Below are 60,948 nucleotides of genomic sequence, written 5' to 3' on the forward strand. Positions count from 1 at the left end.
ATGGTGTTCCAATGCGATCTGGTGCACCAGCCCTCTGGGCCGTGACCCTATCCTGTGCTGCAAGAGCTTGGGTTTTGGGGTTGCCTGTATCAAGTGTGAGCCAGGCTTCCAGCTTCAATCATAATTTCTGTGAAGCCTTAGATTATATCAGCTATCACATTCTTAATTCATCTTGAGCTTGCACGTCCACTAAGATCTTCAGATCTTCTTCAGATTGTGGAAAGGATGGCACAATCTATCACTGGGCTATACCTCAAACCTGTCTAGCTTTGTAGGATCTGCTTGGCAATTTACAATCCTCTTCTACCTTCTTTGAGAAGGCCCACACCCTCTCACTAGGCAGCAGAGCAAAATTAGAATGGACATGTCTCCCTACAAGATTTGATAAATAATGCTGAGGAAAATCCCTTCTACATACCTTCCACAGAGGAATCCTTTAAGCTGCTGTCTCTAGGGACTTCAGCAATGACTGTGAAAAGCGATCACAGAACTTGAATTCATAATCCACTTTTACTGTAAATGCCAAGATAGACAAGTGAGTATTAGAGATGTGGAAGAGACTTCAGGAAGTAGCTGTAATCTAGTGATTCTCAAACTGGGGTCAATGAACTTTTTTGTAACGTATTTTCGGTGTATCCATATATATTGGATACATTGATATATTACTTGCTGTTCAGTGGTCTCTAACTCTTTATGCCCTCATTTGGGGTTTTCTTGGCAAAGATAAGGAATAATTTGCCATTTTCTTATCCAGCTCATTTTGCAGATGAGAAGACTGAGGCAAACAGTGTTACGTGACTGTCCCAGAGTCACACTGTGTCTGAGGCCTCATTTAAACTCTGGGAGATGAGTCCTCCCGATTTCAGGCCACACACTATGGACTTTGGTACCACCTAGTGTCCCTTTATTGATATATTCTTTGGCACATTTTATTTTTAAAACACATATTTTGATAATTATTTCAATGTGATCAAATTTCCTTTGTAATCCTGCGTCTTTTATTTCATTTCAAAACATTATTTTAAAAGTGGTCCCTAGGGTTCACTATACCCCTTTGGAGAACCATGAATGTCCAAAGGGACACACACATGTACACACAAAATATTTAGAACTCTTATTATAATCCAACACCATAATTTTATGGGTGAAGGAACTAGCCAAGAAAAGTGAAATGACTTTTGTAACATCATTGCCCCTGTTAGTAGTGGATCCAGGGAAATAATACAGATCTTTTGACAGCTACTCTGGTGTTCTTTTTGACATGTAGGAATGACCCCTAAGAAAATAAAAATCTATTTCTTCGGTTGTAACACCACCTTAACACTCAATAGTCTCCCTGAACAGGGGAATTTATCAGATTGGCAGAGAAGAGAACAAAATCCCGAGGGCATGCAACACACCCCGGACAGAATTGTTGTAATGAACTCCTCGGGGTGGTTTTGAAAGTCTCCTAAAATCTGGTTCCACTCTATCTTACTCTCTTTGACACAGTCTGTATTCTATATAAACTTGTCTCCTCAGTTTTCTCAAGACAGAACATTTCATGCCTTTGCCCAGTCTTCTGCCATCCTTGAGATGTTCTCCCTCCTCACCTGTGCCTCATAATACCCCTAACTTCCTTCAAGACTCAGCTAAACTTTCACCTATTACTTGAGGCCACTTCTGATTTTCCCACATGCTAGTACCTTCCCCACTGCAGCAAATTACTTTGTATGGACTTTTTACATCTGTTGTAGGCACTTAACTGTATTCACGTTGTAGCTTCTTTCCCCCAGTAGAAGTAAGCACCTTGGACTGTTTTGGTCTTGCCTTGGTATCACCAGCACCTAGTACAATGTCTGGTGAAGTACATGGAGGGCTTTGCTTGGAATCAGGAAAACCTGAGTTTGAATCCTATCTCAGAAATTAATTAGCTATGAGATCCTGGGAAAGTCACAACCTCTCTTAGGTTCAGTTTCTTCCATCTGTATAAAATGAGTATAATGATAATGCCTACTTACAGAGTTGTGATGAGGATCAAATGAGATAGTCTATGTGCAAATTGCTTTGTAAGATTTAAGGTGTAAATAAATGGTGGCTATTACTACCACACCCTCACCCTTATTCACTACCACTAGTCCTCTTTCTCTTTTTCCTTCTTCTCCTCCTCCTCCATGCAGCAGATGAATGTATTCAGAGGAGGGCAATGAGAATGATAAAAGCCTCTGTGAATGCTATGTGAAGATTGGTGAAAGGAACTAGGAACATTTACAACGAAGCAGACTAAGACAGGGGCTCCCTGATTCCATATAGTTGAAGGACTATCATACAGAAAACAGTTTTGTTTTTGTATCCAACTCTTTGTAACCACATTTGGGGTTTTCTTGACAGAGGTACTGGAATGGTTGGCCATTTCCTTCTCCAACTCATTTTACAGGTGAGGAAACTGATGCATACAGGGTGAAGTGATTTGGCCAGGATAACATAACTAGTACATTTCTGAGGCCAGATTGGAATTCAGAAAGAACTTTCCTGACTCCAGGACCAACATTTTATCCACTGCACCCTCTAGCTGTTCCAGAAAAGGGATCAGACTTGACCTATAGAGGGCAGAACTAGAAGCAGAGGCAGATTTTGACAGTGTCAAAAAAAATATTAGTTTGAGCTATTCAGAAGGAAAATGAACTTTCACAGCAGGCGGTGGGTTCCTCCTCCTTGGTAATATTTCATCAAAGACTGAATGAGACTTTGTGGAGGATATTACAGAGGAGATTCTAAGGTAGCTATGTACAGTTTGGAAGGCTGATCTCTAAGATCTCTTCCAGCCAGGAGATTCTCTCTTTCAATTACGGAGTGAAAGTGTCCAAGAAAAGGTAGAAGCAGCCATACTTCTCAAAGGCGTGATGTGGATGGTTTACAAATGGTCAGGCTTGGAACTATACTAGATTTTCTCAAGATGGGAAACAGACTCAACATAAGGAAAAATTTGAGCTTAAAGAGGAGAAGAAATGTGGTACAATGGAAAGACTATAGAGTTAGGAGAACCATATTCAAAATCCTACCTATTATAACTGTTTCTTTGTGATGCTGGGCAAGGCACCTAATCTCTCTAGGTATCTTTTTCCTCATCTGTAATATAAGGGTACTGGAGTGGATGGCCTCTGAGGACCCCTCCAGATGAATATCTTTGATCCTAGAATCAAAAGAACTTTGCCTGGAGGTATCATCTTGGGCAAGTAACTCATCTGTTACTTGTCCAAGGCTACTTTCTCATACACTTACAGGAATTAGACGTATAAAGGTCATTTAATCCAATCCCCTCATGTAACAAAGGATAAAACTGAGAAAGGTACAGAGGTGGAATATCTTGTCTAAAGCAGTCATATTGTTCACACAATGGGAGACCCAAACCCAGGGCTCTTCCCATAAGCCCTACCTACTTTGGAAATAGAGGGGCAATTCTTGACTACTGTAGAGAGCTCGGGTCTTAGTTCACTCATCTTTAATATTAGAGCTGGGCCAGATAACTCCATGGCCCTTTCTAGCTCTCATGTGCCATTGGCATATTAATCCACGTCTCATTTTTTCTAAGATGCCTTTAAACAATGCCCTCCTCATTTTCAGGACCATTTCAGTCCTACTTTAAGTCTTAAGGACCTCTATCATAGGCCCACAGTGTCAAGGAAATCACCACTGACAAATTCAGCAACACTTCTATGGTGACATCCAGATGTTCAGTTTAGAGCTTTCTGGTTGTATCAGAGCCCCAGTTACCCTCAGTCAATTAATCAATAGACATTTTTAAAGTGTCTACTCTGTGTCAGGCACTGTGCTAAGTGGTAGAGATACAAAAACAGGCAAAAGACAGTCCCTGCCCTCAAGGAGTTTACAATCTAATGGGGGTGTGGACAACATGCAATAAAGCAAGTTACATAGAGGATGAATAGAAGATAATTAACAGAAGGAAGATAATAGAGTTAAGGGATGGGGCGTGTGAAGGAAGACTTCCTATAGAAGATGGGATTTCTTTTCTTTAGACACTTGAAAGCATTTACTTTTCCAAAGTATTAGTTTGACATTACCAAAGTTCTCTGTTAGCAATTCCTGCTTGAGTGACCTTCCTTACTATTTTTAAACCTATTTAGGTATCAGTTACTCCAAACAGAAAATTAGAATGAGTCCTTAGCCAGTAATCTGGGTGTTTGGAAGGTATAGAGGAGCATCAAGAAGGGGGAAAAATTGAGAGGGACTAGATGCTACAGGGTAGGAATATTAAAAAGTTCACATGATACACATACATATATGTGTATATATATATATATGTATATATACATATATACATATATATATATAGTTTACAAAGGTGACTTATTCATAACTACCTTGTGAAACATGTAAGGCAGAAATTATTCCTCCTGTTTCACAGATGATGAAACTAAGACTCAAAAAAGGTGTCAAAGCAGAAGAAGACTGAACTTGGAATCTAAAGAGATTCACTTAAATACCAGCTCTGCCAATTACTCTGTTTGATCCTAGGCAAGTCATGTTGCCCCTGGGTCCTCTTTAAGACATCTGTAAGACAGGGGGATTGGACTAGATGGTCCCTGAAGTCCCTTGCAACTCTGAGGTTCTGCAATTCTGGGATGCCATGAGTAAGTGAATAAGTAAGTGAATGAGCAACAACATATTATCTTTTATCGTGTTTCTTTTGTGTTTTTCTCCTACAACACCTTTTGTTAGTTCAGTGGATTTCAATGGTGCCTGAGAGCTCTTGTGGGCAAAAAGCTCTGTAGAAGGAAAGAAAATACTTTGAAAATAAGTAAACAAACAAAAGAAAACCTGTTATTATCAAAGCCTGTTTAGGTACAAAGCACCATAATAGCAGTTATCAAAAAAAGGAATATCATTCTACATTATAGATTCTCCTAGGGTTTTGGGGATTTTCACAGCTAAGTTTCATGTCTCTAAAATAAGTGGACAGAGATGAGACAACTGACACCCTGAGAGAAGGGCCTTGCCAAGGTGTTGGGAAAGAATCCATGATACAAGGTTGTGTGTTTCTCTCCTACCCCACAGTATGTGTTATATATAATCTTTTACCCCTGTTATGCCCCACTTACACCCTTCAAAAGCTTTTTGAAACTTTCAGTAGACTAACTGGAACTGGGTATGAATCTTGGTTTTTCAGACTTTAGGGCAAGTGCTTTGCCTTCATCTTTAAAAAAAAATGTTGACGTAGATGATCTCTTAGGTCCCAGTCTCTTTCATGTCTCAAATCCTTTGATTCTATGAAGTTGGAATATGATGTGGATTGGAACCACTTTTCTCCCCAACGGCCCTTTGCCTCTGGTGATGCCCTTGTCATTGGCTTAATAGCAGCACAACAAATTCCCTTTGTAAAAGAGGAAAGTGTTGCAAAAAGGAACATGAACTCTGACTAGAATTTCCACATTCAGGTGTTTACGTGTTGCTTTGCCCCACACTCTACAACTCCCAGAGGACCCCTCAAAGATGAAGAGAATATCATCTGTACCCATTCAGATATACCTTCCCGTTTTGATGCCGCAGTACATGAATGAGATATGGTATAATGAGAAAGACTTACAGTCATTTGGGAAATTCAAGATCTCTTCCTTGCTGTTTGTATCTGAAAAGTTAACATGTTGGGAGAGAATGTTAGAGAGATGAGCTTCCAATTTCTCAAGCTCAAATTCAGAAACAAGGTATGAAGTCCTTCCAGGGCCAAATCATACAACTATAGAATGGTGAGACAGGAAAAACTTTGAGAGAAAGAAGATGAAGGATTCAGTTCTTAACTGAAACACCTTTGCATTAAGGCATTCAGAAAGGAATTCTATGAAAAGGGAAGGATGACTCCTGGCAGGTCTACATGGGGTGGTGGCAACACAGAAGCTCGAGGTGGGGGGGAAAGATCCCATTGCTCTAGTACTTGAGAGTTCATCAAACTCTTTCCAGAAAAAGGTCATGAGGTAAAGATAGTGTGAGAGTCAGTGTTCCCATGTTATTAAGGAGACTCATGGAGATAAGTCAGGGCCTGAAGTCAAGAAGACTTGAGTTCAAATTTGTCCTCAGAGGCTGATGAGCTGTGTGACCCTGGGCAAATCACTTAACTCTGGGAAGTGTGAAGTCTCTCCAGTATCTTTGTCAAGGAAAACACCATACAGGGTCATGAAGCGTTGGACATAACTACAACGATTAGACAACAACAAGAACCAAGAGGTGATTTGCTCATGGACACAGAACCACTAAGTAGAGCTGGGATGCAGAGACTGATCTTCTTGCTCCAGATTCAGTCCTTCTCCTGTTATACTAGTGCTGCCCAGTCTAAACTTTCTGGAAAAGTCATTTGAATGCAGCAAGCCAGCTGGACAATAAGAGATCACCCTTTGAGAAAAGAGGACAAAATGGTATTAATGAATCCACTTATTGAAAGAATCACTGAGATTGTAGGTTTCAAAAAAACCCCCAAATCCTTCGTTTTCCCACAGTCCCCAATGGGAGTAAAATAAATGAAACCAACATTCTTATTTCCTTTTCATCAGCTACAAATGGGTACTCACCTAGGGCCCGCAGGTGAAGGGCTATTTGCAAAACATGTCATGATAATAATGGCTTATATTTAAATGGTATTTTCTGCTTTCCCACAATGGCATATTTTATTATTCATTCTCAGAACCCCCATGGAGTTAGATAGGACAGTGAAAACTATCATCATATGGTAAATAAGTAAACTGAGGTTTGGAGAAATTGAGAGTCACTCAACAATTTTACAGAAGAGACAGAACTGGAACCCACATCTCAACTCTCATTCCAGTATTCTTTTGTACTTTAATCACTAGCTGCTCATACAAGCTGCTCATAATCACATACTTCTCATATATGACACCTTTGAACTTTATGTATTTTCACTGGCTGTTAAGCCTGCCTAAAACATTCTCCCTCCTTGTTTCTTCCTCCCCTATTCCCTTAAAGGTCAGCAAAAATCCCACCTTGTATGAGAAGCCTTTTCTCATTCCCTTTAATGCTAGTGCCCTCTGAGATTACCTCCAATTTATCCTGTTTATAACTTGTTTGTACATAGCTGTTTGCATGCTGTGTTCCCCAGTAGACTGAGAGCTCCTTGAAGGCAGGGGAATGTTTCTGCCTTTCTTTGCAGCTGCAGTGTTTACTTTGGTGCCTGACACATCCATCATAAGTTGTTAAATGCTATTTGAGCCTGGCTTAATAGCTCACAGCTGTATTCCTTGTTATTTGGGTAGGTGAGCTTGGTGGATTGCATGAGTGTAGGAGTTTTAAATTTCCATGACAGAAATGCTGATTAGGAATGTACACCAATACAGTTAGTCCCTAGAAGGGGCGAACAGACATGGGCTACCTAAGGAAGGTGAACTAGCTCAGGTTGGAAACAGAGCAAAGTAAAGGTTCCCAGGCAAGTCAGCTGAATGGTTGGACTATTAAGTGGCTGCTGCTAAGCCTGGGCAAGATTTGTAAAAAAAAAAAAAAAAATGAACGGAATACAATAGAAAAAATACAAGTAAGAACAAATAAATAAACAAAAACATAAAATTCATGATTGTTGACCTGATTAATGTGCTCAATACATACCCAAGTCATTCAGACTCTCTTCTGTTTTGGCTCAGCTCCTGACTTTTCCTCCTAGATCCCCATCTTTTCAACCTCACTTTCCCCACTTTTCCCCCTTTTCAGTTCCCTTTCGTGCATTGTCTTCCCAAATTAGATTGTATTCCCAAATCTTAGGATGGTGCATGGCATATGGTAAATGTTTCACAAAAGCTCTGTCTATCTATCTCAAAGGAAATGATCCCTCCCTCCTCATATTTCCCACCATACTTTGCCTAGATCTATTGCTTTTCCACTAGTCTCACCTTTTCTGCTATCACAGTTATTTGTGTTCTTGTCCCTATGAGTTTAAGATTCTTGGAGGTGAGGACAAAGGTCTTCCCAGGACTGAGCACAGGGCTTACAAACGAGCAGGCTATTCATCAATAGTTGTCATTGAATTGTACTGGACAAAGGACAACTAACAAAAAAAGAAGGAAACCCAAATTGATAATTTGTAGAGTTAAAAATCAATTTAAAAACTCTGCTAAGTTAGTGGTACTATATATAAAAAGACCTTATATATGTAGAACTTGTCACATTTTACAAAGCTAGAGTTCTAAGGAACCCCAGAATCCATCTAGTAAACTCAATCCTCACCCCATTCCCACATTACACAGGTGAGGAAATTGGAGCCCAGGAAAATTATTTCTCCAAGTCAATGTCAAAGGCAGGATTTGTGCTTCTGACTTTTGAGAGAATACTCTTTCCACGGTATTATGTTGCCGTCTTTCACAGCATTCCTCTCATTTAATCCTCACCACAAGTTTGATGGTAACCAAGAAAAGAATTATTGTCTCTGGGTTACAGAGAAGGAAACTGAGGCCCCAAAGCCTGTGCCTACACTGGCAGGCATCCTTCTAACATGAAAAATCTTGAATTCTGAGTAGGATGCATTTCTCTTATTTGAAGATCAGCCCAAACATGTTTGGGGAGGTTCATTAGAAGGATGTTGGTTGGCTACCAGAATACTTTTCCTTTCTTTTTCTTTTTTTCATAGTAAACTGTCACATGAAACCATCTGCTAACGTATGAAGGAGAGGAGAACCCATACCAATGAGTTCAGATACTCTAAGTGTTAATGGATGTAATCGTGAACTCTTAGAGGGAGGTCTGAGTATAATTTTTCTGTTGGTCTGAGGATGGGGAACTTCAGGAAAGTAGACAGGCCACAAATGCTCAAGTCATTTATGCCCATCATGGGCTTTCAATATATATGAAAATTCTTTCTTCATTGGAACTTAGAGGGAAGTATCACCTTTTTCTCACAAGTTCTCCCCTTCCCCCCATCCTCCCAGTAAAACTAAGGGCTCATTCAACAGGACATCTTTAAAGCCAGTTAGATATTTCTCAGTCCACATTGGATTTGAAAAAAGGATATTCACTTACCAGCAATTGGCAACATCAACGTTGGTTGGTTGATTGCTTGGTTGTTATCCTTTGTCTTCAAAGTGGACCAAAATAACATCACCATGATAAAGGGAAATTTCAGTGTGTCTGACTGTGAATGATCAGACCAATATGAGTTCGCACTGCTCTACCACAGGTTAGGCATAGATAGTGCATGTGAATATTTGGGGGGGATATTCCAAATTTGGGTATCCTGCGTTTACTTTGTGCTGTCTCAACTCTGTTTTGCTCAAAGAGCATAGCACCCTTTCTGATGTGGGCATGCCATACTGAACAGTCATGTGCCAGTGTCTCCCGTGTTGCAAAGTCAAACCCAAGGTTCTTGAGAGAGACCTTGAGAGTGTCCTTATATCGTTTCGTCTGGCCACTAGGTGATTGCCTGCCCCAATGCAAGTTCTGCATAAAATAGTCTTTTTGGCAGGCGTATATTTTGCATTTGAACAGTGCTGCCAGCACATCAGAGTTGCACTCTCTGAAGCATAGTTTGAATATCAGACAATTCAGCTCGAGCAAGGACTTCAGTGTCTGCTACCTTATCCTGCCAGGTGATCCTCAGAATCTTCCTAAGGCAGTTCAAATGGAAGCGATTGAGTTTCCTGGCATGGCACTGGTAGATCGTCCATGTTTCACAGGCATACAACAATGATGTCAGCACAACGGCTCTGCAGACCTTCAGTTTGGTAGTTAGTCTCATACCTCTCCTCTCCCAAACTTTTCTACAGAGCCTCCCAAACACTGAGCTAGCTCTGGCAATGTGTTCTTCCACCTCATTGTCAATGTGTACATCCCTGGAAAGTACACTAGCAAGGTAAGTGAACTTATCCACAGTTTTCAAAACTTCTCCATTTGTTGTAACTGATGGTGTGGTGATGGCTGATGGAGCACCTGTGTTTTCTTGGTGTTAATTATTTGGCCAAAATTAGCACACACAACAGAGAATTGATACATACTTCATTGCATCTCAGCTTCAGAGGCTGCATTGAGTGCAATGCAGAATCATCTGCAAACAGAAAATCATGCACCAACACTCCCTTCACTTTGGTCTTGGCTTGTAGCCTTTTCAAATTGAAGAACTTGACATCAGTATGGTAGTTGACCTTGATGCTATGTTTATCCTTATTGAAAACATTTGTGTATATGGAGTAAAACATCATGCTATAAAGCATGGGAGCAAGCACACAGCCCCAGTTCACTGCATTGGTTACTGGAAAGGCATGAGGGCATTGTCCACTGTCCAGAACCGGTGCAAACTTGCCAGCATGAAATTGATGTACAATATTGATGAATTTCTCTGGCCACCAAATTTTGACGTTATTTTCCTTAAGCCCTCACAACTAACAGTGCCAAAGGCCTTGCTCAGATCTACAACGTTGTACATCAACATACTCCTCAGGACAAATGCCTGCCTAGTTTTCTTCTAAAGAATGGAAATGGATCAGAGACCTCCTGAATGAAGCAAGACATGATGAAGAATATTTGCTTAACTCAATTCAATTGAATTCAGTTCAACAAATATTAATTATACAAAGTAAATGCAGCCAGGAGGTCTTTGTCAATGGAAGGCTGTGCAGGTGACTGTAGAGAACACATGATTGCATATCAGAAGCCTGTGCTTGAATTCTGGCTCCCTGCTCTTAAAGCACCCTGTGACACTGAGGAAAGCATTTCTCTACTTTGGGGGTTGGAGACGTCCTTTCTTAGGAGATAGATTGCAAAACTTGGATTTGGGCTCAGACTCCCAGGCTTAATTTTTTTTATTTTGCAGCATGGAGACAATGACATTTGTAGCTCAACCTGGCTGTTGGGATGAAATAACTTTGCAAATCTTAATTTGCTATTGAAATTTATGATTTTTCATAGAAAACTTCTTCATTTTTCAAATAATGGTTGGCTTGGATAAGCCCTAAGATTCATTCTACCACATTATGGTGTTAAATTGCTTTCAAGTGTAATATATCCTCTCACTCAAGGTCTCTTCTAGCTTGTAGTATTTTTCGTTTTTAAAATCAACCATTGCAGGAACCAGAAAATATTTCACTCTGATACAGTGTACCGAGAATACCTCAATAGCCATAAAATGTGGATAAATCTTCAGAGACAGAATTTTCATGTATTCAGCAGAGATTCAGATCCGATAGTGACATGGCCCCAGGTTCTTTTGAGGCTGAAAAGAAAAGAACTTCTTAAGACTTTGAGCACGTCATCACCAAGGACAAACTACTGTGACTTCAGCAGGTCAAAGCATAGGATTCCTAATGCCCTGAGAATGCTCTCCTCTTTTTGGGAGCTGAAGTAAGGGGAATCAAGGGAATCTGCAGACATAGGTGGCATGGGAAATATTCTATTAAAGACAAACCAGGACACCTACCGTTGTTAGACCTAATTAAAGCTCAGAGAATTGGCAATACCCGAACTGAAATATGTAATTGCTCAGTTATAGAAATTCAGCCAAGTCAAACTTAAATCGTAGAATGTTCAGAGTTATAAGAAACTTTAGAACTGTAATATGTGAAAGAGTCCTTCAGATCTCTTATTCAGCCTACCAGTTTTGGATAGTACAGAGGTAAGAGCCAGAAAGGTCAAACAGCTAGTAAGTGTAAGATCCCAGACCTGAGTCCGGGCCCACTGCTTCTCAGCTCATTGGGTTCTCTGAGATACTTCTTCTTGTAATTGTTCACTTGTGTCTGATTATGTTCTTGTGGACCACACAATTCATGGGATTTTCTTGGCAAAGATGCTGGAGTGGTTTGCCATTTCCAAACCCCAGTGGATTAAAGCAAATGGAGGTTAAGTGACTTGCCCAGGGTGGGACAACCATTAGGGTCTGAGGCCAATTTGCATTCAAGTCTTCTGATCCCTGGCTCAGCACTCTATCCACTGAGCTATCTGTTGTTCAATCATTTTTTTCAGTAGTGTCTAACTCTTTAAGACCCCATTTGGGCTTTTCTTGGCCATTTCCTTCTCCAGCTCATTTAACAGATGAGGAACTGAGGCAAACAGGGTTAAGAGACTTGCCTAGGGTCACAAAGCTAGTAAGTGTCTGAGGCCAGATTTAACTCAGGAATATGAGTCTTCCTTGACTCCAGGCACAGTGTTCTACCATTATACCACCTAGCTAACTCCTATACCTCTACCCATCTTGTTACAATTAAATTAATGAGACCATTCAGTCTTCCCTCTTATCTCCTCCATTTATAATAATATGTATAGGATTTTATATTATTATATATAATGACTCATTATAATAAATATATATCATTCAAAATAACAAGGTGTTCAGGTTTATAATGAATAAAATGATTCATTCCAAAGTCATCAGATATCTTTTAATTTGCAAATCTAAAAGCCTTTTCTCATTTCTTATCCTTCTTGATGTCTCTGCAACTTTTGACACTGTTAATCACTAATTTCTCTTTCCTCCCTTGATTTTCATGACACTGCTCTCTCCTCTTTCTCCTCCTAGCTATTCCATCTTGTCAGTCTCATTTGATGGATTTTCATCCAGGTCACCATCCTTAGGAATTCCCTCATGCTTTGTCTTGGGCTCTCTTCTCTAGTCTTCTCTTCTCCCTCTTGACACTCAATTGGCGATCTCATCAGCTCCCATGAGTTCAACTACAATCTCAATGTAGACAATTCTCAGATCTATATATTTAACCAAGTTTTTCTTTCAAGCTTCCATCTCTTGTGTAGCTACAACTAGGCATCTTAAACTCTAAAACAGATGCAATTCCATCAAAACTCTTGTTTCTCTATTTCCTGTTATGTGAAAAGGCACAATAATCCTTCCAGTCACTTAGTTTGAAACTTTGGTGCCATTCTTGACCCTTCATTTTCACTCACCTCACATAAACATTGTCAAATCTTGCCATTTTACCTTTACAACATCTCTTATGTAACTTGGCCACTGTACAGGCTCTCATTGCTTGGACTTTGACAATAGTCTTCCAACTGTTCTCTCTGCCTCTAGTCTCTCCCTGCCCTAATTCATTCTCCATTTAGTTGCCAAATTAAATTTTCTAGAACGTAGGAGAACTGGGCCTCCCTGTCACCTGAAGTATCAAATAAAAATCCTCTCTCTGTTCCTTAATGGTCTTCTCAGCTTAGCCTCTTCTTAACTTTTCAGTCTTTTTAAATGTTATTCCCCTTCAGAGTCTAAAATCCAGATACAGGCAGTTTCCTGCTCCTTAGAGAAGACAATCTGAACCCCATGCCTTTTTCACTGGCTGTCCTCCATGTGTCTAATGCTCTTATCTCTGCTTCTTAGATTCAAGACTCATTCCAAACTCCACATTCTTAGGCTTTTCATACTTCTGACCCCCATTTTCTCCTGCCTTCTCAGATAACCTTCCTTCTCCTCTGTATATATCTTTGTATATACCCAGATATCTGCATGTTGTCTTCCCTCATCCAAATGGGAGATACATGAGAGAAGAGATCACATTTTTGTTTTTATAGCTAGCTTGCACTTAGCACAGTGCCTAGCATATTCTTTACTGTTGTTGACTGAGTGGATTCTAAACAATTTATCATTTCCACACCCCCTTACGCCCTGCCAGCCTGCAGTTCTTTTCTTATTTCAGTGTTTAATGGATTCTGGCAGTCCAGGGTTTTCCACATGTCATATATCACCACTGAGTTCATTCGTATCTGTCTGATTAACCTGCGCTGGTCTTCTCCCCTGCTTTTACATATCATTCTGTTTTCCATGGCAGGCTGTGCTATTGACTTATGTCAGCCCAGGAGGATGTGAGGAACATGAAGATTTCTTTCCAGTACAACTATTTAAAAGGCCTTGAAGCTCATACCATTGACGCAAGCTATGAAAGTGCCACACCATCCTACCGTCACGAAGGCAAACGAATGTTGCTTCCTTCCTCCTCACTCTTACACATACCCGCTTACTTTCCTGTCAAAGTTATTTCTGAGGTATGTGATGAGGACAGGGAATAGGGAAGCAAAGAAAGACAAAAAAAAGGGGGTAGATCTGAGCAGATCCAGGTTTGAAAATCATAATGTACAGGTCCCTTAGTGAAGCTTTCAATTACTTAGATTGAGCAATTACGATAGTAAAATCACAATGCAATCATTTTAAAGGCTTCTCTTTGTAAAATCAGGCATAAATTAGCCCAGGCAACATGGAATAGTGGTAAGACTAGGACTCCAGACAGCTCAATTTGATTCCTAATTCAGATGCTTAATAACTGAGTGACCTTGGACTGGGCACTTCTACTATTAAAGCCTCAGTGTCCCCATCTGTAAAATGGGGATGATGATTTGTACTCTATTTACCTCACAGGGTCATTGGGAGTGCTACATAAATGTCATTACCTGGCTTTTTCGACCATTTTTTACAGAGGTAGGATGACGTAACCAAAAGAATGCTTACCTTGGAGTCCATATCTTGACTTTAATACTTTCAAACTCTATCTCCTTGAGCAAGTAACTTAGCTTCTCTGATCTTGTTTCATCGACTACAAGAAGGGAAACAGCCAACTTAGGCTACCCATCTCAGAGGTATGCTGGAAGAATGGTACTTTCCAAACTTTAAAAGTCTCAGAAACTGGAGTTATTTCTATCTACCTAAAGGGCTTATAATATGAATGTCTGAATTAATGTACTTATTTCCTTCCCAGATACACACACAAAGATGCAAAGTTAGAGAGACACACTGGATAGATTTAAGAGGATGAATTGTTTGGCTTCTGTTGGCTCAAGTTACCGCGGAATAAGATGCCTACAATTCTTTGGAGCCGCCCCCACCTTATTAAAGATGAGTTATAGCATAGCACAAGCTATGCTATACCACAAGCAACAAGAATTTAGCAAGTGTTGTATCCACCTCTCTATTGAGATGTCTCCATTCCCCATCAGTGGCACTCAACTACCCCCCACAACCCCATGCATCACACCTACACTCAATAGTAGCACATGGATAAAAATTGCTTGCCTGAATAGTCTTATTCCCGTCCAGTTGGATGGATGATAATGACTTTGAATAAAGGTAGGGCTAAGTGACATACATACCCCTTAGCCCCAGTATAAGCGATTGCCTTGTAGCCAACAGGCTCTGCTCATTTGTGAACCAGTTTATAAAATCCAAATCAAAACTAGAGTGAGGGGACAGAATAATCCAGACTGGAACACTCAGGGCTCTATATTAAGAAGCTCACCTGAAGAGGACATTGGCCAGCATTATCCCTGTTCAGATACTCTGGAGCTAATTAGAAAACCCATTGATTCCTTCTTCTCTACCTTCTTCCAAGGCTTTGAACCCTAGACAAAGGACTCAGATTAAGCAAGGTGATGAAAGCAGGATGAAAGCCACACAACATGACCACATTCTTGCTTCACCTGCATCTTCCAAAACTGGCTGCATCTGATATCAGTTGTTACTTAACAGAGATCACCTTCAGGTACCAGGCTCTGTTGACAGCAGCAAACGATTGGAGAGCAGGGTGACTCAATGTTCAGTCACCAATTACCTAACAACCCCCACCCCCCCCACAAAGATTCTTTAAACTCTGAAAGAAACTAGGACTTATCAAACCAGCCATTTAGTGGGAATTTCCTCCTTTCTAATGCAGGGTGTCTTCAAAAAGGTGGCTTCCCTAGCACACTCCTGTTTGCTCACAAAGGTATTAATTTAGAATTCTTTGTGTACTGCAATCAAGAAAAATGTGTTCCTGAATGATGTTAATAAGACAAATAAGCAAACGAAAAAAGTGGATTTAACTTAGTAAAATTCATTTTGTCTACAGAAAAAAATAAGTTATCATTTATATAGGGCTTAAAGGAACTCAAAGCGCACTGTACAGGTTATCTCATTTGATGTTCACAAGATCCCTGTGAGGTAGGTGCAACTCTTGCCCAATTTGACATACAAGGAAACTGAAGTTAAGTGATTTGCCAGTGTAACCCAGCAGGATTTGAACTCAGGTCTTCCTGATTCTAGGCTCAGCACCCTTACCTGCTGGGCCATCATGCCTTCTTTTCCAAAAGAGCAGCACTGGATTTTCACAATATCCTCAGATGTTATTTATCCTCTTTCCTCTCTTTTTCTTCCCCTTCTCCCTCCCTCTAACCTAGCCTTTTCACGTAACAAGCCTACATCCTATTCACAACCTTCTCTATTCCCCTAAGGGACAAGCAGGAACCAGAAAAACTCAACTAAGCTCCAAGTGTTAAAGTATTCACCCCCTTCCCACACATGCTTGCATATAAACAGGATCTTCCTGAATCAAAATCCACTTACCTTAGGGAATAAATTGTAGAGAGTTTTTAACTCCATGGAAAGAAAAGACTTTCTAATATTGAGGGCTGTCCAAAATGGAATGGGATTCCTCAGATCATCGTGGGGGATCTTCACTATAGTGGCGATCTTCAAAAGATTGAGATAAGCCTTCATTGGGGGTATTGGTGCGTTTGATTTTTTTTTTTCATCAGTGCCCAGTCACTTTATTGGGATGTAAATGGTGCCAGTTTTTTGATACAGATTATGGTCAGATAACCCAAATATGCATGCACTGAAAGACAGTAGGAGTCAAGGCTGCAGTTCCCAGGTGTGGGGTAAGCCAGGTGTGGCTTAGCTCTCATTCTCACTGTCTCCAAAGGTGTACTTCTCAAAAAGATATTCCTCTATGTCAGAAACCAAGGCTCCCATATTGTACAGGTTGGTTACGTGATCACTCAGGTGTCTGATGGACTTTACCTGTTGGTCCAGGTAGTGGGTTTTGATGAAACCATTTAAATGGGGGTCATTTCTGTTATTTGTCAGCTTGTGCAATTTCAGTAACGACTGAGTGACTTTTTTCCAGGGGCAGGACACACTCCACTGCATTCAGCCCACTCTCGCAGTCATCTCGGTGTTACTTCTTGATGTCTTGTAGGAAGATGCGGCCACCACGCTGGTTCCGAAGTTTCATCAGCTTCTCAGCATGCTCCCTCTCCTAGTGGGACTGGTGGAGAAAGTACTTGGCAAAGTTCTTCAACGCTGCATCATCTAGGTAAAAGCAGTAAGACATGGAGAGGTAAACATAGGAGGCGTTGAGGTACAGGTGGATCTGGCGCTTCAGAGTCCTCGTGGTAAGTCTGCTGCACCTGAGAGGGGGAGCATGTTGTCATGGCGGCGGCAGAGGCTGTGCAGGGGCTGGGGGTGAGACTCGGGCTGATGCTTGGGTGGCGGCGGAGGGAAGGGAGGACGCGGGCCTAGGGCCGCTGAGCAGGTGGCTGCAGCGGTAACAGGAGGATGGAAGAAGTGTTGCTTAGTAGAAATGAACGTGAACAAGGGCAGCTCTGGCCAGGAATTCCGGGCAGCGGATTCCGTACAAGCAGCGATGAAGCAGGAAACCTTAGCGACTCCGCCTTCCCTGCGTTTCTGCCCGATTGAGAGAATTCTTGAAGAGTCTTTTTGTTGATGAGTTATATGAATTATTTCGGAGGAACTTTGGGTGTTTCATCCAATATTGATTTTGAGGCTCACGAAAAATGAAAGATTGAAATCGTTTAGCTGGCCAACAGGAGCATGGATTTTGATTTGAATGATCTTTCAGCATCTGTTCAACGTCACAGGATAGTGGCAGCCACGTATTTTGGTGTAAGTCAGTTCTTGGTTTTAAAGCTTTAGAAAAGGCTAATATTATTTTAATGGTTAAATCCCTATTCTAGATAAAACTTACTACTTAGGAAATTAGATAAAAATTCAGTTCTTAAGCTATTAGCACAATAGCTAGCCCTGCAAAATGTCATTGTTGGAGTCAATACGAAAGCGTATCTTTCATGAATACCTGTATTTAGCAGCAAAGAGCCTCTCTGGAATCGGTTTCCTTTTGGAGCAAGAGGATGCGTTTGGAAAGAAGGTGCTGTTTTTTATAATGACGTTCTTGGAAGTGGAAATTTTACAAGGATGCTCTTGGAAGAATAGGGTTTGTGATTTTTTTAGGTTCCTTTTTTTTTTTTTGTTTGTTTGTTTGTTTTTTTTTTTTTTTTTGTAGGAATGCTAAGTCCACAACGAAGAGCAAATATTTTAATTGAACATTTAGGGTAGAGGAAGGGAGAAAAGAGAGAAAGGAAGCGATAAACTTTGAGGATCGTACAGTAAAAAAGTAGTTAACATCGAATATGTTTATAAAACAGAACCTCAGGAAGACTAACAAATAGGAGCTTCAGGAGACCTTTTCACTGAGTAATCTCTTCTCATTTCCCTTCTTTGTGTTCCAGGGAACACTGTCAAGGTGGACTGTCTGGAGGGGCCTGGACAGCCTGCTGGCAGCTTTGCTGCTCCCAGCATCAGGAGAAGGTGTTGGGATTATACTCAGGGAGTCATTTTTTCTTTTCTTTTTCATTCTTGCTCTGGTCCCTCTCCTTCACCAAGGAGTGTAAGTAGCCTATGGCAACCTGCTCTGTGTAAATGCCATCCAGGGTTTTCACTTTTTGGGCAGCTGTGGAAGATTTGGGCTTGTGATAGCAGTAGCCCAATGCACCACACGTTGGAGACAGGCTCCAGGTGATGGTGCTCTCATCTGCAGCCATTGTAATACTACACTTACCACAAGCTAAGCTTGTCATTGTCCAGTCACGGAGGCCCTGAACAGCTTTGAGCTACATGGTGAACTCCAGAGAAGTGTTGGTAGCACCCCAGAAAAACAGGCTACCAACTTCAGTGATTTCGAAGGGGCAGGGGTAGCCTCCTGGCCCAGGAAATTGAACAGCTTCACCAGAGGAGGGGTCATACTATCCTTCTACTCTGTGTGGCTCAGTCAGCCATCCCCTTCAAATGCCCAAGAGAAAACACATTTCTAAGAGAAAAGAACGAGAGTGTGATTGGTGCCACAGGCAACATTTCAGACAACGACACTGGCGACTGGCAAAATCTGTCCATCTTTTGTCTTCTCAGTGAAGATGAGAACTAGCAGGGGACCAGATTACACTCATATTCTATCCTCTGAGGCTGGGCAATGAATTTCCAGTCAGAATTATGTCCCAGCCGACCACATTCAGGGCACCCAAAGGAGTAGAGGTTTCGTTTACAATCCATTATCATTCTGAATCCAGCCCCACAAGTCATTTTGGTATTGGGCTGGCCATTGTAACCTATCTATGCAGGACTGGGGATGGCATTAATCTGGTTACCAAGGCCAAGTTGCCCCAACTTATTCTCTGCAAATGCAAACACACAGCCAATTTCTGTCAAAGATAGAGTGTGGTTCCTCCCACAAGCAGCAGACAAGATCACTTCCTTGCTGAGGACTTCCATGAGTTTCGGGGCTTCCACTCTCTTGGTATCACGCAGTTCCAGTTACCCCTTTTCATTGTGATCCCAGCTCCACACTTCCCTTCTGTGGTGAAGAGGAGACTTGGAGCAGCACAGGGGTCAGAGACCACCATCCCCACCTAGACCTCAGAAAGACAGGCGTCTCTGTGGTGTCCCAAAAGTTCTGCCCCAGATTGCTGTAAGCACCTTGCTATGTAGTCACTTCCTTCTGAAAACTAAGTCGCGATTGGTTGCTCCCAAAATCAAAAGATGCCCTCTGCCTTTAGAGCCTTCGGGATAATAGGAGAAGGAAAGAGCCTGGGTTACCTGGCCCCTGCCTTGCACTCACAATCTTCCCTTGGTGTGCTCCATCTCCAAGATGATCGAGAAGGAGTTTTACAAGGATGCTGGGAATTTTTGGAGGAGGAGGTTAAAGCAGGGGAAGACAATGGCATGGCCTTTGGCATCCCAGCAGAGGCCTCTTGGAGTTTAGGATTTGATGGCCTTTGAGAATCCTCCTCCCCTCTTGCTGAGGCCAAGAGAATAACACCCAGGCAGCGGGACTGACTCAGTTCCCAGAGGTCGCTGATTCCTGATTCCCCTGGCTTGAGAAGTGCTTGTACCACCTTCCTTCTGTCCAAGAACACCCCGCCATCCTAGTTGGGAGTAGTGGTGAGAGAAGCCCCAATCCCTCCGTGTATCTGAGGTGATCAGCAAAGGTGAGCCAGACAGCAAGGTGAGCCAACTTTAGTGGTCAGCAGAAGAACAAGTTACTAACCTACCGTGTTCTCCTGAAGCTGAGGCTTGGGACGGGGCTAGACACATAACCTTCAGTACCTACACACTTAGAGGAGGTTTGGTGTTTTCCCTTGGGACATTGGCATTGAAAGGCTTTGGTGTTAATGTTTTTTCCTCTATTTACCCTATTACCTAGCTCTTTCAATACTTAGATTATGTGTATATCTATCTATATATATGTGTATATATATATGCAGATATATATTCATATCCCTATCTATATCTAATTTGTATCTGTGTCTATATCTATCTCCATATCTATACTGTGTATGTGTGTATATATATGTATATATATGTATATATATATATATATACATATACATATATATATATATATATATATATATATATATATATATATATATATATCTGTATCTACATCTATAGCTATATCCCTGTCTGATCTGCTTATTTTTATTTCGATATCAATATTCAGTTTTTATCTGTAGGTATATTTGTTTATATCTATATTGATATCCATTCCTCTAATCTGTATTTACATATCTGTATCAGTGTATCTATATTCATATGCATATTTATATCCATATCTCTCTCATTTCTATATGTTCTTATTTCCAAATATATATCTCCAATCTGCATCTGTAGCTATACCTATCTTTATCTATATCTATATTCATGTCCATATCGATATCACATCTGTATACATGTTTGTACCTATATTTATATCTTTATCTGTCTATATGATATCTGCATGTGTATTGATATATTCATACATTCATATCCCCATCCATATAAAATCTGTGCCTGAAATCTTTATCTATATTAATGTCCATATCCATATCTAATCTGTACCTATATCTGTATCTATCTCTATCTACATATAAACATACACACATACACAAATATGCATGTCTCCTACATGTTTGTGTATATGCATATTTTCTGTGCATGGATTTAAATTCTCAACCCCAATTCAAAGACAAGACAAGAGATTCTGAAGTAATGACAAAAGTTTCCCTAGTTAATGTATTAGTCTTCAAATAGATATTTGGTCATAATGTCCCCTACCCTTCACTCTGCAGGCCCACCTAGCCTTTTCCAAACCAGAAGTCAAAAACATATGTTATATTCTGTTTCTTTTCTCTCATTCATATAAATATTCCGTTGCTAAACTCAGCTCACTCTGTCGGTGCAAGGGGACCTTCTGTCAGGAGAGATATTCAGCAATGATCCCTTCTCTTTCCTAAGAAAACTTCTAAAATGGTATAGGGGGAGATTGCTTTCATTACAAAATCTGAGTTCCCTTGTCAGTAAGAACCAAGAATGGATATTTATTAAAACATATAATTTTATCATCCTAACTTATATAAAGCAGTTTTTGTGCTCCTGTGTGTATCTTTACTTAAAGAGGTTCCCTCATTATGTACTTTTCTTTTCTTTTTCCCAAGTTAATTGATGAATATAACAGCGAAATAGCTCTCTCCACCCATTTCTGGCCAAAGGGAAAGAAAACAACAACCCTCATCACTGTGCTTTTTATTTTGCTTTGTAACAGAGATCTTTCCTTCTTATCTGTAAAAATTACTTTTCTATTAAATGAGGGCAACTAGGTGATAGCTGGTCTGGAGTCTAGAATATCTAAGTTCAAACCAGGCCTCTGGCACTTTACTGCTGTGTCCTGGGCAAGACACAGGAAAATGAAAATAATAATACCTATCTCCTACAGTTTTGAGCATCAAAGGAAATATTAGTTAAGTGATTAACATAGTGTCTAGCACATGTTGGTACTTAATCCGAAGTGTGGGGGAAAAAATTGGCGTTCTCATAAACACACTCGCAAACATTTACTAGAATTAGTTAGAGGTAAATAAATTCATTGCCAGGTACTGAACCAATGAATTTCATAGATGTGTATGTACTCATACATATATTTAAATACCGTGTTATTTCTATGATTTTAGTCAGAAAAATCTTGTATTTTAGTAAGGCATATGCATATGAACATATAAAAATGAAGATATGCTACTCATTATTTGACTGTTTATTATGGAAGTTCTCAAAGTTATGAGGCTGCCCTTTGCTTGTGTCTGGATTTGGTTCATGGTAGCTGTTTAGACAATGCCCAGTGAGAAAACTTCTACCATTCAGGGGATCAGTAATTATCTTGCAACACATGGTCGTACAATATTGCCCAGAGGACTGAAAGGTGATATTAACTGTCTAGTGCATTTTATTGGCAGAATATGAACTCAGATTTTCTTTCTCCAGAGACCAGTCTGTTATACTGCCTCCGCTGGATGTTACCGAGGGAATCCTAAATTGTAACATGAATATGTATTCACGAATTGACCACTTCTAAAATTAAATGTCACCATTCCTACTTAACATTAACATATTTCCAAGGCCCTCCCGTTTTGTCCTTGTCTGATGTGGTGACCCTGCACAAGTAATTTTTCCTTATATCATCTACAGTTGTGAGAAACAAACGAAGTAGTAGTAAATTGCTCTTGAAGTGCTTAGAGTTGTGCCTGGCACATAGTTAATGCTACAGAAATGTAAGTTATTATTATCGTCATCAGTGTTGTTATTATTTCTACATATAGGAAAAGAACCAAGCCCCACCATTAGACTGCTGCAAACTTCAGGGATTTTCCTGTGTGCCATTAGCGCTTTTACCACTTGGGGTCAGCAGTGTGTCTAATGCCAGACACCCTCTCAGACCTAGAGCCACATACCCTGAATCTAAACTACTTTGAGAGCCAAGTTCCTATCTGTAGGAGACCAAGGGCTAATCCTCAAATTACATCCCACTGAAGTTTGCTTGAAATATGTCCAATTTGTGTATTGTTTCTTTTGTCATTTCTTTGCAGTCCCCTCTGACTTATCAAAAGAGGCACCTATTAAGCATTTGCTGCTAATAAGTGGGGAAGAGTCCCTGAATGCCAATTCAACAGTTTTTCTATGTTAAGTAAACTAGTGAGTTTCACCTCTACCATGTGATGGCATCCATTGATAATGAAATGGCAACTCTTTGGAGCAATAAATTTATCTACTAAACAGTCACTCATCTCTGACTACCAACTCCTGAAACAGCCTTTTCACATGTAACACAGTCAGAAGTACCTTCTCCCTCACGCACACAAGAACTGATGAACTAAGCAGAGATTCTTCAATATTCTCCAGAAAAACCCTCACACTCTCCATCTCATTCCTGCAAGTATTCCAAGAATACAATTTTGTGATGCTTAATTTACAGGAATTACACAAGATCAAAAGCTAGTCACCTGAGCATTTAGAAAAACCTGCCATGTTTCTCCACCTCAGTTCTCTGCCAATGTGGTTTTACTTCAACGACATATGCTAACTGAGTCAAAGTTGCCTTGGAAAAGGCAGGTTGACCCCTGAACCTGACCATATTTTCTTTTAATGAACTTCTAAAAATATTGCGTTGACAGGCTCGTTTTCATGAACAGTGATTGTCAAAGGAGAAGCGGTGAATATCAGAGTTGAAAAGAAACCCAGTGAGCATTTAATTCAAACTACATACTTGATAAAGGGTGACAATCGCAACTTAACTGTCAGCCTCTGCTTCAAGACTTTCAATAAGACCTTGCGCTACTCTCAATGGCAGTCATCCCGCTTTTGGATAGCTCTAATTGCTTGAGCATTTTTCTTTAGAACAAACTGAAATATAGGCTTCATGTATACATTGCTTCCATGTCTGTCCTTGAGCGTCAAACAGAACAAATCAAATTTCTCTTCCATTAGTTGGGCCTTTCAAGTACTTAAAGAGAGTTATTCTGTTACTCCGTGGTCTTATCTTGCCAGGATAAACAACTCAACCAATTGTTCAACCAATCTCAAGGCAGCATGTGCCCCAAGCTATTTATTATAGAAACTGCATATGTCTGGATACCGTCCAGCTAATCCATGCCCTTCTGAAAATGTGGGGTTCAGGAATGAACACTAGACTCTATTTGGGCTTTCACCAGGGGACCATCACCTCCTTATTCCAGAAGCTTTACCATTCTTGACATTACAAGTTCACTAATACTCTCAGATCTTTCTTCAGGCAAACTGCTAATGACATACTACCTCAGCAGTTTATTTCACAAAACCAAGTGTAAGACTTACAATCTTGAAAGTAATCTTATTAAATTTAGCCAGTATTTGAGGCCAGTCACGATCTTTTCCATTCTTTTTTATCCTTTTGTAAAGACAATCGAGACAGTAGTTATTCTTCTCAAGGCCTTCCTATGCTAAACAGTCTTGCAAATATCATCAAGAGTGGTCCAAAAATCTCACCCAACAATTCTGTCACTTCCCAGGGAGGCAATTTTCTTAGGCTCCATGATCTGAATTTATCAAGGATATCTTTGATTTCCTTACTTAATTCACTAATGAAATAAAATTGTAGAAATTTATGAATATATATTAAATATTATCTAATTTGTACTAATTTGCTAATTAGCAATTTTCATTCTGTCCTTTCTTCTTCAAAGGTTTTACAAGCAGAGAAAAAAGCATAATAATTGGGCAGCTCTGTCTTTTTTTCTGCTTTCCTTTAATTTTATCCCATCTACCCTGGGTAATGGGCAGCAATACCTAGTTGCATCTTCATGGGAGACTTTCTCCTCTGAACCATAGCCTTGCCCTGACCATTTCTCTGCAACTGATGGGGGGTTCTCTTTACTTCAAGGCTGTCTTGGTCCACTCTCCACCCCTGCTTTGATACTGTCCACAAAGAAGTCTGCTATGTCCTCAATGGCCAATATGTGGTTCCAAGGTATTTTTTGTCTTTGTGGGGATCTAGCTCTTACCCTGGGTAAACTTGTAGACTCTGAAGTTGCATAAATCTCCACCTTCTTGTAATTGGATGGCTTTCTATGGGTCTGTTATCATGTGTGGTCCTGTCACACCAGGATTCCTTAACACAACTCCATCATGGGCTGAAGACCTCAACAATGATCTCTGTTGTTCCCCACAAGTTGCCCTTTAGGTGGGATCCCTACCCATATGTCCTCTTCCAATTCATGGTATGTGTCTGCAAGAGAATATGCCCTGGTTTTATAAGGCGCAGCGGTTTGGTTCTATCAGAGGTTTTCTCAGCTGAAGCCACAATTACACAGTATACTTTCTTTTAGTCTTCTTTTTTTTTTTGAAATGCCATTGACAGCTCTATATCTGTCACACAGCTGAAATCTCAGTTCCCCTAAATCGGCACATCTATCAACCTTTGGCAAAATCAGATCCTAATCCTTCCAGGTCACTAGGAAGAAAGACAAAAGTCAATCTTGCTCCAAGTAAATGATAGGTGGTTTGAGTCCTGATCTCTGGATCCCCGGCAGAGCAGTTCTGCAGAGATGCCTCTGTGTTTCATAACTTAAGAGTTATTTGTTTAGGATACTGACTCCATGGTGAGCCCCCAGGCAGGATAGTAACTGTGAATGTGCTATCTAAGGGCAGAAGTGAGCTTAAGTCAAGACTCTTTTCACCAGCCAGTGCCTGCACAGCCTCCCCTGGGGATGACGTAGGCCAGTTCACTCCAGACTCCATCTCCTGTCTTTACAGCACAGGGTGACCCATCTGAAAATCAAAGCACTGAGCACTCAGGAGTCACCAATGGCACCGCTGTCTCTTTGGTCTGTAAGGAGAAAACTGGTGACTAACTTCAAGGGAACTCAGAGGATACTGAAAGAGGGCAGGGTGGGGATAAAGGTGTAGAGAGAGAAGTTGCAGGGAGGAAGGGCAGAGGAAGGAGGAGCAAAGGGAAATGGAATCCTGTGTTTGGTAGTGCAGGACTGCAATGTTCAGGTTGTGGGACTTCCCTGAAGACATGAGTATTTCAAGGGAAAGTTATTAAAGTAAATCACATGGAAAGACAAATCATAACACTCCCCCCAATAAAACCAGGGCATATACTCTCATATATAGACACAGCATGAATGCGCATAGGAGGGATGTGTAAGGATCCCACCTAAAGGGCAAACTTGTAGGGAAAGCATGGTCTGCGTTCCATGTGGAGGGGCAGCTCACACTTGTGATGTTCCAGGATAGCTGATTTCTTGTCATTCGGCATGTTTTCTGCTTGGTATGGGAATACATTGGATACACTGTTGGATACATGGCTGCACAGGTTCTGCATTGGTCTTGTAATGGCTAATATGTTCTCACTTGGGTTTTGATCTGATGGCTATATACATATACATGTGTACATACGTACATATGTGTATGTGTATATACATATGGACATATACACACACACCACACATACACATACATACAGATATGTGTATGTACATATATACAATATCATACAATTTTCCCTCCAACTATCCTAATACTGAGAAAACTCTCAAGGGTTACAAATAACTTTCCATGTAGGAATATAAACACTTCAACTTTCATAAGTCCCTTATAATTTCTCTTTCCTCTCTACCTTTTCATTCTTTAGATTTTGGTACTTGAAAATCAAGTTTTCTATTCCGCCCTGGTCTTTTCATAAAGAAGGCTTGAAAGGCTTCTGTTCTACTGAATGTACATTTTCCCCCCAGGAATTACTTGGTTTGACGTCTAGAGTTCCTCTGACCTCTGGAATATACTATTCCAGTACTGTGGAAATAAAATCAGGACAAGACAAATCTGGCAGCTTGGACATTATAGCATGTCTGCTAGATCTTGTGTTATCCTGCTTGTATTTCCACAATACTCCAATTGTTTCTTTATGACTGCTTGCAACATTTTTTCCTTGACCTGGGAATGCTGGAAATTGACTACAATATTCCTAGAAGTTTTTCTTATGAAATCTCTTTAAGAAGGTGATGTGAAGATTTTTTTCAATGTCTGTTTTACCCTGCGATTCTAGAATATCAGGGCAGTCTCCCTTGATAATTTCTTGAAAGATGATGCCTAGTTTGTTCTTTTTTTTTCTGATCATGGCTTTTAGGTAGTCCAAAAAATTTTAAATTGTGTCTGTTGGAACTATTTTACAGGTTCTTTGTTATTCCAGTGAGATATTTAACATTGTTTTCTATTTTTTCATTCTTTTAGTTTTGTTTTATAGTTTCCTGATGTTTCATAAAGTCGTTAGCTTCGATCTGCTCCATTCTAATTTTTAAGCAATTATTTTCATCAGAGAGCTTTTGGACCTCCTTTTCCATTTTCTCAATTCTGATTTTTAAGGCAGTCCTGTCTTCATTTGCTTTTTGGATCTCTTTTGCCATTTGGGTATTTTAAGGTGTAATTTTCTTCATTATTTTTTGGTGGTGGGTATAGCAAGCTGTTGACCCATTTTATATGATTTTCTTCCATCATTCTCATTTCTCTTCCCAATTTTTCCTCTTCTTCTGTTACTTGATTTTCAAAATCCTGTTTCACGACTTCCAGGGCCTGTGACCAATTCATATTTTTCTTACAACCTTTGGATGTAGGAGTTTTGACTTTGTTGTCTTCTTCTTCTTGTATGTTTCGATCTTCCTTGTGACCAAAGTAAGATTCTATGCTTTTTGGTTTTATTACTACTTTACTAAATTAATAAGATTGACGTTATTGCTTGCTTTATGGGTATATTTCTTTTACATGCATATCCCCTTTATTATTACTACTGCTGCTACTACTACTACTACTACCACTACTACTACAACTACTATTACTATTACTACTACTGCTACTACATATAGCATATATGTAGAGAATTAATATTTGCACACACTTTATACATATAAAAACTTTTGATCCTTTGAAAATCTATGGAAGGTGGGAGGCATTGTTATGGTTTTTCAGATGAGGAAACTGAGACTATGGAAATTTAAGTGACTCGATCATGGTCACATCACTAATCATTTCCAGGAGCAGAATTTGTACTCAGTTCATACTGACTCCCAATCTAGTACCTTATCCATGGCATCACCACATAGCACCTTTTATAAGTTTACTTTCCTTAGAGATTTACTCCTTTCACAACTCTTCCCTCCATGTTCTCTATTTCCTTTATGGTTGATTCACTTTGCTTTTTAACCACGTAAAAACTAGACAGTCATATCCAATTATTTCTGTGAGTTCTCTAAGCAGCATATAGGCAGACGCATCCAATTGTAACATTCCTTCTATCTTTATCGGTGTGTTTCACTTTCATTTTCTTATTTTATATATCTTCTGCATTTCTTTGAAATTTCTTCCTCCTTTTGAGATGGTTTTCGGGATTCTTCTCCATCTGGAATTCTGATTAGATGGAGTCTACCGCTTGTTCCATCAGCTCAAGTTCATATTCAATTGTTCCTAAACTTTTCCTAAATTTTTCCTCCCGATATTTAGTCTCTGAAATTCTTCACGCATCCCAAATCTTCTCTGTCTTCTTTTCATTCAATTTATCTGATTCATTTTCTATTCCCTTCTATCCTATTCCCTTGGAAGCTGGGTTCCTGGGGGTGTTACGGTCACCATATTACAGACTATAGGGTGGAAAAGTTGTTTGACATCACCACTTGCTGTACATAGAGTAACTCTTTGAGTCATGCCCTCTAAAGAATGCTGCTGATCCTGAATCAAGAACTGTCAAGGTGATGCTTATTCAATTAACAGACCTCTCTTGTGATTTGGGATATTTTCTTCTCTCAGAAGGATGTCATTGTATTTTCTTGCCATGTTCTGATTGTAGTAAAGGGTCGCATAATTCCCTAGCATTTTCATTAGTAGCAATTATTGTAGGTGATGAAATGCGTACCTAGCGAAACATTTAATAAAGTTTAACTAATACTCTTTTTATTTACTCCTATGTCCCATCTTGCATTTGACATTCTCCTCAAAATGTCTACAGCATGACTTGCTCAACCATATCTTCCTCTTGGTGCCTGCACACCTGCTACACAAACCAGCTGTTCGGCCCAAGCACTGGGCCTTGTTACGGAGCCCAGGATCTCCAGAGCACAGGGATGCAAATGTTTAAACGAAATGAACAATATTATATGAGCAATTTGCATGTTGACACACAGCACAGCACCTGGTATAATCAGAAAAAATATGAGTGTGGAAAAAGTATTCAGAACGTTTTGATTATGGGCGAGAGCTTTCCACACACGACTATCAATGAAAAAATAAAATCCCAGAGACAAAAGCACACCAGGAAGTGACCCCTTAGCAGCTCACAAGCTTTTAAGCTTGCTTGAGGGTTCACATCTCCTGAAACTTATTCTAATGAATACCCAAGTCCTTTGAATTTCTTCCTCTAAAGATTAAGCCATATTTATTATTTAATAATATGTGTAAAGGATTTTGAAAATTTCCAAGTTACATAAAAATGTAAATTCATTCAACCCAAGTGGGGTAAGGGAGGGACAGTATGTGAGTTACTTTTTATAATTAATTCTGTAAAATTACACTGTAAAGGTGAAAATGGTTAATTTATTTAAAATAGAAAAACAGGGTGTAACAAAATAACACTGAAGCAGGTTTCAATGCCCATGAGCCAACCAAGTTAGGGCACCAGAACTTCCCTCACATCCCCCTCACAATCTACCCTATCCCTTTTCACTTTCCCCCTACACTCATTATCAACCCAGCCTCCTATAGCTCCACCCCTCCCACTCCCCCACCCCAGGGACTGAAAGTTGTTTTTGAGTCTAGTTGAGATCTAGGCCCCAGCTCTAGGGGAGGTCATGGTGGGATCAATAACTCACCCATCTGATGACCACCAAGGGTGTCTCATGTTGATGTCTGGCGCACCTCAGATACACTGAGAGGGTAGAGGCGACTGTCACTACCACTCCCAACTGGGATGACTAAGGTCTTCCTGGACTAAAGGAAGGCTGTCCCAAGCCAGGTTGGGAAACCTCCAGAAACCAAATCAATCCTGCTTCTTGAGTGGTAAACTCCCAACAGGAGGGGAGGGGGACCCTCAAAGGCCACAAAACCCCTCCCCTTGCTAGGAGCTGCCTGGTCATACCTTCTTCTTTCCTTGCAGATGGTGTGGTTGTCCTCCTCCTCCTCTTCCTTCTCATCCTCTCTTCCTGCTTTTACTCCTCGTAGTCCTCCCCCTCATCTGTGTCTCATCACCATATTCCTTTTCCTCTGCTCCCTTTTCTCCAACACTTTTGCATCCTTGCCTCCTCTCTCTCCAGTTCCTACTATCTCCTTCCTTTTCATTATCTTTTGCCTTCTTTTCCTTATCTTTTTCTTCTTTCTTGACCTTTTTGTGCCTCTTCCTCTCTTCTTTTCTGTTTTCTCCTCCTCATCAGTATTTCTTGATAGCACGGATCCTCGCAGAGGTGAACAAGAACTTAGTAAGTGTTTCATCCATCTCTCTATTGAGATGTTTCTATGCCCCATCAATGAAACTCAAGTGCCCCCACCTAGCCACATGGATAAAAAATGCTTCTCTGAATAGGCCTGTGCTGCTGAATGAATCATAATGGCTATGAACAAAGTTTGGAGTAAGTGATATATACCCCCAATCCCCAGTGTAAGAGATTAGCTTCTAACCAACAGCCTCTGGTCACTTGTGAACCTCTTCACAAAATGTCATAACACAATTGGACGAAGGGAGGCAGAGTAATCCATACTGGAACACTCAGGGCTCTATATTAAGAAACTCACCTGCAGAGGACATTGGGCAGCAGGACCCCTATTTATATACTCTGAGGTTAATTAGCAAACAACTTATTCTTTTTTCTCTACTTTCTTCCAAGGCTATGAAACCTAGAGATAGGACTCAGGATAAGCCAGGTGATTCAGCCTGATGAAAGGCACACAACACGGACCCATTCTTCCTTCACCTGCCTAGTCCACAATTGGCTGCATCTGAGATCAGTTTTGATTTAGTAGGGATGGCCTTCGGGTACCAGTCTCTGTTGACAGCAGCAAAGGACTGGACAGCAGGGTGACTCAATGTTCACTCACCATTTTCCTATCAAAGACCACCGAAAGATTCCTGTAAACTCTAAAGGAAACTAGGACTTATCAAACCAGTCATTGAGTGGGAATTTCATCCTTTCTAAAGGAACCAGTGCAGGGTTTCTTTGGACTGGTGGCTTCCCCAGTACACCAGCGTTTGCTCTCAAAAATGGTAATTAAGAATTCTTCACGAACAGGAAGCAAGGACAAAGTCTTTCCTAATAATATTAACAAGACAAGTAAGAAAAGAGGATTTTCTTTATGAAAATTCATTTTTTTTTTGTACAGAAAATAAGAAGTTGCCATTAATAAAGGACTTAAAGGATTGTAGAGGTTATCTCATTTGATGTTCATAAGAGCCCCGGGAGGTAGGTGCAATTATTGTCCCAGTTTTGCATACAAGGAAACTGAAGAAAAGTGATTTGTGCATGGTAAACCAGCTAGCAAATGTCTGTGATAGGATCTGAACTCAGGTCTTCCTGACTTCAGATTCAGCATCCTTGCTGCCTGGGCCACCTAGCCACCACGTCTTCATTTCCAAAAGAGCAGCTCTGGATTTTCACAATATCCTCAAATGTTACTAATTCTCTTTTCACCCTTTTTCTTCCCCTTTTCCCTGCCTCTGACTTAGCCTTATGACATCAAAAAATTTAACAGGTCTATGTCGCTTTCACAGTCCTACCTACTCCCCTAAGGGACAATCAGAAACCAGAGAAATTCAACTAAGCTCCAAGTGTTAATGTATTCACCCCATCCCCAGGAATGCTTGCATATGAACAGTGTCTTCCAGAAACAAAATCCACTTACCTTAGGTAATAAATTGTAGTTTTCAGCTCTACACAAAGAAAACACTTTCTAATAAGGAGGGCTGTCGAAAATGCCATGGGATTCCTCAGGTCTTCATGGGTGATCTTCACCATAGTGGTGATCTTCAAACCTTTGAGATTACTATTGATTGGGGTATTGTTTTTTTTTTTTCTCATAAGTACCAGGTCACTTTATTGGGATGTATATGGTGGTAGTTTTTTGATACAGATTATGGTCAGATAACCAAAATATGCGTGCCCTGAAATACAGGAGGAGTCATGCCCACAGTTTCCAGGTGTTGGGGAGCCAGATGTGACTTAGCTCTCATTGTCACTGTCTCCAAGGGTGTGCTTGTCAAAAAGATATTCCGTCCTGACGGAATGGGGAGAGGGGCTGTGGGGGGAGGGCATTTTGTGCACGTTGGTTAAGTGATCACTCAGTTGTTTGATGGACTTTACCTTTTGGTCCAGGTAGTGGGTTTTGAGGAAAACATATACATGGGGGACATTCTTGTCATTTGTCATCTTGTGCAATTCCAGTAACGACTGACTGACTTTTTTTCCAAGTACACAGCACACTCCATTGCATTCAGTCCACTCTCCCAGTCTTCTTGGTCGGGTTACTTGATGTCCTGCAGGAAGATGCAGCCACTGTGCTGGTTCCGAAGTTTTATCAGCTTCTCAGCGTGCTCCTTCTCCTAGTGGGACTGGTGGAGGAAGTAAATGGCAAAATTCTTCAACGCTGCATAATATGGGTCAAAGTAGTAAGACATGGACAGGTAGACACAGGAGGCATAGAGCTCCAGCTTGATCTGGCAGTTGATGGTGGCGTCTGAGTCCTGGTGGTGGGTCTGCCACACATGAGAGGAGGATGATGTGGTCATGGGGGCGGTGAAGGCTGTGCAGCCACTGGGGCTGAGGCTGGTTTGGCGGTGGAGGGAAATGAGGCCGGGGGACTAGGTAGCTGAGCAGGAGACTGCTGCGGGAACGAGAGGACAGATGAAGTGGGGGTTATTGGAGGTGAAAGGTGGACAGGTGGCTAAGGGCGGCTGTGGCCTGGAATCAAGGGGCAGGTTCAGTTCAAATACTGATGAAGTAGGAAACCACAGAGATGCCTCTTCATTGTGCTTCTGACCATTTGGGGAAGTTCTTGAAAACTCTCTTTGTTGATGAGTTGTATGAATTCATTGGGAGAAACTTTGGGTTTTCCTTCCAATATTGATTCTGTGACTCTTGAAAAATAATAGATTGAAATCGTTTAGCTGGCAGACAGGAGCATGGATTTTGAGTGCAATGATCTTTCAGTATCTCTTAAAAGTCACAGGATACTGGTAGCCATATATTTTGTCATAAGTCAGTGTTGTTTTCAACGCTTTGGAAAAGCCTTATTTTGTTCTTTCTATGATTAAATGTCTGTCGTAGGAAAAGCTTCCTACTTAGGAAAATAAATCAAATTTCACTTGTTAGGCTGTTAGCACAATAGCTAACCCTGCACAACGTCATTGTTGGAGTCAATATGAAAGGAAAAATTGCATGAATAGGTATATTTAGTTGCAAAGAACCTCTGCAGAATCTCTTTCCATTTGGAGCAAGAGAACGCACTTGGAAGAGGGAGTCTTTTTTTACAAGACTTTCTTGGAAGTGGGAATTTTAACAAAGATGGTCTTGGAAGAACAGGGGTTTACTTTTTGTTTTTTGTTTTTTTGTGTGCCTATTTTGGGAATCCTAAAGTCCTCAACTGAAAGCAAATATTTTAACTGAACATTTGGGGTAGGGGAAGGGAGAAAGTAGAGAAAGGGGGAGAGAAAGACTTCGGAGATTCTACAGTAAAAAGGTAGCTGATGTTGAATTTGCTTATAAAAGTGAACCTGGCAAGACTAACAAATAGGAGCATCTGCGACTTTTTCACTGAGGAATCTCGTCTCATCAGCCTTCTTAGTGTTCCAGGGCACACTGACAATGCTGACTGCCTGGAGGGGCGTGGAGAGCCTGGTGGCAGCCTTGCTGCCCCCAGCATCAAGAGAGGATGCAGGAATTATATTCAGGGAGGTTGTTTTGACTTTAATTTTTAGTCTCCCTCTGTTCCCTCCCATTCACCAAAAGGTGTGAGTAGCATATAGCAATGTACTCTGTGTAAATGCCATCAAGCGTTTCCACTTCTTGGGCAGCTGTGGAAGACTTGGGCTTGTGATAGCAGTAGCCCAATTCACCAATGGTTGGAGACAGGCCCCAGCTGATGATACTCTCATCTGCAGCCAGGATAATACTACTCTTCCCACAAGCTAAGTTGGTAATTCTCCAGCGACAGAGGTCCTGAGCAGCTTTGAGATACATGGTGAACTCCAGAGAAGTGTTGGCAGCACCCCAGAAAAACAAGCCACCAACTTCACTGACTTTGAAGTAGCAGGGGTAGCCAGTGAAGATTTGCCTGGCTTCCCGGCCCAGGAAATTGAACAGCTTCACCACACAGGGACATCCTTGTGCTCTGTATGGCCCAGCAAGCCATTCCCTCCAATCGCCCAAGAGATAACACGTTTCTAAGAGTCTAGAACCAGAGTGTGATTAGCGCCACAGGCAACATCTCAGACAACGACATTGGGGACTGGCAAAATCTGTCCATCTTTTGTCTTTTCAATGCAGATGGCAACTAGCAGGGGACCAACTCACAGTCACATACTATCCTCTGAGGCCGGGCAATGAATTTCCTGTCAGAAATGTGTCCCAGCTGACCATATTCAGGGCACCCAAAGGAGTAGAGTTTTCCTTTGCAGTCCATTATCATGCTGAATTCATCGCCACAAGTCATTTTCCTCTTTGGCTGGCTGTTGTTCATTAACTGTGCAGGGCTCAGAATGGCATTGCTGTCGTCCAAGGCCAAGTTGCCCCATCTTGTTCTCTCCAATAGTAAACACACAGCCAGTTTCTGTCAAAGTCAGAGTGTGGTTCCTCCCACAGCCAGCGGACACCATCACTTCCTTGCTACGGACTTCCATGAGTTTAGGGGCTTCCGCTTTCTTGGTATCACCGTGTCCCAGCTGCACCTGCTCATTGCAACCCCTGCTCCACAGCTTTTCTTCTGTGGTTAGGAAGAGACCGTGAGCAGCACAAGGGTCATAGACCACCATGCACACCTAGACCCTGGACAGATAGCAATTTCTATGGTGCCCCCACAATTTCTGCCCCAAATTGCTGTAAACAGCATTCTGTTTAGTCACTTCAGACCAATGAGGTGCCAGTTGGTTCCTCCCAAAATCAAAAGATGCCCTCTGTACTTGAAATCTTCAGATTGGGGGTGATAATGGGGAGAGATAAAGAGGCTAGGTCATCTGCCCTCTCACCTCCAGCGCCACACACACGATCCTCTCCTCGGTGTAATTCATCTCCAAGATGACCAAGAAGGAGTTTTACAAGGATGCTGGGGATTCTTGAAGGAGGAGGTTAAAGCAGGGGAAAACAATGGCATGGCCTTTGGCATCCCAGCAGAGGCCTCTTGGATTTTAGGACTTTATGGCCTATGAGAATCCTCCTCCTCTCTTGGTGAGGCCAGGAGAATAACACCGAGGCAGCACGACTGACTCACTTCCCAGAGGTCCCCAATTCCTGATGCACCTGGCTTGAGAAGTGCTTGTACCACTTTCCTTCTGTCCAAGAACACCCCGCCATCCTAGTTGGGAGTATTGGTGACAGAAGCCCCAATCCCTCCGTGTATCTGAGGTGATCAAGAAAAGTGAGCTAGACAGCAAGGTGAGCCACTTTTAGTGGTCAGCAGAGGAGCAAGTTATTAACCTTCCATGTTCCCCTGAAGCTGAGGCCTGGGACAGGGCTAGACTCATAACCTTCAGTACGTAAAGACTGAGAGAAGGTTTGATGTTTTCCCTTGGGACATGGGCATTGAAAGGGTTTGGTGTTAATGTGTTTTCCTGAATTTACCCTATTATCCAGCTCTTTCAATTCCAAGATAATTTTTCATCTATACATACATATATATATATATGTATGTATAGATGTATGTATATATATACTTATATATATATGCATATACATATCTATATCTAACCTATATCTGTATCTATATGTATCTCTATATTATATCAGTGTATCTATATTCATATACCTATCTATATGTGTGTCTACATCCCTGTTTAATCTGCTTATGTTTCTATTTCCATATCTACCTATTCTGTGTCTATACCTATACCTATCTGCATGTACATTTATACTCATGTCCATATCTATATCCCTCTCTAATATGTTTTCATTTCTATGTCCATCCAATCTGTGTCTGCAGCTATATCTATCTCCATCTATCTACCTACCTACCTATCTATCTATCTATATACATTCATGTCCAGATCTATATTTGAACTGTATCTGTATGTATCTTCCCATCTATATCAGTGTATCTGTATTCATATCTATATCGATATCTGTGTCTAATCTGTATATGGTCCTATTTCTACATATATATCCAATCTGTATCTGTACCTATACTTATATTAATCTATACCTATATTTATGTCCATATCGATAGCTCATCTGTATCTATGTCCATATTGGTATATATGGTACACATATCTGTATGTGTATCTACATCCATGTCCTTATATTCCTATCCCTATGCATATGTAATGGGTATCTGAAATCTATATCTATATTTATGTTCATATCTGTATCTAATCTGTATCTATATCTGTATCTACCTATATCCACACATAAACATATAGACATACACAAATATGCACGTCTGCTGCATATATGTGTTCATGCATATATTCTCTGCATGGAATTCAATTTTCAACCTCAATTCAAGGATAAGACCAGAGATGCTGAAGTAATGACAAACGTTTCCGTAGATAATGTGTTATTCTTCAATTAGGTATTTGATCAAAATGTTCCCTTCCTCTCACCCTGTAGGTTCACCTAGCCTTTTTAAAAGCAGTAGTGAAAAGATTATGTTATGTCCTATTTCTTTTCTCTCATTCACATAAATTTTCAATGGCTAAACTCAGCTCACTCTGTCGGTGTGTGTGTGGGGGCCTTCTAGCAGGAGAGATAATCAGCAATGATCTCCTGTATTTCCTAAGAAAAGTCCTAAAATCATATGGGGGGGGGAGTGTGCTTTCATTTAAAAATCTGAGTTCTCTTTTCAGTAAGAAATAAGAAGGGATATTTATTAAAACATATAATTTTATCATCCAAAGTTGTATAAAGCAATCTTTGTGCTCATGTGTATGCATCTTACTTAAAGAGATTTCCTCATTAATGCCTTTTTTTCATTTCCCATATTTATTTATGAATAAAAGAGTGAAATACTTCTTCACACCCATTTCCTTCCAAAGGAAGGGAAATCAACAACCAAAATCACTGTGCTTCTATACTTTGCTTTGTAAAAGATAGCTTTCCTTCTTTTCTGTTCAAACTACCATTCTATGAAATGAGGGCAACTAGGTGGCAGCTGGTCTGGAGTCAAGACTGTCTAAGTACAAACCTGTCCTCGGGTCCTTTACTTCTGTGTCCTGGGCAAGACACAGTAAAATGAAAATAAAACTACCAATCTCCTACAGTTGTGAGGATCAAAGGAAATATTAGCAAAGAGATTAACACAGTGTCTAGCACATAGTGGTGCTTAATCCAAAGGGTGGGGAAATAAAATTGGTGATTTCTCATACACAGAAACACAAACATATTTAGTAGAAGTAATTAGAGGTAGATGTGTATTCCTCCTTCATTGCCAAAGAAGACCATGCCATCAGAGAAATAATGGCATGACTTGCACTTGACTTTGTTTTGAGTGAGAGAGCCCTGTGTATGTCACCAGCCTCACTTCTCTTCTAGACCCATCTGAATCCAGTGACCAGATATTCATCAGGATGACTGGAGATGACCCAGGATGAGGCAATTACGGTTAAGTAACTTGCCCAAGGTAACACAGCTATTGAGTATCAAGTGTCTGAAGTGAGATTTCAGCTCAGGTCCTCCTGATGCCTGCACTGGTACTCTATCCCCTGCACCATCTAGCAGCCCCAATTAGAGGTAGATAAATTTATTGTCAAGTACGGAATCAATGAATTTCGTGTGTGTGTGTGTGTGTGTGTGTGTGTGTGTGTGTTTGTACGCATACATAGGTATAAATGCCTTATTATTTCTATTATTTTAGTCAGAAAAATCTCATATTAGAATAAGTTATATGCATATGAATACAGAAAAATAAAGATATGTTACTCATTACTTAAGTGTTTAGTATTTGAGTTCTCAAAGTTATGAGGCTGTATTGTGTTTGAGTCTGGATTTCCTTCATGGCAGTTAATTAGGGAACTCTCAGAGAGAAAACTTCTACCATTCAGTGGATCAGCAATTGTCTTCCAATTTATGATCATAGAATATTGCCCAGAGGATTCATAGGTGTAGTTACATGACTAGTGTGTTTTACTGGCAGAATATGAACGTAGACTTTCTTGCTCCAGAGATCAATCCGTGATACTGCTTCCCCTGGAACTTACTGAAGGAATGCGAAATTGTAACATGAATATTATTCATGAATTGACCATTAATTATAAAATTAAATTCCACCATTCCTACCTAACATTAATATTTTTCCAAAGCCTTTTATTTTGTCTTTGTCTGATCTGGTGATGCTGGACAAATAATTTTTCCTTTATTATCTTAACTTTAAAATGGGGGTGATAATAGCAGCTACTTCCCACAGTTGTGAGAATCAAATGAAGCAACTGTAAATTGCTCCTGAAGTGCTTAGCATTGTGTCTGGCACATAGTTTATTGCTACATAAATGTGAGTTATTGTTATCATCATCAGTGTTGCCATTATTTCTACATAGAGAAAAAGAACCAAGGCCCACCATTAGACTGTTGCAAGCTTCAGGGATTTTCCTGTGTGTCATTAGCACTTATACCACTAGGGATCAGTAGCGGGTCTAATGCCAGACACCCCCTCAGACCTAGAGCCACATTCCCTGAACTGAAAACACTTTGAGAACCCCGTTCCTATCTGTGGGAGACCAAGGGTTAATCCTCACTTTTCAACCCACTAAAGTTTGCTTGAAATGTGTCCAATTTGTGTATGGTTTGTTTTGTCATTTCTTTGCAGTCCCCTCTGACTTACCCAAAGAGGCATCTAACTCGCATTTGCTGCTAGTAAGTTCGGAAGACTACCAGAATGTCAACTGAATTATTTTTCTATTTTAAGTAAACCAGTGCTTTTCACCACTACCTTGTGATGACATTCACTGATAACAAAATGGCAACTATTTGGAGCAACAGATTTATCTACTATGCAGTCACTCATCCTTGACTACCAATTCCTGAAGCAGCCTTTTTACATCTAACACAGTCAGAAGCACCTTCTCCATCATGCACTAAAGCACGATGAACTAAGCAGATATTACTGAGTATTCTCAAAAAAAAAAAAAAAACCAAAAAACAAACAACCCTCACACTGTCCATCTCACTCTTGAAATGATTCCAATAACACAATTTTGAGATGCTCCATTTTCAGGAATTATACAAGATCAAAAACTAGTCACCTGAGCATTTACCAAAACCTCCCATGTTTCTCCACCTCAGTTCTCTGCCAATGTGGTTTTACTTCAACGACATATCCTAACAGACTCAAAGGTTCCTTGGGTAAAGAAGGTTGACCCTGAACCTCACCAACACTTCCCTTAATGAACTACTCAAAACATCTTGTTGACAGGTGCATTATCATGAGCACTTATTGTCAAGGGAGAATCAGAGAATTTCAGAGTTGAAAGGAAACAAAGTGACTACTTAATTCAAACTACATACTTGAAAAAGGATGATCACTGCAACTTAACTGTCAACCTGTGCTTCAAGGCCTCCAATAAGAACGTGCATTAGTCACAATGACAGCCACTCCACTTTTGGATAGCTCTAAGTGATGGAGAATTTTTCTTCAGAACAAATTCAAATTTAGGCTTAATGTGTACACTGCTCGCAGGTCTGCTCTTGGGAGTCAAACAATAAATCAAATTTCTCTTCTATATTTTAGGCCTTTCAAGTACTTAAAGAGAGTTATTCTGTTATTTCTTGGTATTCTCTTGCCAGGGTAAACAATTCAGCCAATTGTTCAACCGGTCTCAAGGAGGCATATGCTCCAAGCTATTTGTTATGGAAATTGCCCATGTTGGATACTGTCCTGCCCATCCATGTCCATCTGAAAATGTGGGGTTCAGAAAGGAACGCTAAACTATATTTGGTCCTTGAACAGGGGACCATCACATCCTTATCACAGAAGCTGTACGTCTCTTTACAAGTTCAGTAAAACCCTCAGATCTTTTTCCAGGCAAACTGCTAATTATGTAGTACCTCCGAACTTTATTTCTCAAACATAAGGGTAAGCCTGCACATATTGAAATTAATTCTGTAAGATTTATCACAATATTCAAAACCAATCAAGATCTTTTCCAGTTCTTTTTTTTCCTTTTTAAAAACAAATAAGGACATTACGTTTTCTTCTCAAGGCCTTTTCTTACAACTATCACCGTCAGTGGTTCAGCAATCTCACCTACCAATTCTATCAGTTCCGAGGGATGCAATTTTCTTAGGCTACATGATTTGAATTCATCAAGGATCTCTTTGATCTCTTTAATTTGCCAATGAAATAAATTTCTAAGCCTTGATGAATATATAGTATATATTTTCTAATTTCTCTAAGTTTTCCACTTAGCCATTTTCATTCTGTCCTTCTTCAAAGGTTTCTCAAGAAGAGAAAAAGGTAAGGTAGTAAGAATTGTGCAGCTCTGTCTTTTTTCTGCCTTTGGTTACTTTTATCCCATTTTCCCTGGGTAATGGGCAACAAAACTTAGTTTACGTTCATCTAAGACTTTCTCTTCTGAGTCCTCACCTTGCTCTGACCATTTCTCTGCACCTGATGAGGGGTTCTCTTGTTTTCAGGGCTCTCTTGGTCCATTCTCCATCCCTGCTTTGATTCTGTTCACAAAGAATTCTGCTATATCCTCAATAGACAATATGTTTTTCCAGGGCTTTGTGGGGATGTGCCTGTGATCCTGGGCAATATTATAAACTCTCAAGCTGCACATATTTCCAACATCTTGGTCTTGGATGGCTTCCTATAGGTCTGTTATCATGTGTGGTTCTGTCAGTCCAGTATTTCTTAACGCAAATCCATCATGGGCTGAAGACCTCAACAATGATTTGTTGTTTTCCACAAGTTTGCCGTTTAGGTGCGATCCCTTCCCATATCTCCTCTTCCCATTCATGCTGTGTCTCTATGAGAGAGTATGCTCTGGTTTTATGGGACACTGTTGTTTCTTTCTATCAGAGCTTTTCTGAGAGGAAGCGACAATTACAGAATAGGCTTTTTCTTTCTTTTTTTATTTTTTGCAACATCATTTACAAAACTTTATCAGTCACACAGCTGATATCCCACTTCTAAATCCACACATTTGTCAACTTTTGGCAAAATCAAATCCTAGTCCTTGCAGGTCACTAGCAAGAAAGATAAAAGTGAATTTTGCACCAAGTAAATGATAACTGGTTTGAGTCCTGATCTCCAGGTCCCAGGCAGAACATCTCTGGGGAGATCATCTTTATTACATAACTGAAGGGTTATTTTCTTAGCACACTGACTCCCTGATGAGCCCCCCAGGCAGGATAGTACATGTGAATGTGCTATCTAAAGACAGAGGTGAGTTTAAGTCCCTCATGTGACTCTATTCACCAGCCAGTGCCTGTAGAGCCTCCACTGGTGGGGATCTAGCCCAGGTCACTCCAGATTCCATTCTGTCTCATTACTACAGAGGGTCACCTGTCTGAAAAGCAAGGCGGCCACACACGAGAGAGCCAGCAGCGGCACCACCATGCATTCGGGACTCTGAGGAGAAAAAGGGAAGACCAGCTTCAAGGGGACTCAGAGAAGACTCAAAGAGGGTGCGGTGGGGATAAGGGGGCAGAGAGACAGGCCTGGGAGGAAGGGCTCGAGAGGGAGAAGTAAAGGGAAAGAGACCCCTGCATATTTGCTGGTGAAGGTCTGTAATGTACAGGTCGTGTGCCTTCCCTGAGGACACAGCTATTTCAAGGGAAAGAAATTAAATCACATGGTAAGAAAAGTCCTAATAGACCCCCACCCCAAAAACCAAGGCATATTTTCTCATATATATACACAGCATGATTGGGAAGAGGAGGGATATATAAGGATCCGACCTGAAGTGCAATCTGCCAGGGAAAGTGTGGGGCTGTGGAGTGGCAGCTCACAATTACGATGTTCTGGAATAACGGATGTCTTCTCATTGGGCCTGTTTTCTGCTTGATATGGGGTCTGTTCGATATATTGTTGCACAGGGTCTCCATTGGTCTTATGGTGGGTGCCAGTCCCATGCTCTCAGATGGGTATTGATCTGATGGCTATATGGATGTACATATGTACATATATACACATATGTATGTATACACATATACACACATGTCACACAGATATACACACATAAATACATATGTATTTATATATACATATGTAATATTCCCTCCAATTATCCTAATACTAAGAAAACTCTCAAGGGTTACAAAATATCTTTCCATGTAGGCATGTAAACATTTCAACTTTAGTAAGTCCCCTGTGATTTCTCTTCCCTATTTACCTTTTCATGATTCTCTTCATTCTTGTATATGGAAGTCAAATTTTCTATTCAGCGCATTTAGGGATTCTAACCTTAAAATGTCTTTTCATCAAGAAGGCTTGAAAGACCTCTATTTCTTTGAATATACATTTTCCCCCTCTGAAATATTATACTCAGTTTTCCTTAGCAGGTGATTCTTGGTGTGAATCTCAGAGCTCCTTTGATCTCTGGATTACCTATTCTAGTATTGTTGGAAATACAATCAGGATAACACAAGATCTAGCCACTTGAACATACAACATCTCTGCTTGACCGTGTGTTATTCTGATTGTATTTCCACAATATTTCAATTGTTTCTTTCTGGCTACTTGCAAGATTTTTCCTTGATCTGGCAACTCTGGAATTTGACTGTAAAATTCCTAAGAATTTCCTTTTGGGATTTCTTTCACAAGGTGGTTGGTAGATTCTTTAAATATCAATTTTACCCCGTGGTTCTAGAATATCAGGGCAGTTGCCCTTGAAAATTTCTTGAAAGATGATGTCTTTGCTATTTTGTTTTTGATAATGGTTTTCAGGTAGTCCACCAAACTTTAATTTGTCTCTTCTAGGTCAATTTCATAGGTTGTTTGTTTTTCCAGTGAGACATTACACATTGTTTTCTATTTTTTTTTTTTGGTTCTTTTTCTTTTGTTTTATGATTTCTTGATTTTTCCTAAAGGTATTAGCTTCTATCTGCTCCATTCTAATTTTTAAGGAATTATTTTCATCAGGAACTTTTGGACTCCTTTTCCATTTGGTCAGTTATTGTTTTTCAGGCAGTCTTCTCTTCATTTGCATTTTGAACCCCTTTTGCCATTTGGATGTTTTAAGGTGTTATTTTCTTTAATATTCTTTTGGGGCAGGGTCTCCTTTAGCAAGCTGCTGTCTCATTTTACATGATTTTCTTGCATCATTCTCGTTTCTCTTCTCAATTTTTCCTCTACTTCTCTTACTTGATTTTCAAAAGTCTTTTTGAGTTCTTCCAGGGTTTGTGAGAAATTCATATTTTTCTTGCAGGCTTTGGATGTAGGAGTTTTGACTTTGTGCTTTTCTTCTATTCATATGTTTTGATCTTCCTTGTTTGAAAAGCAAGATTCCATGCTTTGTAATTTTATTACTACTTTACTCTCTTTATAAGGTTTACTTTTTTCTTACTTACAGATATATTGCTTTTACATACTTATTCATTTTATTACTAGTAGTAGTGGTGGTAGTAGTAGTAGTAATCTTCCTACTTCTAATGCTACTATTACTACTACTACTACTACTACTACTACTACTACTACTACTACTACTACTACTACTACTACTACTACTACTATTACTACTACTACTCCTACTACTACTCCTACTACTCCTACTCCTACTTTTCCTCCTGCTCCTACTCCTCCTCCTTCTCCAACTCCTCCTCTTCCTATTACTACTGCTACTACTACTTCTACTGCAGCTAGCATTTATAGAAAGCATTTAGATTTGTACTTTATACAGGTTAAATCATTTGATCCTTTCAACATTTCTGGAAGGTGGGATATATTATTCGGGTTTTACAGATGAGGAAACTGGGATTAAGAAAGGTTAAGTAACTGGATCATGGACACATTGCTAATCATTATATGGGGCAGAATTTGTACTCAGCTCATAATGATTCCAAATCTAGTACCCTCTCCATGGCATCACCTCATTCCATCTTTTATAAGTTTACTTTCCTTACAGATTTACTCCTTTAACAAATCTTCCCTCCATGTTCTCTATTTCTTTTTTTTTTATTTTTTTATTAAATTTATTTATTTAACTTTTAACATTCATTTTCACAAAATTTTGGGTTACAAATTTTCTCCCCTTTTATCCCCCCCCCCCAAACACCAAGCATTCTAAATACCCTTATGACCAATCTGCTCTCTCTTTTATCATCCCTCCTTGCCCTTGTCTCCGTCTTCTCTTTTGTCCTGTAGGGCAAGATAGCTTTCTATACCCCTTTACCTGTATTTCTTATTTCCTAGTGGCAAGAACAATTCTCGACAGTTGATCCTAACACTTTGAGTTCCAACTTCTTTACCTCCCTCCCTCTCCACCCGTTCCCTTTGGAGGGCAAGCAATTCAATATAGGACAAATCTCTGTAGTTTTGCAAATAATACTTGTGTTGTATAAGACTAACTATATTTCCCTCTATCCTATCCTGTCCCCCATTACTTCTCTTCTCTTTTGATCCCATACCTCCCCATGAGTGTTGACCTCATATTGCACCCTCCTCCCCATGCCCTCCCTTCTATCATCCCCCCCCCCACCCTGCTTATCCCCTTATCCCCCACTTTCCTGTATTGTAAGATAGGTTTTCATATCAAAATGAGTGTGCATTTTATTCTTTCCTTTAGTGGAATGTGATGAGAGTAGACTTCGTGTTTTCCTCTCACCTCCCCTCTTTATCCCTCCACTAATGAGTCTTTTGCTTGCCTCTTTTATGAGAGATAATTTGCCCCATTCAATTTCTCCCTTTCTCCTCCCAATATATTTCTCTCTCACTGCTTGATTTCATTTTTTTTTATGATATGATCCCATCCTCTTCAATTCAATCTGTGCACTCTGTCTCTATGTGTGTGTGCGTGTGTGCATGTGTGTGTGTGTGTAATCCCACCCACTACCCAGATACTGAAATGTTTCAAGAGTTACAAATATTGTCTTTCCATGTAGGAATGTAAACAGGTCAGCTTTAGTAAGTCCCTTATGACTTCTCTTTGCTGTTCACCTTTTCATGGTTCTCTTCATTCTTGTGTTTGAAAGTCAAATTTTCTTTTCAGCTCTGGTCTTTTCATCAAGAAAATTTGAAAATCCTCTATTTCATTGAAAGACCAATTTTTCTCCTGAAGTATTATACTCACTTTTTCTGGGTAGGTGATTCTTGGTTTTAGTCCTAGGTCCTTTTGACTTCTGGAATATCCTATTCCATGCTCTTCGATTCCTTATTTTAGAGGCTGCTAGATCTTGTGTTATCCTGATTGTATTTCCACAATACTTGAATTGTGTCTTTCTAGCTGCTTGCAATATTTTCTCCTTGATCTGGGAACTCTGGAATTTGGCCACAAGGTTCCTAGGAGTTTCTCTTTTTGGATCTCTTTCAGGCGGTGTTCTGTGGATTCCTTGAATATTTATTTTGCCCTCTGGTTCTAGAATCTCAGGGCAGTTTTCCTTGATAATTTCATGAAAGATGATGTCTAGGCTCTTGTTTTGATCATGGCTTTCAGGTAGTCCCATAATTTTTAAATTGTCTCTCCTTGATCTATTTTCCAGGTCTGTTGTTTTTCCAATGAGATATTTCACATTATCTTCCATTTTTCCATTCTTCTCTCTTTGTTCTGTGATATCTTGCTTTCTCATAAAGTCATTAGCCTCGATCTGTGCCATTTTAATTTTGAAAGAACTATTTTATTCAGTGAGCTTTTGAATTTCCTTTTCCATTTGGCTAATTCTGCTTTTGAAAGCATTCTTCTCCTCATTGGCTTTTTGAACCTCTTTTGCCAATTGAGTTAGGCTAGTTTTCAAGGTGTTAATTTCTTCAACATTTTTTTGGGTCTCCTTTAGCAGGGAGCTGATCTGCTTTTCAGGCTTTTCTTTCATCTCTCTCATTTCTCTTCCCAGCTTTTCCTCCACCTCTCTAACTTGATTTTCAAAATTCTTTTTGAGCTCTTCCATGGCCTGAGCCCATTGGGTGGGCTGGGACACAGAAACCTTGATTTCTGTGTCTTTGCCTGATGGTAAGCATTGTTCTTCCTCATCAGAAAGGAAGGGAGGAAATGTCTGTTCTCCAAGACAGTAACCTTCTATTGTCTTATTTCTTTTCCCTTTTCTGGGCATTTTCCCAGCCAGTGACTTGACCTCTGAATACTATCCTCACACCTACCTCGACTCCGGATCCTCCCAGCCAGCGTTTGGGGTCTGAGATTCAAATGCTGCTTCCAGCCTTAGGGCTTTTTGCGGGGGCAGGGCTGCTATTCTGTGTGAGATTAAGTTCAGGTGGTCAGGTATGGGCAGGGTCGCCTCTCAGGCTCAGTTCCCTCAGGGGGTTTATGCACAGACCTACCACAATGGATTCAGGCTCCCGCCCGCTTGGGGAGCCCAGGTCTGCAGCCACCTCTCAGCTTCTACGTCCCGGGGGGGCCTGAATTATGGGGGCGCCCCACTCCTCTCTCGACCCCCCAAAGAGACTCTCTCACCGACCCCCGTCACCTGTGGGTGGAGGTACTTGTGCGGCTGCTGGTGATCCCGTCCCTGAAGCCTGGTCGTATCTGTTTCTCTCGGTGCTATGGCCGCAGCCGCAGCAGGTCTGGACTGGGCTCCGTGTCTGCAGCGCCACGGACCTTTTGCGGGAGGTTTGCAGGTCCCTCTGTGGGTGGAGGGACTCACGTGGCCGCTAGAGATCCCGTCCCTGAAGCCCGCTCGGATCTTTTCCTCTCGGTGCCGCGGCCGCGGCAGGGCTGCACTCAGCTCCCAGTCCCGGCGCCCAGTTCGCAGCGCGAAGGACTCCCCGGGAGAGGTTTGCAGGTCTCTCCGGAACAGAAATCTCCCTTGCTCCAATGTTCCGTGGCCTCTGGGTACACAATTCGTCGTGAGTTACTTCCTTTTAGCCATTCGATGTGTTGTGGGTTCAGAGCTATGTGTATGTGTGTCTTTCTACTCCGCCATCTTGGCTCTGTCCCCCTTGGTGCAAAGATCTTTACGCATTTGGGGAGGCAGGTGCCTGCTTCCTCATTTTAAGAAGAATTTTACCCTGGCCTTTTGCTTCTGTTTGTTTAAAGACCAGCTATTTCTTGCTGCTCTTAATGAATAAACACTTGTTTGGATTTTTAGTCATGTGCTTTCCACTGGCCCTATTGTCCCAAATTCATGAATACCCACACATTTCCCAAGAAGGAGCCAAGGAAAGGTTTCTAATTGATTTCCTCTTCTGTCATAATGGATTCTACTTTCTGAGAGCTGAGGGGGGATTAATTTGCCTCGCCATCAGGGAAATGATTCATGCTGGTTAGCACCAACCCTCTTTTGGGCTTGCCTCTGGTAGCTTGTACAGAATCACAGAGCTATTAAATGTCTAAGGCAGAATTTCAACTGGCTTTAAGTCTAGTGTTTTACAGATTTTTTTATTTAAGGAGAATACTAAAGCCTTTAGCAACATCACTGAGCTAGTGAGTGAAGTAGGGCATCTGCTTGTGAGCACTTCTGTTGTACTCCTTCTGGAGATGACTGCTACAGTGACGCAGGCCCTACGACAGTAACATAGCTAGCACTTGGCACTACACCTAGCATAGGAATGAATGCTCATTTGATGATTTATGTGGTTTTTGGTTGGTTGGTTGGTTTTTGTTTTGTGAGGCAATCAGGGTGAAGTGACTTCTACAGGATCACACAACTAGTAAGCGTCAAGTGTCTGAGGCTGGATTTGAACCCAGGTCCTCCTGCCTTCAGAGTTGGTGCTTTATCTACTGTGCCCCCTAGCAACCCCAACATGGTATCACTGACAAAATTGAGCAAGGTGGCACTTAAACCGTCAAGCCAAAGGGTCCCAGACAGGCAGAAAATGTCTAACAACCAGCCATATAGGGAAAAAATGTACCAGCATTTTTGCCATTACTTTCCAGATGACTGACAAACAACAAGCGCTGATTTATAGTATTTGCTGATTTCTAAGGTGTAAATACTTAACACTGAAAATTTAACAACCAGCTCTCATGAGCCAGTTTGAGCTAGCCCCAGCACACCCCTGATCCCAAGTAGGGGAAAAATAGAAGAGAAAGGGTCACAAGAACAGCACTGTTTTTGCTTTAGATCCTGTCTATGTCATCCCAGGTGGGAAGAAACTGAGATGGACTGGATGAGAGTCTATATTACTATGCTCTATGCCCTGTCCAAACATGAAAAATAATAACCTTCCAAAAACTCCACTCTGGTCCCTCCTCATGGCACGAGGGGGACCCTGGGTTCTCTATGGCCATGAACACAGAGTGCAGGATTTGGCAAATTCTGTCATACTAAAAACTAGATTTCAGAAGGGTCACAATGACGTAGTATAGACAGCTTCATTAAGTAGACCAGTAGGACCCTTGGTAATGGAAACACATGAAGAAAAATTATGTATAAACCTGTTCCTAGTCTTATGGGGGTCCCTTCTGGTTCTGCATTGATCATAGCACTTAAAAAAACTAAAGTCCCTAAAGGGTGCTAGAATCACACAAATTTTAGACCTTCTATTACCTTTACCTTAGTTCTCAATAAAAGTGAGATCCTTGCCTAGTGACCAATATGCTAGAGGAACTGAATCATAGAAGTCCTGGCATATTTGCTAAAAATGATACTAGAAGACAAAAGAGAATTGTAGCAACAGTTGACGTAGTTAGTTGATTTCCTTGAACTAGGCCTGGAGTCAGGAGGACCCAAGTTCAAATCCAACCTCAGACCCTTACTAAGTATATGATCCTGGGAAAGTCACATCATTTCTGTTTGCCTCAGTTTCCTCAACTACGGGTAAGAACAGCACCTGCTGCCTAATGAGAAACAAGTGACATAATAAGTATAGAATGATTAGTACAGTGCTTGGCACATAGCAGATGCTAAATAAAGGCTTATTCCCTCCCTAGTCCCCTTCCTGCTCATCAAAAACATTATTTCGTGGATCACTTCTTCGTGCATTACTTAGGAGGAATATTTGCAAAGAGACAACCATGAGCATAATTATAGCTTTTTGTCATATGTTGCAAATAATTTGGGGGTAAAGAAGCTCTAACAAGAGCTCAGGAAGACCCAACATTAAATCAATATGCCCTCTAATAGGAATCAGTTAGGTGATATGGTGGATAGAGTGCTGGACCTCGAGTCAGAAAAACTTAGTTCAAATCCAGACTTACTGGAGGTATGACACTAAACAACTCACTTAACTCATGTGTGTAGCCATGCATGCCTGTCTACCTCAATGACATCCACTTCCCAGGGTTGTTCTAAAGATAAAATTTGGTATTTGTAAAGCACTTTACTAGACTTCAAGTGCTATATAAATTCTTGCTATTGTTATTATTCGATCTCTCTCTGTTCTATGCCACGAGGTAAGTGCAAAAAAAAAAAAAGTGGAAAACATGGAGGAAAGAAGAAAAGCTAAAACCTTGAAGACTATGCAGAAACTTCATGTCCATTTACCATGAATATTTTGAGAAGTGTGAGGAGACTTTGGACATAGTGAGCTTCACATAACATTTAAAAGAATGAAATGTATTGTATTGTAATAGAAAGGAAATACTGGCTACTGATATGATAATAATTTTGAATGCAGGGAAAAAGAAGATTTTACAGGAAGTGTACTGAAACTCAGTTAAGCCAGATCATGGTAAGAGTATGTAAAGATTAAAAACTAGGAGAAGAGCAGACAAAAATAAATGGGAAAGACATATTAAGATTTTTATTATTAACTCTTTTCTCTGTGAATGGCAGAGGAATCACTATTTGGGGACTTTAATATCAAAATCTCCAAAGTATAACACGGGGAAGTAGAGTTCAGAGTGGACCAGGACTCTACACGGTGGAGATATATGCAAGAGTTAACACAGTTGGGAGAGAATCAGGGGATTTGAACGATGTCTGAAACATGGAATGACGCCAAATGCTTGGAAAAATCAAGAATTTTAAAATAATATCCCCCCTTGTCCCTCCACCCCACAAATTTCCAAAAGGCAACTGAGAGAATAGCAATGCTTTCCTACTGAACATACGTTCCCATGTCAACAAATATTGTATGTGAATAATATGGACACACATTCAAGGATACAGTTCCAGAGACCTGGAATGGCCTGAACAGAAGTGTGTTTTCATAGAAGGACATAGAGTAGTCTGGTTTGAGTGGAGCAAAACAGGCTTAGATGAGGAGAAGAGAATGAGATAAAGCAAGAAAAGTAAGATGGTACCAGATAATTTAGGCCTTGAATGCCAGGGAGAAGACTTTGAATTTGACAGGATGTACCAACATATTGAAGATTTTTGATCAGTGAAGTTAAATGACCAGATCCATACATAAGATTATTAGTCTGGACTACACTAGAGGATATTATTGAAGATGGTATAAGAAGGAAAAAGTAGACATTGGCAAATTATCCTACAGTAGAACCACATAGAAGTCTGTCCCATAGTTGCCTGAAAAATGCAGAAACTATAAAATCCCACTGTACTCATTATTTAAACTATGAATTATTTGATTCAAGAGGAAACTGCCCCTTTTGTTGGCTCTTCTCCAATAAGATGTCTCCTGTCACTGCTCTAAAACTCAGAAGAGTCTTGTAACCACGTGGATGACTTTCTAAGAAAACTGCTTTTCACATTGAAAGAGGCTTAAAACAGAACAATGAGTGATCAGCAAAAGTCTTTGCTGCTGTCAGAAAGGATGCCCAGCTCTGAGTCCCAATGGAGGAGGGATTTCCTATAAATGCTGAGTCTTTCCAGATTTTCCTGTTTATAGATGAAATTGTACTAGTAGGTTAAAGCTCCAGAGTTTTATACTCACTCAGTAGAATTGAGAAGAATGGAGGAAAAACCAAGGGGAGAAAGAATGTGCCTTGGGTTGAGATCTGTAATTAGTTAGATCACTAAATCTTATATTTAGAGGTAAAAAGTGACCCAAGAGGCCTTCAAGTCTGACCTCATTTTCTACAGGAGGATACTGAACCTCAGAGAGGTGAAGGGAATTAGTCATGGTCACACTGCAGATAAGGGTCTGAGGTAGAATTGGTACCAAGATTTTCCTAACTCCAAGTACAGTTTCATATACAAATATGTATATTTATGTGCACATGGTGGTATATCATAAAGCTAAGTGGAATAGTGGATTGAGCACTGGACCTGGAGCCAGGAAGACCTGAGTTTAAATCCAGCCTTAGATACTCGTAAACTGTATGAGCCTGCACAAATCATACATGTGTCTGTGTGTATGTATGCATATTCAATGCATACTCAAAATCAATATAAACACATTACATGTATTATGTGTAGACATTGTATATGTGTGTATATATGTGTGTGTGTATACATATATGTGTATATATACATGTGTATATATATATATAAGTATATACACACGAATATGAGTATGTTTACACACAATCTTTTTTTCAGTATTTTTCCAGTGATGATATATTGCTCTGAATCCCATGGTCTCCAAAAGAATTACATTTGAGGGTTAGCCGCAGAGCAATGGAGAGCTACCTGACAGTCAGAAACAGGGTGTACTAGGCAATATGAGGAATTATGCCTAGGGGAGTAGATCACCAAAGAGTTACATGATTTGGAAAGAAGATGGGCGTAGACTGAGAGACAAGCAATGGACAATCCACACGCTCCACCTACATAACAATGTAGGAAGAAACACGGAGAGATTCCCAGCATTTTGAGTAGAGCTCTTTTTCAGTGGAATTTATGGGAGGTCTTTCGAGAAGAGTAACATAGAATGAGAGGGCTGGGTTTGCCAGTATAACTTATATCCTATTAATTGAGCTGAATTACCCACGTTGATGAAATCATAAATCATAGAACTGTCCAAGGAAGAGCAATTACCCCCCACATACATATGTGTGTGTGCATACACACATGTATACGCACATATATATATGTGCATATTATTTTTCTGTGTTATTTCAAAGTAGTTTATGTGTGTGCAGGCAAGCAAGTACTTACTAAGCACCTGATATGTTCCAGGCACTGTGCTAGGTGTGGAGAAACAAAGACAAAAATGAAATCCTACCTTCCCTCCAGAAATTTAAATCTCTAGGGGAAAGATGGCACCATATGTATATCTGTAACTATTATGTACAGAATAAATGTAATGTCATTTGGAAGACAGCACTAGCAGCTAGAAAAATCAGAAGATGCCTCATGTAGAAGGTGGCATTTAAGCCAAATTTGGAGGGAAAGAAAGATTCTACAAAGTGTGAGGTCAGGAGGCAGTGTGTCCCAGGCCTGGGGAACAGTGGAGGTTAGCATTTGAAAAGTACAAAGATGGTTGATGAAATGACTTGTGTGATCAATAAGCAAAAATACCTGTTTGAGGAGTAATCATATTCTCTTCTGAAGTTCAGATTTAATGTTGTTATCTCTGTTTTATACACGAGGAAAGGAGAACTTAGTGAGGTGCTGTGATTTGTCAAAGGGAATACAGTGAATAAGGGTTAGAACTCACACCCAGTGCATCTGACTCCAAGCAGGCTGCTCTTCCTGCTGGCGTCATTCTAAACCATCTCATCATTCTAATCACAATGCTCATTGAAGGAAGGCCATTACCAATACAAATGAGTAACCTACAAATAAGGACAAGAAGGAAAACAATAAAACCTTAGAGGGCAGAGAAGAGACACTGACCCTTTGAGAAAGAAGTTCTAAGGAATTCTCATGGATGAGAACTTTAGAGTTGTCTGCCCAGCATTTGTGACATCAGAAGAAAAGATCTTGGTCTTTTGGATAGACCCAGCTTATGTCTCTGCATTTATACAGAGACCACTGACTAATCTCTCTATTGACAGTTTCTATATGAGCTATCATCTATGTGTTTGTAGGTCCCTTGCAGCCTGTCTCCATTATGAAAGGAATAACAAGGGCCTTGTGTGGTCTTAAATCTGAGGACTCTGACTTTCAGGCTTTGGAACTGATCCCTAAGGAGATGAGAGGAAAAGGTGAGTAGGAATACCAGCAGTGTCCTTGGATCCAGTTAGAGAGAGTGCCTCCTGCCCATATAGATATAAGAGAGCCATTGAATCCTTGGAAGGAGGGTTTTGATTTTGAGCTCCAAAATGGCAGTATTGTAATATGGAATACATGGTGTGTATGTTTGTCTTAACTACATGTGTGTATATAATGCATGTGTATATATGTGTGTGCAATTACATGTGTGTATATAATACCTGTGAATAGGTATGTCAATGCATGTGTCTATATAATACATGTATATATGTGTGTCTACATGTGTGTACGTTGTACATGTGCATATGTGTATAACTACATATCTGTATATAATACATGAGTATATGTATGTGTGTGCATGCACGTGTGTGTTTGAAAGAGACAGACAAACAGAGAGAGAGTATCTTGGTAGGGCCTCACCCTGATCTCTAAGGCAAACCCAAGAAATAAGATAAAAAGAGTTTATTACCCAAAAACCCAACAGTATCGGGGGCAGTTTTTGGTGTATATATGACGTGTTTATAATGCTCCCTGTTGGCCTTCCCTCCCTGTTCAAAAAGAGTCCTCTATTGAATTACAAGTTCCTTGATGACAGGGATTGTCTTTTTCTCATTTGTAATCCCACATTTAGCACAGAGCCTGGCATACAGGAGATACATATTTAATGTTTATTGAAATGAGCTAAAGTGAAAAAGGCATGCATAAAGATATAAATATATACACACTGAAATAAATACATACATGTGTATTAACATATACATATATGTGTGTAACGTCAGTTACTTGGGATGAGTAAGCCTCAGCGACTCCATTTGAAAGCCATAGACTTTGAGTATGTAGCAGTTAATGTTCATAAGATGTCCTACGCATGTCTACTAATCTCATGTCCTCATAATTACATGTACCAATCAAAAAGATTTTTCCTTAATATACAAGTTGCTTATTGCTGTCTACAAAAAGCAGTACCAGTTTCCATAGAGCTTGGCGCACCCAATGCTGTTGTAACATCAGCATGTTAATAGCCACCTTTAGTTCCTTAAGGGGTAAGTTATGGGTAATTTCAGACACCCTGGGTCAACATGGAAGACATTTTTGTAGGGACAAGACTTATTTAGAACCATTCACCCATTGCACCCACATGTAAGGCCAGCTCTGCATGAGATACCATCATTCTATTCGGACCCTGTGCATGAAGATTTGCAGTCTTGGTCTGGAGATCTCTGCTGGGATGGAATAAATTGCCGTGGTATAAATTGTTCCCCAGGTTCCACTGATTTGACTCTGCATTAGCTCATAAGTGTCTGATCAGTGTTCTCTGAAAATATCCCTTTTATCATTTCTAGATGTAAAATAATATTCCACTACAATCATTTATCATAATTTATTGAGCCATTCCTCATTTGGCGGTGGCCTCCTTTGTTTCTAGTCCTTTGATTCAGTGAAAAGAGTTGATACAACTATTATGTATATAAGGGTCCATTTGCTTTTCCTTTGCTCTCTTTTGGGATATGTACCTAGCAATAGTATCCTTAAGAGTATGTATACTTCAGCGAATCTACAACTGTTTTTCAACCTAATCACCTTTTGCCTTTTAATGTATTTTGAAAATAGTTTTTAATTGATATCTTCTGCGTCAGACTGTAAGTTCCTTCAGAACAGGGATCATGTTTGGGACTTTCTATGTATATTCAGGTGTTAGTACAGTTTCTGGTACATAGCCAGTGTGCTTCATATATGCTTATTGATTTGACTGATTTTTACATTAGTTAGATTTTCCATACATCCCTCCAGCATTCCATAATAGTTTGAGGAAAGAGAGCCATTTCCTATTTCCCTAAAAACTGGAAATCGTTCCAGGGCTTGAAAGTAAGGGTAGTCTGGCTTTGGTTAAGATGGGAGGAGGGGAGAAACATATCCTGTTAGAAACCCGTCTGAGAGCCTTCTGTGATCCCTCTCAATAACAATTTTGGGGATACTATGTTTAGACAAGACACTATCCTTAGTCTCATGCTAGATGAAGGGAAAATTTATGACTATTGTACCTACAATAAGAACTTCTATAGAAATCTTTCCAGAAGCCTGTTAACATCATGTAACTTTTCTTTCAAGGCTGCTCTTGTTGTCCATTTTAACTCAATTTAGTCTTGATATAAGTGTTGATGGGGACACAGACTACCCAGTATGATTGAATCCTGGCTTAAATAGATAGACAGTCCTAGATGTAGGAATTGTCACCCCATCAAATAGTTTCACAGGTGGAGGAGGGAAGGTAGTCAGGTGAGCAGTTCGGATCACGGGATTTACAAAGACAGGTAAAGGGACAGATCTAGGAAATCTGTTTGGTGATATTCACATTCACACTTATGGTAGGTGTATTGAACAGACAGTCAGCTGTCAGTATGTGTGAGGTGATGGTCATGCAAAGGTGAAAAAATAGACAGTTCTTAATTACACAGACTTTCTTAAAGCAGAGGGATAAGACACATTCTTAATGACCTTAGTGCAAGATAGAATGTGATAAGTGAGCTGGAGAAATCAGAGTTTTTCAAAGGTAATTACTTCATCATCCCCAGAAATTTTCATGAACTGTAAGGAATGATAAGGATAGTATCTTTTATTTATTAAAGGTTGTACATGTCTCCTCGAAGTACTTTGATGGGAATTCTGTAATTTCATCCCCGTCAATGACAAAAGAGATATTTTTAGAGAAACCTGACTAGTTCTAATGCAGAGTGAAGTGAGCAGAACCTGGAGAACTATTTATACCATTGCAACAATAGGATAAATAAAAAATAACTCCGAAATACTTAAAATTTGTGAATAGATAAGGCCAATGTTATCTACATCAAACTGTAAATTCCTCAAATATTATACAGAGTTCATTTCACATTGATTGTCTACTAAGTACCAGGCCCTGCACTAACCTGGGCCTTAGAGCTTCTCTAATCCAGAAGTTGTTTAAGCCAACCTCTTCCTTTTACAGATGAAGAAATCACGGTTCAGAGACATGAACGTGACTGGCTATGTAGTGAGATTTTAAGCGTCTAGAAAGGGCCACCAATTCATCTAGGAGGTCACTTTCACATTTGATTCTTGAATTAGGCACCCAAATGTCTCCAACTGCATCAGAACTAGGGTTATTGTCTTCTATCATGCTCCTTTTGTTCAACTGTGTTGGGTACAATAAAATTCACAAATCTTATGCCTTATGCCTATGACTTGCATAGCTTAAGGTTCTCTCCTGGTTTTTCTCTCCTGGGTTTTCTGCACTTTCATTGTATAGTGCCACACTGGGAACATCATCAGCCTCCATGGGTTTTAATCATAACTTCTATGCAGAAATCTCTCTCTTGCTTGGAGTCCTACATCACTAGTTGCCTACTCGGGACATTTCAAATGTGTCATTCATTGGCCATCTGAAACTGGAAGTCTTCACTACCTGGCCACAACCTACCTTCTTAACATTAATACACTTTACTCCCTTTGCCATGCTCTAAATCCAGCCACACTGATCTGCTCGCTGCTTCCCACACTTGGCATTCCATCTACTTTTGCATGTATTACTTTCCATGATTAGAATGCTCCCCCTCCTCACCTCCAACATTGAGTTTCCATGACTTTCTTCATGTCTCATATCCAATGCGTGCTTCTGCAAGAGGCCTTTCCTGGGCACTCCAGCTGTCAGTGCTTTCTCCATTAAGATTTAGTGGTTTTTGTTCCATATGTAACTTGTGTGCACCTGTTTTCTGACATTGCTCTCATTAGAATGTAAGTTTTTTGAGAGAAGGAGCTGTTTTTTACCTTACTTTGCACCCTTGTCACTTAGCATAGTGCTTGGCAATACTAATTATCAGAAATGTTGTCCGTTTGAATACAAATGGACACTGATTATCCTACTTGAACTCTGCTGAACTAACTGAACAGTCATGTTGTTGGTTGCATCACATTCTGTTTAAAAGTATTCAACAATTGTGGGGACACCAATACATTTTCAATCAATATCTGCATCAGCTTATTACACAAGTTGTGCACTCCTGGCACAGTGAGCAGTACAGAAGAAAATGATGACAGTTTTTGTGCCTTGTTTGGTTTTGTTGTTTTTGGCCACCATTCTAACATTGTTCCCACAAAGAATTCCTTGGCTGTTTCCCCTACCCCAGGGATTCATAGAATATAGTTTTAGGGATGCTATTTTGATAGGCCTGGTTTACAAGAGAGCACTGTTAATACACTGCTTTTTTCCATAAAAGAGGAGTCATAGGAGTTTGTTTTTAAAGAGAAAACAAAGTTGTGCCTGGACACTTCATACCTTTGAACAAGAAACGTTTTGCTTCGTTGTACGTGTTGCTTTTCACATCATTGGTGATTGGAACGAGGGAAGAAATTTGACTGTGAGTTATAGAGGAGTCCAAAATTCAAAGTGACATGTGAGAATCACAAAATAAAATGTAAGTGATCCCACGGAGGCTGTTGCTCAGGTCAAGCTAGCAGGGAATCATTGAGTACAAGCTGCATGGTCACATGGCTCTTCCCTCCAATCAGCTGAATAATCTTGTTAGAGATAGGAAATAAACAAAAGAAAAAATAAATACACAAAAATGTGCAAATACATTTGTGTTTCTATGTATGAGTACATATGTATGTATAAATGTATGTATAAATAGAGATGAAATAAATATCAAGTATTTTATAAAGTAATTATGCAATAAGAGAAACATGAGAAAAATTAATATGGGAAAAGCAAATACAAGAGCCCTAACAAAACTCTAAATAATTCAAATGTAACTATACTGAATTTTTAAAAGTTTTACTGATGCCTTTGTTTTTTACACAATTTTTCCCCACCCACCCCAATCCTCCGTACAAATAACGAAATTAATTCATTTCCATGGACAAAACAGTGGTCCAATAATATACGTATATTCTGCCTCCATAGTCCCTTAGTTTTTTTGTCAGATGTGTTTCATTATGTACTCTCCAAGGACTGACGACTGTGACTGATCTGAGCCTGACTACCTTATTTAGGTTATGGTAATCATTGCATATGTTATTCCCACCCATTCTATTTATTTGACTCTGAATTTTGATCTTCAAATGGAGGCTGGATGCTCACCAACATCTTATGCTGATGGTATTTATGCTTCACTTAGAAACAAGAGAAGATGACTCTAAACTTCCCTAATTCCATGCAATTGTTATTTTCTATGGCATTAGCTCCTACTGGGAGCACCATTTCTCAGTATATCAACCAAAGAACATTCACTGAACATCTATTTTGTCTTTTAGGCACTCTGAGGCCTATCAACAAGTATACAATGGAAGGAGGTGATATTAGATGAAGCCAATTGAAGGGAGTAGGAATGTCTAAAGTGGAGCAGAGGAGGCTTCAGTGGAGCATGAGAGCTCAAATACATGAAGGATTGTAATATTGAAGGGTTATACTTCTATACTATGTATTGCTTCACCTAAGAAGATAGAACTAAAAACAATTTTAAAAATTGCAAAGAGGCAAATTGAGTAGAAATATGAGGGAAAATTTACTAGAACGTTAAGTGGAATGAGTCACCTTCTTGGGATGTAATAAATTCCCTGTCAATGGAAGCATTTGTGTCAAAATTGGATGACCACTTACTGAGGAATCTATAGAGGCAATAGGATAGACTGTTCAGGGATAGAAGGGTGTAGGCTACCTCTGTGATGCCTTCCAACTGTAAGAGTCTATTCTTCCAAGAAGGCACAGCCATTGTGCCTAAGTCATTGGTTATCTAGCAGAAGAGATAATCAACCAATAAACATTCGTTCAGTACCTGTCATGCACTTTACACAGTGCTCAACTCTGAGCATAAAAAAAAAAATAGAATGAGTCCTTTCATGAAGGGGCATACATACACAAAGAAGAAGAATTAACAATACAAGGCATCATATAATAAGGGTCAAATGAGTGGCAAAAACAGGGTTTCCAGCAGAGTAGGCACTTACTGAAGCCTTGTAGAATTGTATTCACGTGATCAAAGAAAGGAGAGATCAGCGGAGATCATCCGGAAAGTCTTCATGGAAGAAGTAAAATTGGAGTTGAACCTGGTATAAAAAAAAATTGTCTTAGTTTCAATGAAATGACAAGGCTAGAAGCCAGGTAGGAAAAGGTGAAAATTAAGGATCAGACTTAAAAAGTTTCGTAGGGGAAAATCTTGGTGCACGAGATGGGCTCTGAGTTGACTTTTGAAAAATGGACAGGATTTACAAATGCAAAGATTTTGCGGCACTGCAATAGCATGATTTGCAAATGAAGAAGATGCAGAGTCAAGAAAGGACAAGGCGACGATCAGTGAAGAAACATGGCTAAATTAAGGGCTATATGTAAGAGAGAAAAAAGCTTGAAATGGTTGATTTATAAATACTGAAAATCAGGATCAGGTCAAAGAGCTGTGAGAACAAGGGCAGGTTAGGCTGCCAGGTGAAATAATAATAGTATGATTAATAATAATAGTTTTCATTCTTGTAAATCTTTAAAGAGAGGAAAATCAGATGGAGAGAAATAAATGATACATACATACATACATACATAGATAAATGATAGATAGGTGGATCGATGAGAGAGAGATAGCATTTACCAATCACTCAATATGTGCCAGGTACTGTGCCAACTTGTAGTGATACAAATACAATAAAAGAGAAGGCCTCTGCCTTCAAGGGGCTTACATTCCAATGTGTGAAGACAACAAATAAACGCAGTGCTGGGAAGTGGAGGAGGGGGATGTACATCCTGGCATAGGGGAGAGGCTTTATAATTACAAGGTGCCTTCGCACTTACTTTTCTCATCTGAGCCTAGTAACGACTCTGTGAATCTGTATGTGATATATATATATATATGCCTTCAGAAATGACTATGTTCTAATACAGCAATTGTCTTTCCTATCAGACCTTAAAATTCAATAAATTCAATTAATTAACAATTTATTCAGTGCCTGCTGTGTAAAGATTACTATACCTGATTCTAGGGCAGATATAAATTATGAAAGACCAATATGCTGAGTAAGGGAGGTGATCATTTTGTATTGCTCCACACCAGTCATAATACAGCTAGTGTACTGTGTCTAGTTCTCTGCATCACATAACACAAAGAGCTCAGTTGAGTTGGGGTATGTCCAGAGAAATTTGACTAGCATGGTAAAGGAACTGAAATCCCTACAAGATGACTGGCTAAAGGAATTGGAGATGTTTAGACTGTAGTAAAGACGACCAGATTAGAGGAAGATACAGGGATGTTCAAATCTATCAAGGGCTATCATTCAAAAGAGAAATCAAAGGTTTGTTTTACTTGATTCTAGAAGGCATAACTAGGACTAATGAGTACAATTTATAAGGAAGAATATGTTGGAAAAAACATAGGTTTCCTAATTATGAGGGTCATGCTTAAATGGGCTGGGAATGTTCAAGCAGAGGCTATCTGGTCACCATAGTTGCTACAGGCGCTAGCTTTGATTTCGGTAGAGGCTAGACAGGACTATCTCCAAAGTCCCTCCCAGCTCCTCAGGTACTATATAATCTTGCAGAGGATTCCATTTCAACACATTATATAATACGAAATTGTACTTGAAGAGGCATTCTAGTTAACAAATTTCTCTGTAAGAGGTAACGAAGTAGAAAGAGTGCTCAACTTCAAATTTGAGAAGATCTGAGTCTGAATCCTGACACTGTCAGTTTATTTGTAAGAACAGAAAAGTCATGTCACTCTCTGAGTCTCAATTTCCTTATCTTTAAAATGGGGGTGATAATATCAAACTACCTGTGTCTCAAGGCTGTTATAAGAAAAGCCTTGTTAAAATGTAAAGTTTCACTATACACCCATGAATTATTCTTGG

The 60,948-nt window shown here is 40.1% G+C and overlaps 1 pseudogene; it reads right to left on the reverse strand.

Moving 5' to 3' along the window:
* Positions 1–33,472: 33,472 nt before the first annotated feature.
* Positions 33,473–42,108, reverse strand: LOC140522580 (protein RCC2 pseudogene; annotated as a pseudogene).
* Between the last annotated feature and the right edge of the window lie 18,840 nt (positions 42,109–60,948).

This window comes from Notamacropus eugenii, chromosome 2 (assembly GCF_028372415.1).
Source record: "Notamacropus eugenii isolate mMacEug1 chromosome 2, mMacEug1.pri_v2, whole genome shotgun sequence".
Classification (NCBI taxonomy): domain Eukaryota; kingdom Metazoa; phylum Chordata; class Mammalia; order Diprotodontia; family Macropodidae; genus Notamacropus; species Notamacropus eugenii.